At 44.4% G+C, this 72,089-nt stretch overlaps 1 protein-coding gene across 1 annotated transcript; it reads right to left on the bottom strand.

The window, feature by feature from the left end:
• Positions 1–17,733: 17,733 nt before the first annotated feature.
• Positions 17,734–64,411, bottom strand: LOC311235586 (microfibril-associated glycoprotein 4-like; the record flags this gene model as incomplete). The annotated part of the gene is made up of 3 exons (XM_084323051.1): positions 17,734–18,026; positions 28,800–28,967; positions 64,261–64,411. The coding sequence occupies 3 exons, from the start codon at positions 64,409–64,411 to the stop codon at positions 17,734–17,736; spliced, it is 612 nt and encodes a 203-aa protein (XP_084179177.1).
• Between the last annotated feature and the right edge of the window lie 7,678 nt (positions 64,412–72,089).

Below are 72,089 nucleotides of genomic sequence, written 5' to 3'. Positions count from 1 at the left end.
GGTCCTGAGTTCCTCAAGCTCCTGGAAGAAGAGTGGCCTAACCCCACCCCTCGGGAGGCTAGTCAAGAGGAGGCAGAGATCAAGAAATCTATGTTCTGTGGGTTGACGCACACCCCAGTCCCCACTGACCCTAACATAGACGACTGCCTCACCTTTGAGAGTGCGCAGTTAAAGACATTCCTGTGGCACCACCCTGAGGTTCCCCCCACTACCGACATTAACGCAGCTAACTACGAAGAGGCAGAACTCCTTCTGCTACAGCGAGCCCAAAGAGACTCGTTCCCCGACGAGCTAGACTGCCTGCAGGGAACAAAGCCAGTCCCGTCAGACAGCAGACTGCTCCACTTGGCCCCCGAGCGCGACACCCATGGCCTCATAAGGGTGGGTGGTCGTCTGAGACGGGCCCCGGACTTAATGGATGACGTCAAGTTTCCTATAGTCCTTAACAGCCGACACAAGGTCACCGAGCTCATCATAAAGAAATACGACGAGGATGTGCACCACGCTGGGGCAGAGAGAGTCTTCGCTGAGATCCGACGTCGCTATTCGATACTGCAAGGAAGAGAAGCAGTACGACGCTTCCAGCGGACCTGTCTAGACTGTCGCAAGTGGCGAGCACATCCCAGTATACCCATGATGGCAGACCTGCCTCCCTGTCGCCTCCGACTTGGCGATAAGCCCTTTCACTCCACCGGCGTGGACTGCTTCGGCCCGCTCTACGTGAAGAAAGGAAGAGGGACGGAGAAGAGGTGGGGCATTGTATTCAAGTGCATGACCACCCGAGCAATACACATAGAACTCCTTCCGACCATGAGTACGGACTCATTCCTCATGGCCTTCCGGAGATTCACAGCGCGAAGAGGAAAACCGTCTACGTTGTTGTCTGATCACGGGACAAACTTCAAAGGCGGAGAAAGAGAGCTGAGAGAGAGCTTCCAAGCCATGGGTCCAGAACTTAAGACCCACCTCGCTCCTTCTCAGATCGACTTCCAGTTTAACCCCCCGAACGCCCCTCACTTCGGGGGAACCTGGGAAAGAGAAGTACGTTCCATAAAGACAGCTCTGTACGCCGCGCTTGGGGCCCAGACCGTGGCTGAAGAAGTCCTCACGACAGTCCTCACAGAGATCGAGGGAGTATTGAACTCAAAGCCCCTCGGTTACGTCTCAAGTGATGTAGCAGATGTCGACCCAGTCACCCCCAACACTCTCTTGATGGGGCGGCTGGACCCCCGCGCTCCCACAGACGGTGTACAGACCCGAAGCGAACGGCCGAAGAATGTGGAGGTACAGTCAAGTATTGGCTGACAAGTTTTGGAACAGTTTCCTCCTCCACTACCTACCGTCTCTCCAAACCCACCAGAAATGGGTAAAAGATAGAGACAACTTACAAGTGGGCACAGTCGTTATGATCATAGACCAGTCACTACCCCGAGCTATGTGGCCGGCCGGCCGCGTAAGCAAAGTGATCACTGGTGCCGACGGAAAGGTCAGAGCGGCAGAAGTTATTGTCCAGGGACGGACCTACACCCGACCAGTGGCGAGGCTGATAGAATTGCAGAGGCTCCCTGACTCCCTTGATGACGATCATGACCCACTGACTTTGTAGATTGCCCTACTCCCCACAACAGACATTGAGTAGTTGACTGGACTATTAATCTGTCTTCCTTTTAACTAATTAGGTGCGGACTAATTAGGAGGCGGCTGTTGTGAAGGGCCAGATTAAACTGAATATATATATGTATCGTTTGATATACCTTGTATATTATTTATATATATACACGGAATATCCCTTTACCTGCGTACAGACCAGAGTAATATTCGCTCTCCTATTGGACAGCGCCCCCAGGCGCCAACGCACAAGCTCCCAACGGCAAGTTCAAAGACAACTCCGGGCATGTCAGAACATGCCCAGAGTCTGCGTAGTAATACGAGACAAGGACTGAGGTTGGGACTAGATATTCACTTAAGTATAAATACGGCGCAGGTGTAAACAGCAGTAATTCATTCACTAGTTCAAACCCTTCACCACGAGTCAACGTGCAGTGAAGTGAGCAACCTTGCATCTAAATAGAGCATTGAGAACCGCGTGCGAATAGAATGTTAAAGTGTCAGAGTTTAATGCAGTAACGTTGAGTTCGACTTAATCTAATGTGAAGTAATAGTCGATCATTTATTGTATATCGTGCAGCCACAGTTCTTCCGTGTGTAGCATTACCCATCGGTTCGTCGTGTCTTTAGCTAGTGCACTTATCCAGGCTGTGTGGCCTAAATACGTGCCCACACCCGAGGAGTCCTAGGCGAGAACCGTTGGACATGTACACAGGAGAATCGGCACCGGCGATTGCAGAACCATTCCTGGTTGGATTATATTGCTTTGGGACCGTGATTACCCGAGAAGAGCACCGTTGATTTCCACTGTCGTTTGGGATTCAACCTCGTGAGGATTACCACTCGGGCCTGCCTCGTGGAAGGGGCTGGCTAGCTGTCGTCAATGCTGTCGAGCATCTTGGATTACAACTATTGCTTTTGTCTGCTGATCAAGGGAGTACAAGCACCGACTCCTGTACCTGGAGCCTCTTTATTCCTCGTTGACTCAGACGGAGTACCCGAACATTCCTCTACCCATTGTCTCCAGTTGGTACCGGTGTTGCCCTATATAATTGCTACTATACAACAGGTGGCGTCAGTTTAGACCCATCATAGTATTCCTACTATCCTTAGTGACTTATGCTCTTGACTGACTTTACGTATATTCTTCGCCATACAAGCGCGACCCTAATTCTCAATCTGTAACCTAACGTTGCCTAATAATAATAAATTACCCTCCAATAGAATTTCTGTGTCAATGCCGTGTTCTTGTGAGTGTTCACCATCAATATTTGATGTACTGTTTGGCCAGTAATTAAAGTACATAACTAGCAGTGGTTTAATATATCACAATCTTTAATACAGTCAGGGTTTTGTAACCCCTCAGTTACAGGCAGTATGGAGGAGAGAAACCTTAGAAGGGCCATTCAAGGGGGGATCTCCCTTCTTAGATGTCGGTGATAGTAGTGTTGCAGACTGACAGTTGGTAAGCATGCACTCATGTGTGTAGTGAAACACAGATGAGTGCATGCAATAGCAACTGAACATTTTGAAAAATTTAAGATAGAGCTGATAGCGATAGCAACTGAACATTTTGAAAGATTAAAGATAGAGCTGATAGCGGATCTATTTGAGGCACAGGGGTAGCGCAAAGAGGGTCGCATCCTCCCCGTCTTAATCACAGGACGTTCAACACTCCGGTCATCGCTCCGAGACAGCCGGAGACAGGGAGATAGGGGGCGGCGCAGAGAGGGTCGCAACCTCCCCGACATCATCGCGGGATGTCCAGCACTCCGGTCATTACGAGACAGCCGGAGACAGGGAGACAGGAGGGCACGCAGAGAGGGTCGCATCCTCCCGGTCTTCATCACGGGACATCCGACACTCCGGTCAACACTCCGGGACAGCAACTCACAGGGAGACAGGGAGACGGGACAGGCGTTAGACAGCTCGCGTGAGTGTAGTGGGCGGACATAGCAATAGATACAAGTGGTAAGCATATATGTGAATATAATAGATATATGAAGTAAGCATATTATGTGAATAGAATAGAAGTACTTAACCCAGCAATGAAACCACGTTGACAGACCACAAACCATGTTGACAGACCACGGACAGAAGACGGTAAGGAGCTGATCCATGGCCTCAGTGGTGCACGTAGAGCAGTCACTGCAATCTTGGCCAAGACCCAGAGACATCCATCACCTTGGTCAGCACTACGAGTCAGGCACTCAGAGAGATGGGGGGGGGGGGTTAGAGAGTTCCCATGTTTGTAGTGGGCGGAGATGGAGCAACAGATACATGCAGCGAGCACATGCACACATGGCGACAGCAGAACCACAGTATACAAGAAAATTGTGAAATAGAGCAATAGATAGAACCACTGCAAGCGTATGGACACAGGGTGAAATACGAGACAACAGCCCAGGGCCCAGGAGGAGCCACTCGGAAGGTTCAGCACTGCAGGCCAGACAGAAGGCGGCACGAAGCCATTTCACGGGACCGGCCGAGACAGAGACAGAGGCCAAAAGGTTCTAGACATCCTAACTAAACTAGACAGATTAATCTAAAGGTCAGTCCCTGACCAGGTGAGATCAGGGTAGGTTGAAGGAGAGAGAGAAAAGATGGGTCTTAAGCAGGGATTTAAAAGTTTCGACAGAGCAGGCGCCCCTGACGACGGCAGGTAATTTGTTCCACAGGTAGACAAAGGCTCTGTGGTCGGCGGATTTCTTTTTAACCCTAGGAATCGATAGAAGCCGCGCATTTTGTGAGCGCAGAGCACGAGCGGGCAAGTATCGGGAGATGAGATCGGATAGATAGAGCGGTGCAAGCCCATTTAAAATTTTGTAGGTGAGGAGTAGCACTTTAAAGTCAGATCGGGCTTGAATAGGAAGCCAGTGTAGGGCGGACAAAACTGGTGTGATGTGATACAATTTTCTAGTTCTAGTAATAGCACCGCTACTCACCCCAGCCCTTCGTGACTGCGCTTCATGATACCATCCGTTACATACAGGGCCGCCTGGAAGAAATGCGAGGCCCTGTGCGAGATTTAAACGCGAGGCCCCCCCCCCCCCCCCCCCCCCCAAAAGGTAAAAAAATATATATATATATATAATATTTTGGTAACACTTTATAATAACACTCAGTTATAAGACCTTTATAAGGTATTTGTAGATAATGAACTAATCATGAACAAATCATTTATATACATTCGTAAATTATTATTAAATCATTTATAACTATATTTGTCATTATATCATTATCAACATTGTTTGTACTTGATTTGTTCATCATTAAATAATGTTGTTTAATGTGTAGTAACACATTTGTAGATGCTTTGAAAAATGGATATGAAGAAACGACTATACTGTACCTCCATTTATTTGTTCATGTTCAACAAATGATTTCTTAAGACATTCATAAAACATCTATAAATCATTTGCAGATGCTATTGTGTGCCCTAATCTAAAGTGAAGCCTATTCATCATTAACAAATGTCTAATAGTTTGTTTATTTGTGGACTTTTATGAATACACACAAAGCAATTACCAGACTTGTCTTTTCATGTTTAACAAATGATTTGTTAAGACATTCATAAAACATCTATAAATCATTTGCAGATGCTATTGTGTGCCCTAATCTGAAGTGAAGCCTATTCATCATTAACAAATGTTTAATACAGTTAATTATTTGTTTACTTTTTCATCACTTGTTACAAATGTTGTAGACAGCTTTCCGTCTACATACTCTGTCAATCCCTGGCCAGGGTACTCCTGGGTCCTAGTGCCCCCCCCCACGTTACACTATATGTCATGCACATGTATTTTATATGTTAATAAAATTGCATTTATCTATAGTCCTAATTCTGTCACTGTTTGATGTCACAAAGAAGGGTGTATCCGAAAACTGTCTACAACATTTGTAACAGGTGATGAAAAAGTAAACAAATAATTAACTGTATTAGATATTTGTTAATGATGAATAGGCTTCACTTCAGATTAGGGCACACAATAGCATCTGCAAATGATTTATAGATGTTTTATGAATGTCTTAACAAATCATTTGTTGAACATGAACAAATAAATGGAGGTACAGTATAGTCATTTTTTCATATCCATTTTTCAAAACATCTACAAATGTGTTACTACACATTAAACAACATTATTTAATGATGAACAAATCAAGTACAAACAATGTTGATAATGAGTTATAAATAATGTAGAACTCATTTGTAAATGTTATACAAATATAGTTATAAATGATTTAATAATAATTTATGAATGTATATAAATGATTTGTTCATGATTAGTTCATTATCTACAAATACCTTATAAAGGTCTTATAACTGAGTGTTATTATAAAGTGTTACCAATATTTTTTTTTCTTTTTTTTCAACATATTCTTAAATAATAGCGCTGCCCGAGGCTGGGCATGATACAGTCAACATATAGCAAGAGAGAGAGCGAGAGAGAGCTCCCGTTCTACAGTCAATATACAGTGTTATCGCTGCACAGACCCGGCAATGCCCCTGACCCTCCACCAGAGCAAGGCCAGAGAGAGAGAGAGAGAGAGAGAGAGAGAGAGACACATTGGAAAGAAACAACCAAAAACCAAAGCAAATTGAAATGCTATTTGGCCCTAAACAGAGAGTACACAGTGGCAGAATACCTGAGCACTGTGACTGACTCAATACTAAGAAGATCCTTGACTAGGTACAGGCTCAGCGAGCACAGCCTAGCCATCGAGAAAGGCCGCCATAGGCAGACCTGGCTCCCAAGCGAAGACAGACCCACTGCACACAAGATGAGGTGGAAACAACCTGCCCACTATACCAAGACATACTTCCCACAAATTGCAAACACCCAAAGAGACTTTGAAAACATCGACAATAACTCAAAACTCCCATACCTACTGGGAGAAATACAAGAATGTGAAATAAAGCCCATTTGAATTAAAGAGAGAGAGATAGATAGAGCATGTCTGTGTGTGTTAGAAAGAGAGAGTTAGAGAGAGAGCATGTATATGTGTGTTAGAAAGAGAGAGAAATATATAGAGAGAGAGCATGTCATTTTATGTGTTAGAGAGAGATATAGAGCATGTCTGTGTGTGTTAGAAAGAGAGAGAGAGAGAGCAAGTGTGTTTGTGTGTTAGAGAGAGAGAGCATGTCTGTGTGTGTGTGTGTTAGAGAGAGAGCATGTATGAGAGAGATAAGCAAAGATGAGCCCCTAAAGGATATTCAACTTTTAACACTTTCCGTGCCACTCACGAGATTTCTCTGGTTTTTTTATAGGTGGTTGCTAGCCACTCACGAGATTTCTCGGATTTTTTTTTTTTTTTTTTTTTAGCGATCTGAAAAATTATTGCATCACCCGAGCCTACCCGAGTATAGCCGAGGGGCACCGGCGATCACTGTGGAAAAAAGCGCCCCCTGTCATCTCCCAGATGACATAAGTGATTTTGGAATGGACTCAATGAAAATGAATGGGGAACAAAATCTGGTACTCCACATTTTCCAGTTCACTGATCCAGCCGGGGTTACCACAGTTCATTCAGGAACCTCAGATCCCCGTTGATCATGGAGATCTACAGTATCGCGTTGGATCCATACACGTATCGATTTTTTCGAATGGTGATCAGGAATTAGAATATACCAGTTGGATACCATCTGATGTCAGGTAAGGACTCTATGTTATCAGTGTTAGGATAATCAGAGTAAGTTTGATGAAGTTATAAGCTGTTTTGTGAAATGTCCTCTTTCGGTTTCACTGTAAAAGTCCGTGAGGAAATCAACGGAGCGATTATCAGTGCGCGGCCGTAATGTGCTTGCGTGCACAGGGCCGCCTCAGGGGGTGTGCGAGCAGTGCGGTCGCACAGGGCCTCGCGGGAGGGGGGCCTCGCAAAAAAAAAAAAAAAAAAAAATATTAATTTTTTTTATTATTATTTTTTTTTTATTTTATTTATTTTTTTTTTGCGAGGCCCCCCTTCCCGCGAGGCCCTTTTTCATCACAGACCTAAAATCTAGTTTTGCTTATATGCTTATATATTTCACATTAGACACGTTTGTAGAATGTGTCTGACTTGTTCCTGGGTCCTGCAGACATACTCACTATTGGAGCTCAGCTGGGGTTCTGCAGCAGCAGGCAGGTTTCAACGAAGGGAGTGGTTTTACTTACGTCATGTGTAGACAGTAGTACGCCCGCCGGCGCCGCGTGAGTCGAGATGCTTCCAGCGTGAGTCAGCTGCGTTTGACTATTTCATTTTCAGCGTGCAGCTTTTGACTATGCTTAGTCAAAGACGAAGACGAAGAAAGAGGTCGGTCATTATCATCATTATCAGTCGGTCGGTCGGTCACCAAGGAACGTTGACGAAAGGCCTCTCGCTAGCGGGACAAATGGCCGGAGCCATGATGTCGGCTATTAGCTAGCTTAGCTAAATGCTAACTAGCGTTAGCTAACCTATCCAGAGGAGCGAGGCGAGGCGAGTGGATGTCTTTTCAAAAGAAGGAGAAGATAACTTGTGAGCAGATAAATCTGTTAGGCAGCAATACGCCGAAAGGTGTCCAGTCTGCCGGAAAGTACTCGAAGAAGAAGAAGAAGAAATTACACCGTGGGGCCAAGAAAGTCTCCTTCCACGTTGATACTGCGTTATGGTGAGTGACCGTGAGTCAACCTATGATTATATACCCGCCGTGGATCTGACATCTCTCTTTCTCTCTCTCTCTGGAGCCAAACTGGTCGACTAGCTAATACTACTAGTAGCTAACGCTAACGGTGTGTGCCTGGTGGTGAGAGCACCTGGCTGTATGCATGTATACCATGACAAGGCAGCGAGAGGCCTTTCGTCAACGTGGAGACCTGTGTTGCGGCCTTTCGCCCTGCGCCCTCGTGCAGGTAACTAAGATTAATGAAAATGTCATGACATTACCCCACTCTTCCTTCCTTCCCCTCCCGAATGTTTTGTTAATAACGATGTTTTTTTCCAGGCAAAACATATGCTACTTCACAACATTTGGAGATACGACATGTGCTGTGTGTGAATGGTGTAGCTTGTGTAGCTTGTGTAGCTTGGGTAGCGTTGGGCCATTGGCCAAAGCTGTGTGTGGCCTGGTGTCTCACAGTACCTGGCTAGCCTATTTAGCTGATGTCGGCCATTGGCTCCTTGCTTTGGTTTCTCTGGTATACCCTGCTCTTCTTGTTGGATTTAAGTGTTGATCTTTGTCCTTTTGAATCTGTCATACATGCTCTAGTCTCTCTCTAACACACACACACATGACAAACACACATGTTCTCTCTCTCTCTCTCTCTCTCTTTCTAACACACACAGTCTGCCTATGGCGGCCTTTCTCGATGGCTAGGCTGTGCTCAAGGATCTTCAGTCACAGTGCTCAGGTATTCTGCCACTGTGTACTCTCTGTTTAGGGCCAAATAGCATTTCAATTTCTTTCCAATGTGTCTCTCTCTCTCTCTCTCTCTCTCTCTTTTGATCTTTGTCCTTTTGAATCTGTCATACATGCTCTAGTCTCTCTCTAACACACACACACATGACAAACACATGTTCTCTCTCTCTCTCTCTCTGTACACTGTATATTGACTGTAGAACGGGAGCTCTCTCTCGCTCTCTCTTTTGCTATATGTTGACTGTATCATGCCCCGCCTCGGGCAGCGCTATTATTTAAGAATATGTTGACTGTATATATAAAAAAAAAAAAAAAAAATATATATATATATATATATATATATATATATAATTTTTTTTTTTTTTTTTTTTTTTTTTACCTTGGGGGGGGGGGGGGGGGGCTCGCGTTAAATCTCGCACAGGGCCTCGCATTTCTCCCAGGCGGCCCTGTGCGTGCACGTATAATATTGATCATCTAGCGTTTATTTGAAAACGATTCATAAAAAGGCAGACGAATATCAACGTTGTGGAATATTCCACTAAAAGACGATTTTCATAGAATGCTCCAGAATTAGCTGTTTTTTATATCAAAACGGGGGCTTTTCTAACTGCTCTGAAACGGAAACGACGCGATAAAAAAACAATCTGCCTTCACAGCACTGACTGGAAAATAGTATTTGATAATGCGATGGGCAGATTAGACACATAGCCATAATTTAAAACATAGATTAGGCGATATTAACGTTAACATTGGCGCCGATGGTGGCATTCAGCCGGTAAAACGGAAAACCAGGCGTGGCGCTCAAAGTGTTAATGGAAGAACAAAACAGAAGGAAAAGATAACTTCACAAAGGCAACATGAATATACATAGATCCAAAAGGACAAAGATCAACACTTAAATCCAAAGAGAAGAGGGTCTGTCATGGCTATCCCGACTGAACCACACGTTAGCACTCGATATTATAACGTAGCTAAAGCTAACTAGCTGTCCCTGCCTTCAGCTAAGCCTGACTGAACTGTCTAACATGCAACAACTTTCATCTTCAGTCCATCTGCCGAATGACCGTCCTCTTTGTTTTGGCTGGCATAACTAAGCATAACCTCCAAAGCTGCACGCGCGAAATAGTCAAACGCAGCTGACGCACGCCGGCGTACACATGATGTAACCCCTCCCTTCATTGAAACCAATAGTATGTCTGCTGCAGAGCCCCAGAGCTCCAATAGTGAGTATGTCTGCTGCAGAGCCGCAGAGCCAGGAACATTCTACAAACGTGTCTAATGTGAAATATATAAGCATATAAGCAAAACTAGATTTAGGTCTGTGATGAAAAAGGGCCTCGCGGGAAGGGGGGCCTCGCAAAAAATGTATTAATTAATAAAAATAAAAAAAAAAAAAAATTGTGCGAGGCCCCCCTTCCCGCGAGGCCCTGTGCGACCGCACTGCTCGCACACCCCCTGAGCCGGCCCTGGTTACATATATATACATCTTCTCTAGTTTAATCCATATAAAACACACCACGCATGTCCGCTATCCAAGGTTCGTTACGTTCTTTATCCCATTTAGATATTCTTTTGATTAATCTACTGTCATCCATATCGAGTAACCTATTCCATAACATCCATAGCCTTCCACCGCACCTCACAGGACTCCCACCCCATATCTCCTGAAACTACGCACAGCTAGGGTAGGATAACTCCCATGACCCCACACCTCCATAATCAAGGCCTGGAAAAACACAAGCCTGAAAAGTGTTTGTATATATAAGAAAACCAATATCTTTGTCTTGATTTTACCAATAACTCCCTAGTGCTCTCCCTGATGACTCTGAGGACTGCTGTACCTCGCACACAAAATGCATATGCTCATCAACATAAAAACCCAAGTATTCATAGGACTTTATGAAATTAATCTTTTTATCACCAAAATAAAACTGATGAATAATGCAAGAACCTCTTAACATGCAACAGCCCACATGTGGGCGCTCTTGAGGACGATTTTCCCACCGGCACTTTGGCGACCTCTAGTGACTCAGTGTGCATATTTTTTAATACAATATCCGTTCAGCGGTTCTCGAGTTACATGCCGATATGTGAGGTGTGCGCCGAAGTACACGGTATTGTACAAATACCACTCCCGACTCTCGAGCCTCTAACTCTGTCAATCATTTGGTGATCTCGAAAAATTATTGGACAGGCTTGTAACCAATGAGTAGGGCTTTCCAATGGTACAGGATGGGAATGAGCTTATCAGGGATCTAGGTGAAAAGTCACGAGCCAAAACAGGAAGAGAATTCTCCATCGAATGCATTGAAGTCTATGAGAAAATAGTTTTCTGAGCCCTTTCACCTTTTACAAAAACCACTTCTAATCACTCATTTCTTAACGGATTTTTATGAAATTTGGACATGTACTGCAAAAGACATCAGGCTATGGACCCAGGGTGTCTTTTCAGCCATACCAATGTTTTTGGAAATACTACTTCTGGACTACTAACTACTACAGAAAAACGTGAGTAACAAGTTTTTCTACAACCAAGTTCAGACGTATGTTACTCTATTTCATTAGCATTAAAAGTGAGTCTTCTTTATTGTATCAGAAACTTCAGAATGTCGTCTTTGAAAAGAGACCAGGCTCATGCACATGAATATAAGTATAAAGTATAGTATTTTGGTTTGCAAAAAAAGTATGCAGTCCTCAGAAACGAAAACTAAAATGGCCCATTTTGGGGGCACCTGTTAGGAGAGCTATCATTTCTGTTTTCTTGTCATTTATGGACAACCTTCATTCCTTTGTATAACGTACAGCATTCTTTGCACATCGTGTTAATTTTTGGCCATCACAACAATGTCATCTCCATATACTGTAAAGGAATGCTTATGGTGTGCTTCCCCACACCATACACCACAATGTAGTGACTTAATTGTACTGACAAATCATTGATATAAGCTGCAAATAAGGTGGGAGACAAAGCATCACCTTGTTTCACTCTCAAAAGTGCTCAAGTAACACATTTATTCGAACGCATGCTTCAAGGGTGTGTGTGTGGGGGGGGCCGGGGGGGTCTGTGTGTGTGTGTGAGAGAGAGAGAGAGAGAGAGAGAGAGAGAGAGAGAGAGAGAGAGAGAGAGAGAGAGAGAGAGAGAGAGAGAGAGAGAGAGAGAGAGAGAGAGAGAGCATGTGCATCTGGCCGCGTGTTGTTTCAATGCATTTTTCGTAACCTCTCCCAACACTAACTCAAACAAATAGAGCACTATTTATAAACGTCTGACTTGTTTAGACTGACGCGAGCACATGAATATTCACCGCTGTAAGTTGGAGTCGAAAATAAATAACGACATCACAACTGTGGTAGTCGGCTTCATGGTTACTGGGCTGAAAGTTGACTTTGGGTATCAGGGGCTACTTTCAAAATGTAATTGATTACAGATTTACCAAATGGTAAAAACCACTGGTAAACTTGAGTAATACCCAAGTTTACGAGTTGTGAATCTGTTTTTGTGGTGCAAGTGCAACTATATTTGATTATGGACGTGGAGTATCATGAGCAGGGCTGCCTCAGGGGGTGTGCGAGCAGTGTGGTCGCACAGGGCCTCGCGGGAAGGGGGGCCTCGCACAAAAAAAATTAAAATAAATAAAAATAAATATTTTTTATTTATTATTATTTTTATTATTATTATTATTATTTTTATTTTTTTTGCGAGGCCCCCCTTCCCGCGAGGCCCTTTTTCATCACAGACCTAAAATCTAGTTTTGCTTATATGCTTATATATTTCACATTAGACACGTTTGTAGAATGTTCCTGGCTCTGCGGCTCTGCAGACATACTCACTATTGGAGCTCTGGGGCTCTGCACATACTATTGGTTTCAACTAAGGGAGGGGTTACATCATGTGTACGCCGGCGTGCGTCAGCTGCGTTTGACTATTTCGCGCGTGCAGCTTTGGAGGTTATGCTTAGTTATGCCAGCCAAAACGAAGAGGGCGGTCATTCGGCAGATGGACTGAAGATGAAAGTTGTTGCATGTTAGACAGTTCAGTCAGGCTAGCCATCCCGGCTAAAGGCAGGGACAGCTAGTTAGCTTTAGCTACGTTATAATATTGAGTGCTAACGTCGGGATAGCCATGATGATGTCGGCTAGTAGCTAGCTTAGCTAAAGGCTAACTAGCGTTAGCTAACCTAGAGAGAGCGCGTGCAGCATTGTTATGCCAAGATGAAGAGGACGGTCGTTCGGCAGATGAACTTCGTCAACTCCACGCGGTTGTCTCCATCCTCTTGGACGTTTGGTGCGTTTTTAATGCACTCTATTCTATTCCCGCCGTGGATATCTCTCTCTCTCTCTCTCTGGAGCCAAACGGGCCGGCTAGGTAGTAGCTAACGGTGTGTGGCCTGGTGTCAGCACCTGGTGCGAGGGAGGTGAGCTTGGTGTTTCATTATGAGAATATCTCCATGCTCAAGTCGGCTATAGTCCGCGAGGGACTTGTTGCTGGCACCGCTATGGTAAACACCACTCTGTAGTGGGACGTGTATTGCCTTCTTTTTCCCTTCTCTCTTCGTATGAGAAGAGGAAAACACAGCGGCTGTATGAAGTGTTGGCCTGTATTGCTTTTCTCACGTTGTACAGTTTTTCAGTGGTAGCCGCATAGCTTGCTTCTGCGTTAGCTAGTGGTTAGCGATAGCCGGGTTGAGCTAACTGTTAGCCAGTTAGCTGTTTAGCTACGACGTTAGCTGCTCGTTTTCGCTCGGCTGGGAACGTTAGCTTGATGCTATCAGTTAGCCCAGAGTTAGCTGTTAGCTTGTGCTACGACCATTGACATTAGCCGTGAGAATAGCAGGGGGCCCTGGCACTCTGACTACGACATCATCTTTGACAGAAGATGTAGTCGGGCCTGCACCATGACAAGGCCCCGGCCATAGCTTCTTTTTGTCCCGCCAGCGAGAGGCCTTTCGTCAACGTGGAGACCTGTGTTGCGGCCTTTCGCCCTGCGTTCCTTGGTGCAGGTAAGATGTCCATTGGACATTACCCCACTCTTCCTTCCTTCCCCTCCTGAATGTTTTGTTAATAACAATGTTTTTTTCCAGGCAAAACATATGTTACTTCACAACATTTGGAGATACGACATGTGCTGTGTGTGAATTGTCTTGGTCGTTTGTGTAGCTTGGGTAGCGTTGGCCAAAGCTGTGTGTGGCCTGGTGTCAGTACCTGGCTACTCTATTTGCAGTTAGCCTATTTAGCTGATGTTGGCCATTGGCTCCTTGCTACTTTGTTTTCTCTGGTATAGACCCTCTTCTCTTTGGATTTAAGTGTTGATCTTTGTCCTTTTGGATCTATGTATATTCATGTTGCCTTTGTGAAGTTATCTTTTCCTTCTGTTTTGTTCTTCCATTAAAAGTTGAATATCCTTTAGGGGCTCATCTTTGCTTATCTCTCTCATACATGCTCTCTCTCTAACACACACACAGACATGCTCTCTCTCTCTAACACACAAACACACATGCTCTCTCTCTCTCTCTCTCTCTCTCTCTCTCTCTAACACACACAGACATGCTCTATATCTCTCTCTAACACACAAAATGACATGCTCTCTCTATATATTTCTCTCTCTTTCTAACACACATATACATGCTCTCTCTCTAACACACACACACAAACAGACATGCTCTCTCTCTATCTCTCTCTTTCTAACACACACAACTGTGCAGTGATAACACTGTATATTGACTGTAGAACGGGAGCTCTCTCTCGCTCTCTCTTGCTATATGTTGACTGTATCATGCCCAGCCTCGGGCAGCGCTATTATTTAAGAATATGTTGACTGTATAAAAAAAAAAAAAAAAAAAAAAAAACATATCTTTTAGGGGGGGGGCTCGCGTTTAAATCCCGCACAGGGCCTCGCATTTCTCCCAGGCGGCCCTGATCATGAGACATCATCAGAAATATTAAAATCACTCAAAACACCAGCATAAAAAATGCCTTAAAATAAAAGCGCCACCCAAGCCAATTCATTCATCACATTCGCATGCCAGATAACGTTAGCAAGCTAGCAGAAAAGCATAACTTTGGTAGAGTGTGATAAGCGTCTGATGTTTGGTATGCGACTCAACTGAAGAACACCCCCCAAGCTGACCTGCTAGGCCGAACATATCCGGTACCTATACCGGACTCAAGATTGTAATCATTTTCCACAATGTAGTTTACATGTACTTGAACTACTTCTTTCAGTTTCACAAACTACTTTAGAGTAGTTATGTTTTAAAGTTGCATTATGTAGTTTTGTGAGTGAAAAAAACATGCTACCTGAAAAGTTACTATTTCATTGCGTTTACAAAGGCAGGGCCAGCAATTTAGTTAACAAACATATTCTAGGCTTATGTTTGGTTCACAAAAGCCAAAAGAATATTTTGTTTAAATGTATTATTAAAATAATTCTAGGTAAATGTCTTTTGCAGGCTCTGCAGAAACTGCATAGTGCACCTTTACTGTAACTACTTTTCATTGTCAAGTAGCTCATAGTTTAATAAACGTACATGCGTTTGAGTAGTTTCCCCAACACTGCAGATTAGGCGGCACGGTGGTGTAGTGGTTAACACTGTCGCCTCACAGCAAGAAGGTCCAGGGTTCGATTCCCGCTTGGGGACCAGGTTTCCATGATGCCAGGTACCCAGGTGGGGTATCTCCCAGGCCTTTCTGTGTGGAGTTTGCATGTTCTCCCCGTGCTCGCAAGGGTTTCCCCCCGATAAGATAAACCCAATGGAAAAACATGCACAACAACAGATCGCTAACGCTGTGGCGTCCTTGACGAAGACAGACAGGAGCACTTGGATTGGTCCCCTGGCGCGGCTCACGTTGACGCCTGTATGCTCCCGGCTGCCCTTGGGGGGGAAGGACGACGGGATGGGTTAATCGCATCTGCGATTCTAAAGAGACAATGCATGCGTGTGTGTTCCGGTGAGTGTGCTATAAAACTAACCGCTGTGTGTACCGCTAAAACATTGAGTGTCGTTGCATGCCGAATAAAGACCTCTGCAACAGGTCCTGCATTATTATTATTATTATTATGATTAGACATTCTGGGATGACAGTGTTTCAGCAGAGAATGCCATACTGCAATCACAAGTGGGCCTTCACTTCTCCCCTGGGGGCAACTACTCCTGATTCACTTTTCTGTTTTATTTAATTTTAACCTCCATAAGGGTTAAAAAGTAGTCACTCACCAATATTGATGTTTTACAAATTATAAACAAACCAATTAAAGCTAATACATTTGGGGGGGGGGTTGTTGTTGTTAATCTATTTATCGATTTATGAATAACTACCCACTTTCAAAAACACTCTAAAAAAACACCTACGGGAGACTGCAATTCGAAACTGGCCCCTACAAATGTCCTAACCCAGTTGTACAGTAAATTACCAAGTATGGCTTTGTCAGTATTCCAATGTACAGTGTACAGTGTCGTCGTCCCCCCTACCCAACCCCCCCCCCCCCCCCCCCCCTCCAATGTACAGCCCCCACCCACCCACCCAACCCCACCCCACCCACCCAACCTCCTCCATCTACAGTTTCTACGTCAAATGTATATACACTCTTTTTCTGGACACTTTTGTATCACAAACAGTACTGTATTTGCAAATCTGATATGTCATAAATGTATAGATATAGCAGTACTGTCTATCTGTATGTCATGTATGTCATATATGTTATGATGAATTGAAAATGGGGGACCCTGATGTAAACAAGACGAAAGTCTTTCTCTGGTCTGCATCCCCTTAACAATTGTATGTATTGAGCTGTACTGTACTGTACCCATTCTGCAATCTGTTAATAAACTTTTCAATCAATCAATCAATCAATCAATCAATCAAACCTCTCAACTACACAGTGTTTGCTGCCCTCTAGTGGTTGCAGGCTTATATGGGAATAACATTGAATTGGAATAACCCTTCTCGTTCTCTCCTGGTACAGGTAAGGATGGCAGCTTCAAGACATTTGGTAATGTTTCATCCACATGACACTCAGAAAGATGATCACATAAAATGACATTGGCAACATTTCTATTGTCTATATTTTGGATTTCATTGCAGCCACAGAAACTCTTTCTACGTACAACATTTTGATGATTTTATAAGGAATAATGACAGTGATAATATAGCCTAGTATAGAGGCCTTGCACTGAATGTTTGTGTAGTTCTCTGTCTTCCAACATGCCCGTAACATGGCAGCCATTGTTTTGTACATGGCAATGGAAGAAACAGTTGCTATGTGCAAAACCACAGTTACAGTGTGTTGATATACTGTATGAGAAATATATCAACAAAAACATCCTAATATGATGTCTTATTACTGGATCTTGTAAACAAGTCCCAGTAGAATGGTAATATTGTGCTTTTCCAGTGTTTCACATACTATACCACTGCACAGAAATTAGGCATTTCCCTTTGAAAGTGGTTACCAATGGTTACAGGCAGCCATGCTGGAAGAGAACTACACATCCCATGCAAGGCCTCTGTTAAAGGCAGGGATGTAGTGCAGGGGAGCATTATTTCAAATACTGTCTTCTGCACTATATAATCAGGTGAAATAGCACTGAGGGCATTAACAACCAAAACTAAACAAAAATAAGAAAGAGTCTCCTCAAAGTGGACGTGATTTAATGTCATCAGTCAACACAAAAGGGGAAAAAAAAAATATGGTGTGAAACGCCCTACATAATACTGTAGATTTTGCAGGTATCAAGATGACTGCTATACTGACACTACTCCTCTGTGACGTCATCATCTAGCTCATCCTTGGCGACGACAGGGCGGATTTTCATGCTAAAAGACTTGAGGGAGTAGTCATGTCCTTTCCATGCTGCCCAGCCAACACCGGTAGCATGGTGTGTAGCATCAGCTCCATGACGATACAATCCGTTGGGGTTTGTATTGTGACAGCTCGTGTACCAGAACGCCCCCAGATACAGTTTAGCACAGTTATGTAACTCCCTATGGTCCTGGTCTCGATCAAAGGTGGAGAACTTCGCCCCGCTGGCCCACAACAGAGATTCCCCTGATTGATGTAGAAAAATATGAATCTGTTATCTGGGATAATGTTAATCACCTTAACACACAACAATATATTAATTGCACATATTCTATACTGACCTATCAAGTCTGGTGTGTGCTTTGTCAAAATTGAAGAATTGAATTGCTAATTGATTATATATCGTGGGTGATTGAGAAGGGATAAACTAAACTATATATCTTAGAAGGGGTAGACCGTTACAAAAAACCCGTTCTCAAACAGATCTGAAAAACAAAGTGGAACTTTTTTTGTTATTATTATTTTAAAATATATGTATATATAACATTATTGGTAACTACTAACTATAGCAAATAGGACCTTTTTATAGATATTACAGGTAGTATCTATAACGATAGGTTATGACTATAACCAAGTTCTGTTAATAGTGGTGACGCTCGGCGTCACTCATGCACTATCCCCGCATGTGCACGCGCACTGAATAAAGACCACAATGTACCTTTATATCCCAATATTTGTCTGACCACACCCCTATCAGCTTCCCATATAAGCAGGGATGGGGCCACCCCCTCGCCTCCTTCCCAAGCTTTCACCACAAGGCGAGATCAAGGGCTGCAGCGGCGTCGGACGCCGAGCGTCACCACTATTAACAGAACTTGGTTATAGTCATAACCTATCGTTCTGTATTCATAGTGGCTCCGCTCGGCGTCACTCATGCACAAGGGAGGCCGAGCGAGAGCCATAGGCCGACAAATACACCCCGCTGAGGCCCCCCACAACCATCAGAACAGGGAGGGCCGAGCCCTCCCGGACCCCCCCTAATGGAGGGCACCCCCCCTATTGGAGGTCCCCGGGAGGGCGACGGACCCGACCGTGCGAAGAGGCACTCAAGCAACTCAACGCACAGGGTGAGCAGACCCCACGACTACACACACGCACAACCCGCATGCCACCCGGGAACGAACGGAGGGAACAACCTCGTTACTGCCCCCAGAATCACGGGGTCAAGGGCAAACCCAACCTTGTGGCAAGGCCGTAGAAGCGGAGCGCGAAGGAAGACCCAGACCCACCGAAGGGACTGGATCCCCTGGAAAACGGGGGCCAGGAGAGGTCAATGACGCCAGGCATCAAGACCCCACGAGGCGGTCACTTAGTGACACCGCCCCCCACATCGCCAGCGTATTCGGATAAGGCCCCTCTTCTCCAAGAGCGGGCCCTTTCCCCCCAATAGCACACCGCCTGACACACTGACCCTGCAGAACAGGCAGTCAGCATGGCCGCAAGCACACAAAAAGGTTAACCAACGGAAGCAGGCAGCGCACCGGGGAAAACCAGGCAACAGGCTGTAACATGAGCCTGGAGCACTGCGGACGAGACAGGCGCCAAAGGAGTCAGCTGAAAACAGCCGCCCCGGTGGAAGGGGCGTATGCTGGCGTTGTTGCATGACCAAGCCTCCATTTTAAAAAAACCCACCCAGAGGGGTTGAGGCAGAGAAGGCTGACACGATTGGCAGACGTCATGAACGTGCAGGGGCACCCTCAACCGGGTAACCCGGGAGTCGACACTGCTCCAACACACCAGGGAATCACCCACCTTGGTGTTACCCAATGCGGTGGTTGTTCCTATAAACCCTCAAGAAAAAACTCCAAAACACACCTGCGGGTATACACCGGCTATACTGCCCTGTCAAGGCAGACCGCAGTAACTCAAAAAAAGTCAAAATTGAGTTATGAGTGAAATTGAACTTGTCAATAAATGTTTTATCTTGTGACCAAGTTTCAGATGTTAATGTCGCGCAGTTTTGGAGATATGGGGTTTTAAAAACTGCAGTAACTACAAAATCACACTCAAAAACCAGGCAGACCGCAGTAACTTCCAAACAGTGAAAAATGGCTTTAAAGTGTTTTGACTTGCCATCCAAAATGTGTTATAGGTAGATAGATGATAGTACCCAGATTTAACATGTATTAATGAAGTAATCTTTAGGCATACAAAAATATGACATAATTATTTTAATTAACCCCCAAAAAGCAGATATTGCACTCTGCTGCACAGTTCCCTTAAATAATTATACAGGTAATGTACAGGCAAAGTGCAGTAACTTCAAATACAATGTTGTTTTCCCACCAGCTTTCATAACTTAACCTAGCCATTTTGAAAATGAAATTTAACACCTGAATATATTGGAATGATGATGATCCAAATAAAATGGCTAGGTTAAGTTATGAAAGCTGGAGGGAAAACAACATTGTATTTGAAGTTACTGCACTTTGCCTGTACATTACCTGTATAATTATTTAAGGGAACTGTGCAGCAGAGTGCAGTATCTGCTTTTTGGGGGTTAATTAAAATAATTATGTCATATTTTTGTATGCCTAAAGATTACTTCATTAATACATGTTAAATCTGGGTACTATCATCTATCTACCTTTAACACATTTTGGATGGCAAGTCTATAAACTTTAAAGCCATTTTTCTCAGTTTCACTTTTTTGAAGTTACTGCGGTCTGCCTTGACAGGGCAGTATACCGCAGTACAAGTGTTTCAGTTTTCAAAAAAGGGTTAACCCAGGCCTACGGGTCGACGAAACATTACTTCGGACCCGGCCCGGCGATACGGGAAGCACAGGGTCACCAGAGGAGGTCAAAGACCACCCCAACAGGCCCCTCTTCGCCATGCGTGAGAGAGGAGCGAAAATAATGGAGAACCAGCCCCAAGCACACCGTACTTGGTATTCCCAGGCGGTCTCCCAACCAAGTACTAACCAGGACCAACCTGCGTAGCGGCCGAGATCTGACAAGATCGAGCGTGTACAGGTTGGCTTGGCCGTAAGCCATTACGACAGTGCAGAGTACAAAATGTACCCAACCAGGGTCTCCATAGCGCTTAAGCCTGTGACACCCGGACCGACCTGGCATTTTCCCCCTGAAAAAGCCCAAGTCCCTCAGGGTACCAGAACAGCAGATCTGCATCCCCGGCGGACAACGGGTTTAACTGATCCGGACCAGCGTGACCAGAACCAGTCCCGTGCCCTAACCACGCCGACATGCCTACTCCAGGAGAAGGGGCAGATATGCGTGTTGATCTTAAACATGAAAAGAAGGCGCCACCCAGACGTTCGGTGCGAACCGCGCCCGGTGGCCCACCCCCAGGGCGTGAGACCCCTCTACATATGTTCAGATCCATTCCGTCATCATCCCCCAGATATGAACGAGAATCCGTCGACAACCAAAACAGGTTGTCGGAAGAGGAAAAACCTCCATCCCAGTTGCTTTATAAAAACGCCGTTTTAACCTCAAGCAACCAAGGCGTGCCAGTCATTCGCCTGATTACAGAACACCCCGAGCTAGCACTATACGTGCGTCGGGACACAACCACATCAATGAACAGGCTATTAAGACCTGTCATTGAATCCCCAAGGCGCCCAGGGGAACGACAAGAGGGGTGTGATGCTTCCTAACTTCAACTCTTCTTAATAGAAAAGAAGGAAGCACCAACAGTATGTATCCCAGTCTACACAGCCGGGGGTAAAAAAAATTCACATTTTTACATCCCACCACCCTCCCATAGGGAGGAGACGGAAATCCCCAGAGAGACTTCCCACGCGAGCTGTACAGATTGAAAAGAATATATTGCACCTTGAGCCATGTAAAAGTTTGGTTTTAGGGCTCTCCGGGGAGGAGGCACTGAACCCATACACACTCAATAATCGAATTGAATCGAATACACACACAATAGAGTAGGACTCCTTCTTGAGGTTCCACTCACCTTGACAATCTGAGGAGGAGGCTCTGTACTCTGAGGAGGCTCCCTCACATGGAAGGAGAGTCCCAACTCACAGAAGGCCCGAATAGGAGCTTCGTGAGGAGGAGCCCTGACCACCCCCCGAAACAGATCCATCATATGGACCTGAACAGTACACGGAAGTCCTACCAACAGAGACGCGCACAGTGACGTACTCTATGGCGGGGGAATTTCTGCGGTGCACACGCCCAATATTCCAGGGCGTGGGACCAGGAAACTCCCCCCCCCCCCCTCACCCTGTAACGTGCCGAACCGCAACGTGACAGGAACCTTGAAGGACAGGTGGGTTTACCCCTGACCAACAGAAAAAAGGGGGAGAAAAGGTTACCAGTTCACCCCTTTACGACCCCACACCCATGATACGATGTAATGACAAAAAAGAGTATGACGCAGTCATAGTCAGCTCCATGAAGCGTCTAACAGCTTCACACAGCGCATGTGCCAACCTGCTATCTGATTTTTACTAAGGAAAAAACACAGAATAGAGAGGGCCCTCTCAAGAGCCCGGTACCAGACTTACACATGTGCTTCTGTGGCCAGCCCAACCCAGTTGTAGGTCACACGACACAGACAACCCATTATCACGTACAAAAAATGGCAAAAACACTCTACAGAGGAACGCCGTTTTTCATAATGAGAGAATACACAATTCTCGATTAGTATCGGCCACAGGCCTTGCTAAACACACACGAAAAAGTGACCAAACAATCTTTTCTTTAGGAAAATAAAGTTTCTCAAGCGGTACATCCGGCTTCGACATGGACGGTCGCATTTCAAACAGCTCCCGGCAAAACAAACGCTACAGATCGACAAGGTATTTTGCACATTTTTTACTTTCACTCCTGTGGATTATGGACTTGTACATTAACTCACCACTGAATCAACTCCAGACAGAAGTGGAAAGTAAAGAATGCGCAAATAAACAGTCCCATTGTGACTTTTACTTGCTGAAAGGCTCGGAGCATAAACACCCAGCGATTGGAATAGCAGCTGTTCACAGAGTCTTAACAGCGAACCCGGACCGAAAGAAACTACCCCCGACAGGCCAGTTTGATAGAAAATCTATGTTTCTATTATACTTGCTCCTGTCGGGTGACATTCACCAAAACCCGGGACCGGTTTTAACACGCCGACAGGCGAAGAATCAACGGCTCCTCCTCACATCGACGCCGGCCGTCGACAGCAACATCAACATCCACGCAGATTTCACAACAGCCAGCGGATGCACCAACCGGCCAGCAGGCGGCGACATGCCCTCACCGAATCCCCTGCAGATGAGGCGAGATGCGAGAGGCAGAGAGCTTACAACCAGTGGACACAGATCGACGCAGGACGTCGAGATCACCAGGGACCCGCCGGCTGGCTTGGCTAGCCCCGCCATGCTAGCTAGGCTACCCGGGCCAGGACAAAAGGCAGACCCACCCCCCCTCCCCCACAATGGAGGACTTCCAGACACATCTGTGGACAGCGACCAGCCCCCCCCCCCCCCCCCACGTCGCGGGCTTTCACACCGAGCAATACAGACACCAGCAGAGGACAAAGGATCATCCCCACCCCCCCTCCTAACATCAATGAACACAGGACCCCATCCCCCCCTCCCCACCTACCGCCACAAGATCAACCACACACCACAGTGGAAAAACAATTTGAACTAGACGACATTAATGAAATAACAAACTCAAATGGACTTCACATATTTCACTTAAACATAAACAGCTTGAAACCAAAACTGGCTGAAATCAGACATTTGTTTTTAAACGGTAAGGCTAATATATTATGTTTCACAGAAACAAAACTTGACTCATCTGTTCAGGATCCAGAGATAGAAATCGAGGACTATTCAATCGTCAGGAGGGATAGGAACCAGTATGGAGGTGGTGTCTGTGTGTATATACACAAAGATACCAAATTCAGCAACCGTACTGACCTTAACCATGACGAGATTGAAACTGTATGGATTGAAATCTTATTTGAAAGGGCAAAATCAGTACTAATAGGCACAATCTATAGACCACCAGAAGAGAGTGGCTTTTATGACACACTTGATGGGTGCTTAACTGGGGTGGAGGGCGTAGAAAAAATCCTTATTGGGGACTGGAACACGGACATGCTACGTAAAGCAACACCCGTCTTCAAGGCCTTCAGTAGGCTTTGTGATCTGCATGGCCTCAGCCAGCTAATCACACAACCCACAAGGGTGTGTGAATCAACCCAGACTACCATTGACCTCATCCTGACCTCCGACAAGTCCATGATCTCCAATAAAGGGGTTATAGCATGCGGGTTAAGTGATCATTATATGATATTCTGTTTCCGCAAAAAGCTAAAGCAAAAGGCTGGCTGTCACAAAACGGTCACATCTAGAGACCTCAAAACCTACTCTAGCGAGGCCTTTAACCTTGAACTGAAGAGCCAGGACTGGTCAGATGAACTCAATGGTACACTGGTTGAAGAAACCTGGCTTGGCTTCAAAACCAAATTCTCAACAATACTAAACAACATGGCCCCCCTAAAAACCACCAGGGTAAAAAATCGCGCTGAGCCGTGGATGCACACTGAAATACTGACCGCTATGAAAGCCAGAGACAAAAAATGCTCTGAATTTCATAAAAGTCAGTCAAAGCTTACCATAAGCACGAGCAGTGAACTCCAAGCCCACGTGACTGAACTCAAACTAGAAAGAAACAGACTAAGAAATGACGTAAACTCCATGATAAAAACCGGAAAAAAAATGACAAAACTGAGGAAAACAAAAATAAACCACGTGAACTTTGGAAATTACTCAATAATCAACTAGGCTGCAGTAAAAAACTTAAAACCAGGTTCTCAAACATAAACATAAAGACGGACAACACGCTCATCACAGACAAACTGGATGTAGCCAATTACTTAAACACTTTCTTCACAAACATAGCCACAACACTGGTAAACAAACTACCCTCCCACTCAGGGCAGTATGGGGTAGAACACATAGTAGCATACTACAAGAACCTAGGCGTCCACAAAGACGATTTCAAACTGGAAATGGTAACTACAGATGAGGTACTCAATAAACTGAGCGCCCTCCAACCGAACAAGGCCACTGGCCATGACAACATCCCCTCCAAATTCCTCAGAGACTCAGCAGCCGCCATTACCCCAGTCATCACACACATAATAAACCTCTCCATAAAACAGGGACACGTCCCCAAGGACTTCAAAATAGCGAGAGTAACACCCCTGCACAAAAAGGGCAGCAAATTAGACCCAGGCAACTACCGCCCTGTTTCTATCCTTACATCCATCTCGAAAGTCATGGAAGAAATAGTATACGAAAAGGTCGAAAAGTACCTTACGGATAAAAATCTAATCTACGAATTCCAATCTGGCTTCAGAACATCCCACTCCACTGACACATGCCTTCTCTATTTGAACGACCACATCAAGCAAGAGGTGGACGCGGGCAAATACTGCGGCATGGTCATGCTAGACCTACAAAAGGCCTTCGACACTGTCAATCACACCATTCTGATTGACAAGCTAAAAGCAATTGGTTTTGATAGTTTATCAGTGAGCTGGATACAATCCTACCTGGAGGGGAGAGAACAGATGGTGGAGGTAAACGGTACCCTATCCCCCCCCCTCACAGTGAACTGTGGTGTTCCACAAGGAAGCATACTAGGACCACTACTGTTCCTAATTTATGCAAATGACATGTCGTCAGCTTGTGACTGCAACTTGTTCCTGTTTGCGGATGACTCAGCCCTGCTGGTCTCTGACAAGAACAAGTTACAGGTTGAAAAAACCCTCAGCTCGGAACTAGGCAAAATCTGCATATGGCTCGCCGACAACAAACTATCATTACACATGGGCAAAACAGAGTCCATTCTCTTCGGTTCAAATAACAAACTCAGCAAAACAGACGGCTTCTCAGTTACAGTGGGTGACAATATTGTCACAAGGAAAGATGAAATTACCTACCTGGGTTCCATCCTAGAGGCTAATCTTTCCTGTGACAAAATGGCATCCAATGTAATAAAAAAGGTCAATCAACGAACTCGATTCTTGTAGCGGATCTCCTCCCTGGTAAACAAGAATACCCTGAAGACTCTGGCAGGAGCACTCATTCAAGGGTACTACGACTATGCTTGCACCTCATGGTACCAAAGCACCTCAAAGGCACTAAAAACCAAATTACAAACATCTCAAAACAAACTAGTCAGACTACTGCTTGACCTGACTCCTAGAACCCACCTCACCCCTGCACACTTTGCCAACCTAGGATGGCTTAGAGTAGACGACAGAGTAAAGCAACTTGCAATGGTCCTGGTCTACAAGATACACTACACGACCAAGGTACCCATGTACATGTCAAAATACTTCCCAAAGGTCAGTGAATACCACGATCACAACACCAGAGGGAGCTCCACAAATCATGTAAAACCCAGATTCGGCTCAAACAAGGGACTAAACACGTTTCGAAATTATGCCACAACAATGTGGAACGCCCTACCCAAAGCTGTAAAGGAATGTGAATCACTACCCACCTTCAAAAACACTCTCAAAGAACACCTACGGGAGACTGCAATTCAAAACTGGCCCCTACAAATGTCCTAACCCAGTTGTACAATAAAGACCAAGCATGGCTTTGTCAGTATTCCAATGTACAGCCCCACCCAACCCCACCCCACCTACCCAACCTCCTCCAATGTACAGTTTCTATGTCAAATGTATGTCAGTATTCCAATGTACAGTGTCCCCCCCCTACCCAACCCCCCCCCCCCCCCCCCCCACCTCCAATGTACAGCCCCACCCCACCTACCCAACCTCCCCCAATGCAAAGTTTCTATGTCAAATGTATATACACTCTTCTTCTGGATTTTTTTAGTATCACAAACAGTACTGTATTTGAAAATCTGGTATGTCATAAATGTATAGATGTAGCAGTACTGTCTATCTGTATGTCATGTGTGTCATAAGATGAATTGAAAATGGGGGACCCTGATGGAAACAAGACGAAAGTCTTTCTCAGGTCTGCATCCTCTTAACAATTGTATGTATTGAGCTGTACTGTACTGTACCCATTCTGCAATCTGTTAATAAACTTTTCAATCAATCAATCAATAGCACAACCCCAACAACTAAGCCAAGGGTTACATCGTATCCCTACCACACAGTGACACAATATAGTGTAACAACATGTCTGAGAGGAGGATGAAGAAGTCCCCAGGGAACCGGGGGGAAACACAACCCTCCTACTTTACCCTTAATACGGCCAGTTAAACAGGTAAACCTGTTAATATGTGAACACACTGTTCATTGTCATTACAGGCTGAGAAAAGAATCATTCTTTACTCATATGTCACTAAGCATAGCTTTATAGGTTAGTTTAACCCCCTTAGTTGTGAGTACACGATACATGAACACACAATGTGTCTCAACACAACAAACCAGATCATTTCACATCTGTAACAATAACCCGATTTGCATGGAGACCAGTGACAAGACAATTCACACATAACTCGCGTCGTATCCTAAATGTAGTGCAGCAACACTCGTTTTGGAAAACATCGTTATTTACAAAACATTTAGAAGGAAAAGCAAGAAGAAGTGTTCAAGGTCTGGTCAGGACCTTGCCTACCGGGAGCGCAGATCAAGCGAATTGCAGTCTCTAACATGGCACCGAAGTAAACACAGCCTCCTGTGTTTGACGACACGGGCAGCTCGCTGCTCCAACCCGCCGCTACGGTGCTCCTTGTTGATGCAGTCCTCGCCGGCCTGGCTCAGGGCAGGTTCGACGAACATCCTCTGTCAAAGATGACGTCGTAGTCAAGAGTGTTAAAAACATGTTATAGTCACAGCACGTTCAACAGTGTAGCATTAAGCTAATGGCCGCTCTCGGCCGATAGCAGCAAGCTAACGTTACCTAGCCTAGTGACACAACAGGCTTGGTAAACACAGCGAGCTAGCGCCGCAGCTAACAGCTGACTGGCTAACACAGTAGGCCACAACTAGCACGCAAGCTAAGCAGCTACCACCTGAACTCGTACACACCGATACAACAAGTCACACTCAGACAGGCCGCCGTTCTGAAACCCTCCTCACCTTTTAAGAGAAAAGAGAAACGAGATGTTAACACAGTTTTACAACGGTGATTTTACCAACATCCGGCGGAGCCAGCACAATTCCCATCTGGGCTGTAGCTGACTTGAACATGGATTTTCCGATAACGAACATCTATGCTCACATTTCCTCGTTTAGGGTAAACTCTCATTTGCATATGAGAGACGGGGCCTATACGGTGACAGAGAAGTACCCACGCATCCAGAGATCCTGGGATCACCAGTTCTACTGGCCGTGGCCCACTAGTTGCTATAATGGGCTTCAAACCAAGATCCTCCGTTGTCGCCTAAGGCTGAACAAAGGACCCTAATCTGGGCCCGGTTTTCGCAAACATTGTCAACTAGCCCCCATAGCACTAACAGACAAGTGGAGCTCGCAAGCAAAACATTACTCACCAACCTGGAACCCACCGCTTCTCACAACAGCGGCGCGTCCTACAGTCCAGCTGTGTCGCTGAAAGGTTTTACCGCAACCAGCCACAGCAAGGAACACTGCAGTTGGGAGGCATGTAGCGGCGTGCTCCCAATACGAAAACCGGTGGAGGTTTTTAGAATGATCACCATCTTCCAGACACTCCAGTGACGAAGACAATATCGCCGTATTTTCTCGAAAAAAGTGAGAGAGAAAATAAAGATATGATGTCAACGTATCTCTTGTTTTCCAACCTCCTCCTACTAGCAACACGTCAAGTGGGGATCTCCGAAGGCTTGTGGTGAAAGTGAGAAGGAGGCGAGGGGGTGGCCCCACCCCTGCTTATATGGGAAGCTGATAGGGGTGTGGTCAGACAAATATTGGGATATAAAGGTACATTGTGGTCTTTATTCAGTGCGCGTGCACATGCGGGGATAGTGCATGAGTGACGCCGAGCGGAGCCACTATGAATACAGAACCAACCTGCCCCTCCGTCAGTGAAGCCAGAGATATAAAGGGAGTATCCATCAGACTCGCTGTTGAGGGAGAAGGAGGCGTACTCTGCAAACACACTGTTTCCCTCGAAGTCCTCCATGTCAACTCTCAGCTCGTACTTCTTCCTCAAGCTCAAGTGGAAGATATTCTCCAGCCCTGCGCCAAACGTAAATAAAGTACTAATCAACCACAGGAAAAAAGGTACATAATGTATGTTATTTTATAGCCATAAGTCAGCGATGCTGTCCCTGGATGTGATGAAAGCCTTTGATAGGTTGGAATGGTCTTATTTATGGGCAGTATTAGAAAGGATGGGGTTAGGAAAAGGATTCATTGATATGATTAAAGTATTATACAAAGACCCATCGGCCATGATTACAACAGGTATAATCACCTCCGAAATCTTTCCGGTAACGCGCTCCTCTAGACAGGGTTGCCCTCTTTGTCCCGGACTATTCGCTTTATCATTCGAGCCTTTAGCACAATATATAAGACAATCCCAATCTATAGAACCAATCGCAATTAAGGGCACACAACATCATATTAGTTTATATGCGGATGACTTAATATTGTTCATACAAAACCCTAACACCTCAATGCCTCATCTTCTCAAGTTGATTGATGACTTTGGCAATCTATCGGGATTTAGGATAAATTGGCCAAAGTCAGCTTTCCTTCCACTTAATACCCCTGCAAATAATACACTCCTTCCAGTAAAAATACCAATGGTTAAACACTTCAGATGTTTAGGAGTTGAAGTATTCCCTACTATAAGCCAAACGGTGAAGTACAATTACATAAAATTCCAAGATAAGATCAAATACGACTTTGACAGGTGGTCCAAACTCAAAAACTCTGTACAGGCACGGGTATCAATAGTTAAGATGGATGTTTTACCTAGAATCAACTTCATTAGCTCAATGTTACCGTTACGTAGTAGTAGAGGACGCGACCCCGGTCAGACACCTCTGGTTTAGCTCCGCAACGATGTACACACTTTTAGCTATTATGTTTGTTTTTTCTACTTTTTTTATTAGAGCAACACTGGCGGGTACGTCATACGACCGCCAGACACTTATGGACCTAAACCCCGGGCTCAAAGAGGAGTTTGGAGACACTTTATGCCTAGAATGGCCAGCAGAAATCAGACGGGAGAATGGCGGCAAGGAAAAGACCAAAGGATACGGCAGGAAGAGGCACAGAGGGAGACGTGGAGGTATTAGGCTGAGATTAAAAAGAGCTGCTTACCGCCCAGCAATTCCATCCATCTTTCTGGCGAATGCCCGTTCGTTGGAGGGTAGGATGGATGATCTGAGAGCGAGGGTCCGCTTCCAACGGGAGATGAGAGACATCAACATCATGTGTTTCACGGAAACATGGCTCACGTCGGCGACTCCGGACAAAAGCGTCTCTCCCTCAGACGCCTTCACTGTATTACGTGCAGATCGAACGGCAGCCTCAGTAAAGAGTATCGGCGGCGGGGTCTGCATCCTCACGAACAATTCCTGGGTTAATCCCGAAGGGGTGCATGTTCTCTCGAGCTCGTGTTCCCCGGACATGGAACACCTTTCTATCCTGTGCCGGCCATTCCACCTCCCCCGGGAGTTTACCGCGGTCATCATGACCGCCGTATATATTCCCCCACAGGCGAATACTGGCAAAGCACTGGGAGAACTACATGATCACCTGAACAGACACCAGATAAAACACCCGGACGCGGCGATGATAGTGGCTGGCGATTTCAACCAGGCGAACCTGAAGAAAGTGATGCCGTCCTTTTTTCAGCACATCGCCTGCTCCACGAGAGGGAGGAACACGCTAGACCACTGTTATTCCCCGTTCAGAGCCGGCTACAAGGCAGTAGCCGCTCCGCCATTAACGGGGTCTTCAAGCGCGAGTGATCACGACCAGTGATGCCACAGATTACTTGTAAAAGTAATCCGATTACTGATTACTGATTACTCCTTTAAAAAGTAATCCAAGTTACTTTACTGATTACTTGATTATCAGAGTAACTTAGTTACTTTGAAAGTAACTAGGTTACGAAGTCGTCGTCGTTCCCCCAACAGTTTTTTTTAAACGCTTTATTGAAAGTGCATAAATTGTTTTTAACTTGTTTCTCTGCACATAACGTAAATTGTTAAACTAGTGCTTCAGCTTCTGTACCATCAAGTATGGTAAAGCAACAGTCTATGATGCTCACAGCATTAGAGCAGCCAGCCAGTGGTTGTACAAAACCAGTGTATCTATTCACATCTAACAAATGCAGGCTGAACTATTCAATTATATCAACTGTAACTATTAAATTGTTTTTATAAATGTCTCTCTATAAACATACAATCAGTCTCTCTTTAACATGTAAATTAACTGTAAATCTGGCAAATAAGAGCTTTTGCTCTGCCACCATCAAATATACATTAATCAATAGGGAAAGAAACAATCTCTCTCTTTTGCTGTTTGGCTGGCCTCCGAGTCCTCCTGTACCTGAATGAATGAATGAATGAATGAATGAATGAAAACTTTATTTAACAGATTGCAGAATGGGTACAATACAGTACGGCTCAATACATACAATTGTTAAGGGGATGCAGACCTGAGAAAGACGTTTGTCTTGTTTCCATCAGGGACCCCCTAAACTTCGTTTAGACAAGCGTTTTGGGGTGGAATTCTCAGACGAACATAACGACGGAGCCCTGCTGTCACATGATTGGCGCATATGTCACATGACGTGCTGTGAAGACCCGCCCTACTCTGCCTCTGATTCGCAGACTGTGGATGGGGAATGTGATTGGGCCAAAGCAGAGTCACTCACAGACAGAGAGTCCAGTCACGCCGCGGGACACATTCTTGTGTAACCCTTTCACTGCCACACCACGTCACTCCATAATAATAATAAGAAAAACAGCTCAAAATGTATTTTTGACTGTCGAAAACGAAATAAAATACTGCATTCCGCCTGCATTATGAATTTATGATGAGATAGTAACGAAATAGTAACGCACAGCCACTTGGACAAGTAACTGCAATCAGATTACTGGCTTTTAAAGATTAACGCGTTAGATTACTATTTTCGGGGAAAAGTAATCAGATTACAATAACGCGTTACTTAGTAACGCGTTACCGGCATCACTGATCACGACTCCATCTTGTTATTCCCTGCATACCAACAAAGATCACGTGACGCCGTTGTGACTCTCGCACCACCGCTTACAACCTGGGTAGAGAGTCAGGAAACATGGAGGAGTATAAGGCTTCAGTCTATACTCTACGCAAGGCTGTTAAACTTGCTAAGAGGACATATGCTGACAAACTGGAGACACAAATGGCACAAAACGACACAAGAGGATTATGGCAGGGACTGAAGACAATAACTGACTACAAAGTCAGCGCCCCCTCAATGGGGAGCGACGACGCCTCCCTCGCGGACAAGCTCAATTCTTTCTACGCCCGGTTTGGTGTAGACAGTGGCGCTGCTGGCTCTCCGGCTAGTGACGTCACTGACGCGCCGGCTGTTGTGGAGGGGGGGGGGGAAACCGCGGGGGGCGGGGATGCTCTCTCGTTGTCGGAACACAGTGTGAGAAGAGCATTTATGCAGGTGAACACCAGGAAGGCTGCTGGCCCAGATGGTATAACAGGACGCATACTTAAGTCCTGTGCCAACCAGCTGGCCCCGGTGTTCACCGCCATATTTAATCAATCCCTGGCGGAGTCAGTGGTCCCTGCCTGCTTCAAGATGTCTACCATCATCCCTGTACTGAAGAAACCCTCCCCAACATGTCCAAATGACTACAGACCGGTGGCACTCACCTCTGTGGTCATGAAATGTTTCGAGAGGCTGGTCAAGGACCACATTTGTGCCTCCCTCCCCAGTGATATGGACCCTATGCAATTTGCATACAAACAGGTCCACTGACGACGCGGTCTCCCAGGTACTGCACAGCACCCTCTCTCACCTTGACCGTCAGAAGGGGGGCTATGTGAGACTGTTGTTCATTGACTACAGCTCAGCGTTCAACACCATAGTCCCCACCAGACTGGTGGACAAGCTGATCGAGCTGGGTCTGAGCTCCGCCCTGAGCGCCTGGGTACTGGACTTTCTGAGTGAAAGACCCCAGGCGGTCAGGGTGGGGGGTCAGACCTCCAACACCATCACCCTGAGCATCGGGTCCCCCCAGGGCTGTGTTCTGAGCCCCCTGCTGTACTCACTCTACACACACGATTGTGTGCCAAGTTCAGCTCCAACTCCATAGTGAAGTTCGCAGACGACACGGTGGTGGTGGGGCTGATCTCGGACAACGACGAGAAGGCCTACCGGGAGGAGGTTGAGGTACTGGAACGCTGGTGCCAGGACAACAGCCTGCTCCTGAACATTGGTAAAACCAAGGAGCTGATCGTGGATTATAGGAGAGGACAGCAGGAAACACACACACCACTGATGATTAACGGGGCTACCGTGGACAGGGTGAGCAGCTTTAAGTACCTGGGGGTCCACATCTCAGAGGATCTGACATGGTCAACACACATAGACACAGTAGTAAAGAAGGCGAAACAGCGCCTCTACCACCTGAGACAGTTAAGGAAGTTCAGAGTATCGGGGAAGATATTCCAGTCCTTCTACTCAGGAGCTGTAGAGAGCATCTTGACCGGAAACATCACTGCCTGGTATGGAAACAGCACGGCACAGGACAAGGAGGCCCTACAGAGAGTGGTGCGCTCAGCCGAGCGTACCACGGGTATGGCACTACCTCCCCTGCAGGTTCTATACAACAAGAGGTGCAAATCCAGAGCCTGCAGAATAATGAAAGACCCCCACCACCCCAATAACAGCCTGTTTCAGCTGCTGAGGTCAGGCAGACGCCTGCGAACCCCAGCTACTAGGACAGAGAGGCTTAGGCTCAGCGTCTTCCCCCAGGCCATCAGAGTCTTGAACAATGAACATTGAGTACCACAGAACACTGAACTATCCACACATAAGCACACACACGACACGCACGATGTGCAAGCTCACACACTAGCAGCCACTTTGACACTTTAACATGAGCGGGCACACACTCATGCCGCACACACCCACACTTATTGCCAAAAGGAAAGGCCACTTTAAACTAGTATTAGCAACAGTAACAGTGTATTGCACTACCAAAGCTACCTAGCATGTCCTATATACTCTGTAAATAACTATGTACAAATGCCGAGATGTCACACCATGTTGCCTGTTACCTGTTATTGCACAATGTTTTTTGTATTGGATTCTATTATATGTTGTACCACTGTATTGTACATCGTTGCGGGCAAGACCACCCGCATTTCATTGTATACTCGTATGCCGTGAGAAATAAAACTCTTGACTTGACTTGACCCCCTCCTGATGGTTACTGGAAAAAATTACACTCCACCGCATACAAATTTATTTGGAATAACAAACCTCCACGTATAAAAAGATCCACCGCACAGAGAAACAAAGCCGACGGAGGTATGGCATTTCCAGATTTTTACCACTATTTTAAAGCGTACTCTTTAAAACCACTGACAACCTGGTTTGATTCCCAATCGTCTGTATCCTGGAGAAACTTAGAAGTAGATATAGTAGCACCACATAGACTGCAGGACATAGTATACACCATATTATCAATTAAGCAATGCGAATTGAAATTTGGCCCCCTTATTACTCATGTGATCCGAATATGGCGTGAAACACAAAAGAAATATTCTAACCAACATAAATGGCATAGTCATACTCCCCTATTCAATAACAATGCACTCCTGATTGGAAAACAACCTATGAGATACCCTAAATGGGAACAGCAGGGCATACACAAATTAGGAGATGTTTTCAACAAACTGGGTTTTTGTAGCTATAAAGACATACATCAAAAAATGTATCTCACCAGTTCCACATATTATTTTTACGCACACTTATTGGTTTGTTTGAAGGCTCATGGAGTCCCATTAAGGATACCAATTGAGCACCACAGATATCACAAATTCTTCTATGAAAGAGAGACATCGAGAGGTTTCGTATCAGATTTTTATCATCACTTACTAACGTCCTCTTATGGAATCCTCCCCCTAGACTCAGTCTGGAGGAGGGATATACCAGACTTGGAAATAAATTTTGATTGGCAAGAAGTCTGGGCAAACGTTCGAATTGCGTCACGTAACCCGGACCATCAACAAATTAATCTTAATTATATTCATAGGACATACTTGACTCCTATAAGATTGAACAGAATGGGACTTAAACAAGACTCCAGATGTTCCTTATGTACAAATGGGGATGAGAGTACATTTGTGCACATGTATTGGGATTGCCCACCAGTTAAGATATTCTGGAAAGAAGTGGCCCAGCAATTATCAAATTTCTTATTTCTGAACATACCTGTAAGAGAAAGAAACCTGCATCGCAAATATCACACACGGAGCCAACAGGTAGTGATCAACTTGTCAGACGTACAGCTTACTGATACACAGAACAAGGTATTATCCAAGGGTCTCTCCTTCTCCCCTACCAATCTCCCCAATGACTTTGAATTAAAAACAGACTTGTTTCGTTTTTATAGGAATCTACACATTAAGGCATGGTATAAGCAGAATCCACAGTGTGTGTTTACCCCAGTTAGTCAAAATATTATTACTCCTTGTACTCCTTTTAAGCCTAAATCATATTTTTGTCCAGTAGTACAGAATACTACGTTGAGCACATTCGAGGAAAAAGTTAATTATGAAGTAAAGAAATTAACTAATAGCAAGACACATGTCCACCATAATTTGACTAAAAACGAACGAGATGCCCTCAAAGAACTCTCAGATAATAGAAATATTGTCATTAAGTGGTTTGGGGTGTAGAACAATACGTTAAAGAGGCGTCCCGACAACTTCAGGACACTACTTTTTATCTCCCTCTTACTTCTAACCCGTCAACTATATTAGCAGAAGAACTTAAAGACTTGCTAGTTAGGTCGAAAGATGTCTTATCTCTGACCAAGAATTGAAGTTCTTATACAATGATAACCCTTGTATGGCCTCCTTCTATTTATTGTCTAAGATACATAAAAACCTTACTGAACCACCAGGGAGACCAGTGATTTCAGGGAACGATAGCCTAACTGAACCTATATCTAAATACGTAGATTTTACACTACTTCCAATGCTTCCAACTTATTTACAGGACACTACAGATGTTCTCAATAAAATCAAAGAGCAAGGTAATATTGGACCAGGCACTTACTTGGTGACAATGGATGTAGAAGCCCTTTACACCAGTATTGCCCATGACCAAGGCATGACAGCCATGAGACATTTTTTAGATACTCGCACTGACTCACAGGACCCCCCTACAGATTTTTTGGTCGAACTAACTAAATTTACTTTACTTAACAATGTGTTTTTATTTCAGGACAAAATGTATCGACAGGTAAAAGGCTGTGCTATGGGTGCATGTTTTAGCCATTCATATGCAGGCTTGTTTATGGGAAAATGGGAGGAGGACTATGTGTTCAACACTCAAAACGTATTTAAAGATAAGATCATCTGGTGGGCCAGATATATAGATGACATCATTATGTGGTGGAAAGGCACTATTGATGAATTGAAAGCATTTCATAGTTATTTGAACAACACTAACCCAAATATAAAACTGTCTCTAGATTTTAGTCCTGATAAGATCAATTTTCTGGACTTAGAAATCACTAAAGATTTGAATGGTGACCTACATACGTCATTGTACAGGAAGTTAACGCATAAAAATACTATTTTACATGCAGAGAGCTTCCATCCCTCTACTTTGATCAACAATGTTCCCTACGGCCAATGTAGTGGATTTATCTGTCCAAACTGTCCACCCATTATGGAAATATGGGTATGTTGGGTTGAATATTGAGTCCCACAGGTCAACAGTGGCTGGGAGATTGTAATCGGTATGATCAATACACCACACATAGTCTAGTCTCATAGTAGTCGGAATAACATACAATACTAAAGGTTAATGGATAGATACTGTGTGACCTGTTTTCTCTGGAGAACCACGAGGGGGGGGGGGAAGGAAACCCTTTAGATTTACATAGTCTTAAGATGATTAAACTTCCCCCTCGCCTGTATACGACAGGATACTGGTCCCGTGGGGCGGCCAGAGCAAACACAGCCTTTTGTCTTCTCCCCTATGTTGGAACTTAGCATACAGAAGGGAGTTTTGGTTTATAGCCGGCTATAGTGAAACATTTTCAATAAGAACACTAGGTTACAGGAGGTAACGCCCGAAAGGTTGTGTGGAAAACCCGCCAAGCTAGTTTGGGGACGCAGACATCTGGTCAGACCTGAGTCTTGACAACAGGAGGTGACCATTTGGCGGGTCTCCTTATTTTATCCTCTAAGGAAAGTTAGGCTCAACTCTTTTAACATAGGGTATTAGTTAAGCAAAGAAAGACCAAACTAGACTCTTATTTCACCTCTGCACAGTATAATTAAGCTAGAAATATAGTTCAAATTAAGACACATTGCTAAACAGTTGAAGCTTCTATATTTAACTAATAAATATAGAAGCTTCTTTGTTCCTTTCAAAGAACTAGCAAAAAGGCTAAAAACTTAGTTATAAGGTTCCAAATTTCAATCAGAAAATGACAACATTCACCATCAAGTATAGTCTTTGCTAAAATCTTACATTATTAAACTATAAAAATAGATACTGGGGTATAAAACGTCAAGCTATAAATGGAGAAATATCTGTTTAGACACCCTTCTAGGATCAGAGGGGACGACAGGCCTGCTCAAAATGGCCGCTATAGAGTCTCATCCAATCAACCGCTCTCTCTTCTAAAAAAGCCCTCCCCTCCTGACGTAAGACATGGGGAGGAGTTTAAGCTTTAAAGCTAGCGGTTTAGTGAGAGAGAGCACAACAAGACGGAACGACACAGACACACGCTTTCTGGAGCCAACAGAGACCCACAGAAGGAGCGGCAGCAGGAACAAAGGAGCAGACGAGAAACCAGATCCCTTTGTGATCGCCAGACCACCGAGGCCTACATTGACCATTCCTTTTAGTAACTTCCTTTTTATTAGTCTGAAACAAGAGCTTGAGGGCATAGTCTCAATTGGTATCTATTGTTTCATTGCACATTTTGAATTCAAGCCTTTTGTTATTTCACTATTCACTTTTAAATAAAGCTGGATTTTCTACACTAGCAAACTCTCTGCTCTTCATTCCATCCTCCTGCTCCGCCGTCGATACAAGGCCATTTCCTGGTCTTTGAAAGTACAAGGGAATTAGTAACGGACAAACACACAACGCAGAGTAGATTAAAGCCCAACCTCTAGGTTAAACCCTACTGATCAATTATGGGTAGTTTACATCATTGGTATATAATTTCATTGTTTATTTTTTTCCATTTGACACCGGAAATGCCACTCTGAAAGAGTTAAAAAGGTCCACGCACGAATAGCTTATCAAACGCCGACGTCACAACAGGTCAACAGGACAACAGGTGCATATTAATGAGCCTAATCTAAAAGCTTATCAGACGCTAGCACCTAGCACGGCCGTGACGTCACTTCAGGAAACGTATGCCTTATGTCCGTCCGGGTCATAGTACTAGATCAATGGTGGCTCACTCGGTGCATCACAGTTAGCCTATATCTCCGCCGTCCCTGCTACACGCAGTCGGGACCACTACACTCACTGACGTTAGCCTATCCCGCCGTCCCTGCGGGTGGTTCTCTCCTCTTTGTGTGCCCCTGTCCCCACGGAGGAGCTTGTGGACTCGACGGCGGCCGCGGCCGCGGGGCGCCGGAGCCCGCAGCTAGTTAGCTCATAGCTATCGTGTAACACTAGCCTTTGCGGGCTCGGGCGCCCTGCGGCTGCCGCTGCCGTCGCGTCCATGGGCCCCCCCGGCAGGGCACCCGTGGGGACGGGTCGGGGTGTACAGAGAGGAGAGAACCATTTTGGGTCGGACGTTCATGCCGGCCAGCGAGCCGGATGTCGGGATATGTTGTTAGCACAATAGCTACCAAGCTAAGCTATGTTATCTACTAACGTTATAAACACTATGTGTACAACGACACAATGATTTACATTATTACAAATATGGTAACGTGGTTGTGGCTTTTACAAATAGTGGTTAGCTTTAGAGATGGATGGATGGCTATAATCACGGAGCAATAGTGAGGTGAAACAGATACATTTCCATTCGGCTAGTAGTAGCAAGCATATATCTATGGTAGCAAGGCTCTCTGCCTGCCACTAGCTGTGTGACTCTCAGCGCCCCCTGGTGAGCCCCCTGTTGTCCTGCACCTGTTGTGACGATTACACACGCACGTTATGAATCATTGATTAAAATATGCATGTGCGTGGTGATTGTGTTGGGCAGACAAAATGTTTGATAAAAACACTAAAACTGGGTCAATTTCAATACTTTTTTTTCCCCTTCTTCATGAAAGCCACTGTTGGCCTAGTCCACATTGTTTATTGAACAAAAATACAACGTGGAGGTTGACCTTTAAGCTGGTTCTGTATATCAGAACCATAGACCCTTGTCACTTCAATTGGTGCCGTCGACCCTTGAACCTGAAGCGCTCTTGATTTTTTTTCGGCTGGACAAACACTCTGCACCGGAGACGATCGGTGCCCGCAGAGATTCATCGCAACAGGATCCTGAAAATAGGTGAGTGGACACGGGCCGTGATGGCTGAAAACGTAGAGCGTTCTGTTCGAACTGGGGTTGAGTTTGAAATGTATGATTGCCTCAATAGTTTGGTGTTGGAATGCCCGGTGGGATGTATCGATAGTGCCGGGCTTCACTGGACAAGATGGTCGTAGTGTCTCTCGAGAAGGGAGATAGATGGGGCGATGGGGTGCGTAGCGCGCAGTATCATATTGGCTGCATCCAATTGGCAAGCGGGGACGTTTTAGTACGGTACAACTCGCAAATTGGTAGTGCCGGGCTTCACTGAACAAGATGGTCGTTGATCGTGGCCTCAATAGTTTGGTGTTGGAAGGTGCCGGTGGAATGTATTCCGGTTAATAGATAGACCTAAGTCGTATTTTCCGGAAAAGTGCATGATGAGATGAGATATTTTTGCGTGCCTGAACAATGGGGGGATTAAGGGTGTACGCTTGTGAGGCAGGATCTCCGCTTGTGGCCGTCTCTCAAACGACGACAGGCGGACATCTGAACCATCGACAGGACGATGCGTCGTTGCTATTCTGGTCCAACACTGCTCAGGTCACGGAATCGGATGTGTGTAAAGAAGGGGCGTCAATATGATTCTGTAGCATTACGGGTCGCGAGATATATAACGTGGGGAAAATATGCGAAGGGGGGCCTCACCGAAGCTCACGTAGGTTTTTGAAAATGTCGTGCCAGGCTGGCCGGTCACCGTTTCAAATCAACGGGGAGGTAGGTGCTCTGGGCGATATCAGCCGAACTGAATGGAGATCAATCCGTGTTGAGGGTCGGTTAAATGGATTAGGAAAAGGTTGACATTGTTTGTTAACCAAGTGAGATTGGTTGATTACAGAAAACGATAGTCGGCTGAAATCCGATTTGGGACGTGTTAGACTTCGGGGCATATTTGGGTACACGTTCGTCATGACAAAAAGGTGAACAAAAGTACTTAGCAACGATTCGTTTCAATGTGCTGTTTGTAAAGTAAACATTCAGTGCATGTATAGTGTACTAATGCTCTTAAGCGCGGTGAAAATGAGCGCGGCGAAACTATTTAAAATAGTAAAAATGTGTTATGATCAGTGATGCCAGTAACGCGTTACTAAGTAACGCGTTATTGTAATCTGATTACTTTTCCCCGAAAATAGTAATCTAACGCGTTAATCTTTAAAAGCCAGTAATCTGATTGCAGTTACTTGTCCAAGTGGCTGTGCATTACTATTTTGTTACTATCTCATCATAAATTCATAATGCAGGCGGAATGCAGTATTTTATTTCGTTTTCGACAGTCAAAAATACATTTTGAGCTGTTTTTCTTTTGGGAGTGATGTGGTGTGGCAGTGAAAGGGTTAAATACAAGAATGTGTCCCGCGGCGTGACTGGTCCCTCTGTCTCTGAGTGACTCTGCTTTGGTCCAATCACATTCCCCATCCACAGTCTGCGAATCAGAGGCAGAGTAGGGCGGGTCTTCACAGCACGTCATGTGACATATGCGCCAATCGTGTGACAGCAGGGCTCCGTCGTCGGAGAATTCCACCCCAGAACGCTTGGCAAAATTAAAAGTGAAACCGCAAGATGACTTTTGCGGTTTCTGTTCAGAATTCCACCCCAAAACGCTCATCTAAACGTAGCCTCAGTCACTACTTCACGTTTATTCATATGCGGAGGAAACAAAATACTGTCTACCGCTAAAAACAGCACATCCAATTGCATTGAAAGCATCTGGAATCACAACACTAGCCGACGCTTCGAATAGGTACAGGAGGGTTGATGGTGGCAGAGCAAAAGCTCTTATTTGCCAGATTTACAGTTAATTTACATGTTAAACTGTTAGACTGATTGTATGTTTATAGAGAGACATTTATAAAAACAATTTAATAGTTACAGTTGATATAATTGAATAGTTCAGCCTGCATTTGTTAGATGTGATACACTGGTTTTGTAAAACCACTGGCTGGCTGCTCTAATGCTGTGAGTATCATAGACTGTTGCTTTACCATACTTGATGGTACAGAAGCTGAAGCACTAGTTTAACAATTTACGTTATGTGCAGAGAAACAAGTTAAAAACAATTTATGCACTTTCAATAAAGCGTTTAAAAAAAAACTGTTGGGGGAACGACGACGACTTCGTAACCTAGTTACTTTCAAAGTAACTAAGTTACTCTGATAATCAAGTAATCAGTAAAGTAACTTAGATTACTTTTTAAAGGAGTAATCAGTAATCAGTAATCAGATTACTTTTACAAGTAATCTGTGGCATCACTGGTTATGATACTAGTGTTAAAGCTAGGACAACATTGAGGCTAAGGCCCGAGCTATCGACTGACTAAGAGCTCAAGATAGCCTCTTGAAAACGGAGAACAACAAACACTTTGAACCAGAAGTCGTTCTAGCAATACAGGTATGAGAAGTGTTTATATTTTTGAGCTATAGAAATAAGCGCTTATGTTGGACTTAGAGTTTATTCAATACTGTAGGCCGCTAACGTCGTGGCTTGCGGCAACCGTAATACTGGGTCTGTTCAATACCGAATGATTGTGAATGAATGGAAGTGTATGATTAAGCGAATGTGTATTGCTGGTTATGTATGTTTGAAGCATGTCTATTATGGTTAGGAATGGAAGCGCATATGAGTGGATTATTGTTGTATTATTATGAAATTCTAGTGACTAACGACCGCAGGGAAATGTAATGAAAGACGCCGTTTTAGCTGAGGCTATCGGACGTGGCAGTCATTAGCTGCTACGTTAGCCATGGGGGCGACCGAAGTTAATTGTGGACGGGGCGTCGTGATATCGGGTATATAGTGTGGATCGAGAGTGTGTTGGGGTCACTGGGATGTGTAATGTACATTAGAATTTTTGAATTCGGTGGATTTAAGGTAATTGTTTAATGTAATAAGGAATCAACTGAGGCGGAGATGTTGACCCGGAAGTCGTTCTAGGCTCAGCTAAAACTATGGCGGCGGGGTCAAGCTAGCAATTGAAATGGCCTATGTATGCTGTAATGTTTTTGTTTTGGTTGAGGCTGTACACTGGCGTTTGGAGAGATTAAAGTTCTGCTGCAGGGTGGAGCTATATTGTGCTAACATTGCGGTGTGTCGGCCCGCGCGGCAAAACGGGACAATATGCCGTTTGGGGCAGTTATTGCGGGGTCATGGTTGAAGCTAAGCTAATGCTAGCTAGCCGCGCTGGCTATCACACAAATGGCTAACGAAGCTAATATGCTAAGCTACCTATGCTAACGACGTAGCATGATGGGACTCTCGGGGGATATCGCGATGTGCTACTAATATGGCTTGGCATGTAAACAAGGAGCACGGCCATCTTGGTAGGGGCGCGGCGCGTCCATTGTGAGGGGTTTATTTTTCAAAAGCGATGTGGTTAGAAGTGCAGTAGAGGGCGGCAGAGGCCAGGTTTAGGTTTCCATTCAAAGCTGCTTGTGTTTTCATAGTTTCCTACACACAGGAACCGTTTTTCTTTTAAAGATTAGTTTGTTAGTGGAATTAGATTGTTATGTTCTAATAGTTTGGTAGTATAGTTTAATCTAGTAGTGGAATGTGGGGCCCAGGCTTCCTTCCCCTCCCCCCTCCCCCTCCCTCTCTCTCTCAATGGGGCAGTTCAATGCTGAGGACCGCGGGCGTCGTGGCATGCGGTGGTAAACAGCTGCGTCGTAGCTCGCTGCCTAACTGCGCGTATTAATGCTGATGCGTCGTGTGTAGGTTACAGTGTAAGGGTGTATTTTTAAGGATGTTGGGGACACTGTAATTATGGTTAGGACATTTAGTGGCAGTAAGGGGGCGTGCGCACTAGGTTGTTGGTGTAATGTGTGTGAGAGCTGAGGTCGGTGGGGATGGTGTGTGGGTTAAAGTCCACTGGGGGCGGAAGAGCCGTGTCATGGGCTCCCGTCCTGGTTTAGGATTACATTCGGTAAGTGTGGGATCATTTGATAAGAGGTCTAGCCGCTTATACTGCATAAAATATATTGCATTTATGGTAGTTTCGACCATTAAGGTAATATATGGACATAATATCTCTCTCCCCCTCTCTCTCTCTTTCTCCCTCCCTCTCTCTCCCTCCCTCTCTCTCCCTCCCTCTCTCTCTCTCTCTCTCCCGCCCTCCCTCCCCCTCTCTCCCTCCCTCTCTCTCCCTCCCTCTCTCTCACTCTCTCCCTCCCTCTCTCTTACCACTTACTGTCTCGCTCCCTCTCTCTCCCTCTCTCTCTTTTCCTATTTTCTGTAGGTTTCTAGTGCTGGTTATTGTCATTTTCTGTAGGTTTCTAGTGCTGGTTATTGTTATTTTCTGTACCTTGACTTAACGGAGGAGTGAGGCGCTGCTGACCCGGGGTAACGCGGGTTCGGGTTGACGAGGCTGCATATGGACCGTATGATGTGGTCCCTGGGTGGCGGCCGGTCGTGTTGAACCAGTGGCGCTACGCTTTGGTCAGCATGGCGCTCGTACTTCTTCCTTTGCGTTTGGACGAACCCTGGCTGGTGTGATAGAGACTCCGTGTCAGTGTCTTGTGTGTGGCGTTCATGATGGTGGGGCCGTAAGTCAGAGTGTGCTTTGAGGTTATGTTTGGGACTCTCTACGCAGATGGACCTGCGTGTGAGGGGTCGCTCTGCTCGGCTGCACCTGCGATTGCGATGTTGGTAGAGGAACAAGGCGTGTGATGGAGGGGACGTGCCAGGGTTTGTTATGCATTGGTGGTTCGGTGGTAGGATTCTCGCCTGCCACGGTTGTATGTGTGTGCAATTTTTTAGGGTGTGATTTTTTTCTCATTTCAACGGGGGTACCGGCTCCCAACTCCCCCACTGTGGTCGCAGGGGGTCGAGGGGTGCATTAGAGTACGGGTTTAGGCTTTGTGTCATGTTATGTGTGGATATTTAGGTGAAGGTGGTTGCTGTTGTTGATTTGAATCTGAGGTGCTGTGTAAGTGCAGCGGTGGTTGAGAGTTGTATGAATTCTGAATATCCTTGTGTGGGGAGCCCGGGGTTTCACTTTCAGGTCGCTACTGGGAGGGATGCCTTGGGCTGCGAATGGCAGACTGGTGGGATATCGTTGGTCTGCAGGGATTTCAGTGGGGATAGTGTCTGCACCTGTAGTTTAATGAACAGGTTGAGGGACGCTGTGCCAAGCCACTGGGATTCTGTGATATGAGTCACGGAAAATTTGTTTAATTCCTCGTGAGTTGAAGGCGGTTGATGTTTAACACCTAAGGTTAAGGTGTTAAAACGGGGGGAATGTGTATTAGTTATGAATAAATTATGTGAATAATGTGGTGTAAAAAGCGATGTATGAGGGAAACACATTTTAGACTTTCTCAGATAAAAATAAATACAGCTACACATAGTGTAAAAAGCGATGTATGAGAGGAATACATTTTAGACTTTCTCAGATAGAAATAAATAAAGCTACACATAGAAGGAAATGTTATAATTACATATACACATAGTCATTTGAATTGCAATAAGATTTAGAATATTTTATGAGAAAGGAATTACAAATTCATTAAGTGGAAGAAGCGATTTTAAGCAACTAAATTACCATATCCAGCACAAGTGTTTAGAAATGATAGGCTGTGAAAAACTAATTCTGATTGTTCAACAGACGGAAGAGGCTGATGCGAAATAGTGTTCCTCAGAGTCATGTGAAGCAGTTACACGACAAAGGGATTGGAAGATCCAGTTTTCCGATGAGGACAACAGACAGAGCACAGCTAAGGCTGTGTCGTTATAATTCAAAAGAAAATTTCACTGACGCTCTCTAAAGTGATATTAGTATAGAGGATGCCCGACATTCCATGCTTAAAGATAATGATGGATTGTGAAAGGGAAATGCCACTGCTAATTAAGTGTATGTTTTTTTTCTTTCTTTATTCAACAGCTGCTCGAGGGCGGACAGAAGCAGTGCTGACGATTCCAAACTCCAAGGGGGGAACAATTGACTGTTAAAAGTCTGGGTGTAGTATAACTAAGCGTTTTTTAAATTCCTGTCTGCACCAATAAATTCTGCCAGTGTGAGTGACTTTAACTCAAGGTTGTAATAATAGTTTGAAATACAGAGAAACTTGCTTTTCCAAATGGTAAAATTTGAGTGTATGAGAGATGTGTGAATGATTAATATAGAGCAAAGCGTCACCAACTTTGATAGGAGCAATTAGAAGAAAAAATAAGATAACAAAAACGAGAGTTGACAATTAGTCTATTTCATTAACCCATAGTATAAAAAATAGTCAGGCCAATGGTGGGGAAATGCCGATAACTTCTGCAGATATTTCATTGACCGAATTGAGCAGTGACGTTAACCTGATTGATTTGAATATGACTGATTCCCCTCATGAGACGAGCGTGACGGAGGGACTTGAAATAATGTCTTTAACTCCGACACAGGGGGTCTTTGGGGAGAGAGAACCAGAGACAACTGTTTTGGAGTGTCCATTGCAGGTGACTGCAATTTAACCAAGAGACAAAGAAAGCAACTGAGGAGAGCGGTGTTGTTGCAGCAGTCCCAGGGAGTTGACTCTGGCCGTACGGCTGGAACAGAGACCGACAGCAGGTATGGGATAATACATGAACAGTTTCTACAGCCCACCAGTGTCCCTTGCCCAGGTTTCCCCCACCCCCAACGTCAGCACCAAACTGAGAGGCGTGGCCCGGTGACAAGGAGCCTGTCAGCGAGGGCCAGGGTTGGATCCAAAGCTCGGCCATTTGAGTGCTCAAGATAGCCTCTTGAAAACGGAGAACAACAAACACTTTGAACCAGAAGTCGTTCTAGCAATACAGGTATGAGAAGTGTTTATATTTTTGAGCTATAGAAATAAGCGCTTATGTTGGACTTAGAGTTTATTCAATACTGTAGGCCGCTAACGTCGTGGCTTGCGGCAACCGTAATACTGGGTCTGTTCAATACCGAATGATTGTGAATGAATGGAAGTGTATGATTAAGCGAATGTGTATTGCTGGTTATGTATGTTTGAAGCATGTCTATTATGGTTAGGAATGGAAGCGCATATGAGTGGATTATTGTTGTATTATTATGAAATTCTAGTGACTAACGACCGCAGGGAAATGTAATGAAAGACGCCGTTTTAGCTGAGGCTATCGGACGTGGCAGTCATTAGCTGCTACGTTAGCCATGGGGGCGACCGAAGTTAATTGTGGACGGGGCGTCGTGATATCGGGTATATAGTGTGGATCGAGAGTGTGTTGGGGTCACTGGGATGTGTAATGTACATTAGAATTTTTGAATTCGGTGGATTTAAGGTAATTGTTTAATGTAATAAGGAATCAACTGAGGCGGAGATGTTGACCCGGAAGTCGTTCTAGGCTCAGCTAAAACTATGGCGGCAGGGTCAAGCTAGCAATTGAAATGGCCTATGTATGCTGTAATGTTTTTGTTTTGGTTGAGGCTGTACACTGGCGTTTGGAGAGATTAAAGTTCTGCTGCAGGGTGGAGCTATATTGTGCTAACATTGCGGTGTGTCGGCCCGCGCGGCAAAGCGGGACAATATGCCGTTTGGGGCAGTTATTGCGGGGTCATGGTTAAAACGGGGGGAATGTGTATTAGTTATGAATAAATTATGTGAATAATGTGGTGTAAAAAGCGATGTATGAGGGAAACACATTTTAGACTTTCTCAGATAAAAATAAATACAGCTACACATAGTGTAAAAAGCGATGTATGAGAGGAATACATTTTAGACTTTCTCAGATAGAAATAAATAAAGCTACACATAGAAGGAAATGTTATAATTACATATACACATAGTCATTTGAATTGCAATAAGATTTAGAATATTTTATGAGAAAGGAATTACAAATTCATTAAGTGGAAGAAGCGATTTTAAGCAACTAAATTACCATATCCAGCACAAGTGTTTAGAAATGATAGGCTGTGAAAAACTAATTCTGATTGTTCAACAGACGGAAGAGGCTGATGCGAAATAGTGTTCCTCAGAGTCATGTGAAGCAGTTACACGACAAAGGGATTGGAAGATCCAGTTTTCCAATGAGGACAACAGACAGAGCACAGCTAAAGCCGTGTCGTTATAATTCAAAAGAAAATTTCACTAACGCTCTCTAAAGTGATATTAGTATAGAGGATGCCCGACATTCCATGCTTAAAGATAATGATGGATTGTGAAAGGGAAATGCCACTGCTAATTAAGTGTATGTTTTTTTTCTTTCTTTATTCAACAGCTGCTCGAGGGCGGACAGAAGCAGTGCTGACGATTCCAAACTCCAACGGGGGAACAATTGACTGTTAAAAGTCTGGGTGTAGTATAACTAAGCGTTTTTTAAATTCCTGTCTGCACCAATAAATTCTGCCAGTGTGAGTGACTTTAACTCAAGGTTGTAATAATAGTTTGAAATACAGAGAAACTTGCTTTTCCAAATGGTAAAATTTGAGTGTATGAGAGATGTGTGAATGATTAATATAGAGCAAAGCGTCACCAACTTTGATAGGAGCAATTAGAAGAAAAAATAAGATAACAAAAACGAGAGTTGACAATTAGTCTATTTCATTAACCCATAGTATAAAAAATAGTCAGGCCAATGGTGGGGAAATGCCGATAACTTCTGCAGATATTTCATTGACCGAATTGAGCAGTGACGTTAACCTGATTGATTTGAATATGACTGATTCCCCTCATGAGACGAGCGTGACGGAGGGACTTGAAATAATGTCTTTAACTCCGACACAGGGGGTCTTTGGGGAGAGAGAACCAGAGACAACTGTTTTGGAGTGTCCATTGCAGGTGACTGCAATTTAACCAAGAGACAAAGAAAGCAACTGAGGAGAGCGGTGTTGTTGCAGCAGTCCCAGGGAGTTGACTCTGGCCGTACGGCTGGAACAGAGACCGACAGCAGGTATGGGATAATACATGAACAGTTTCTACAGCCCACCAGTGTCCCTTGCCCAGGTTTCCCCCACCCCCAACGTCAGCACCAAACTGAGAGGCGTGGCCCGGTGACAAGGAGCCAGTCAGCGAGGGCCAGGGTTGGATCCAAAGCTCGGCCATTTGAGTGCTGGTGTGCGGAAATCTCGGACATATATCGAGGGACTGTGATCAGGACGTTCAACCCAGAGAAGGAGGCCCCTGATGGGTGCTCAGACGAAGAGGCGGATACGGGCAAAACCAGGGTCGGCATCAAGACCAGTGTCCACAGCCCGCAAGCTCCCCCTGTCCAGGACCCCCTCAGCACCAGAGTCAAGATGAGAGGCGGGGCCCAGAGATGGGACGTCAGACCGCCAGCGCTGAGATGGGGGAAGAGGCGTCTACCTATAGACAACAGCTACAACAGAGAGCGTTTATAGAAGCGCTCGAACGACATGAGGCAGTTCATCGAGACCTGATGAAGACACAGCGGGAGATTGGTCAAGCCGCACACGAGACGCAGAGGCTGGAGCAGGAACTGGCGAGAAAGAATGTACTGCTATATGGTACAGGGTGTGATGTCATGCTTCGGCCGTCGGAATTAGGCCGCCGTGTTCAAGCAATGCCCTGTGCCCCATTGCCCGGACAGGGAGCGGGGCCGCGACAGGGTGCTGAGATCCTTGGGCGGGGTAGGTTTCCAGACCCCTCCCGACAGCAGGCTCAAACGACGGTGGCTGAACGGAACAGGTATGTGGTTTTTTCCCCAGACCAGGCTAAAGGGGGGTGAAACCAGGAATGGACTGTCAGAGGTGAGAGCCATGGAGGTAATAGCCAAGAGCAAGGACAGAAACGGGGACAGGTTTGCTGGATCTGTGGACTGATAGGTCATTTTCAAAGGTCATGTCTGCAGAGGCCGCCGGCAGAATAGAAGAATATAGATAGGTATTAAAAATAAAAATGAATTGAATAAAAAATATATACTACTGATTAGAATAAAAATAGAAAAGAAAATATATAGAGGGGTTAGGTGATTAGGTTATGTGTGTAAGTTACTAAAATGGGTTAGGGAGGGGGTAGGCTCCCCGAACCTCTAGCCCATAACAGGCGGCAGTGGGCTCGCAAGAGTCTGGGCGCACGTTAAACACATTCTATAGTGCTGGGGAGTTACTGAAGGCCTCCGTGCGTAACGAGGTATGAATTAACATACCACTGTGGTACCGTCTAGTCGGCCCTGATGTCGCATGTAAGGTAATGTTGGCACGGGGTGGTACGTGGATGACAGTCCACACCTAGAAGCAGGGCGGTGCACCGGAGGGGGCACAGCTCCTGCTGTGAACAGGCTAGGCTGGCGAAAACGGTCAATATTTCCATGCCCGGAGCAAGCGGGATGGGGACAAGACCGTCGGTTTCTAAACTGAGTGGCTGATAGGTACTACGGACAGTCAGCCGCTTGGGGTCCTGACTTGATGACAGACTATGAGGTCGCTATCGACTGGGTCGCCAGCCGGTCAGGAGAGTGTTATGTCCCTGTTTATAGTCACAGAAACGCAGGAAGTGGGACTGTGAGGTGACTGGACAGTGTTGGCATAAATGCACCTGGCTCAATGTACAGTCAGGCCACAGTAACCTTACTAGCCAATACAGGGTTAGTAGGCGAGTTGTGCTTCTGTGATCAGTGTTTTTGAAAAGAAAATGCTGGGAAGCAGAGGGATGAGGGGTGTCAATTCAGAGGAATCTGGATTGTCTCTCCTAAGATTGGAAAGGGACCCAGCCTTAAACTGCACCTGAAGGTAAAATAAGGGGACTTCTTCCGTTCCTGAGGAGACCTTAGACTGGAAGTGGAGACCTGATCTGTTGGGGGAGAGGAGGCCAGCGGCACGGGGAGTGGTGCATCTAAGTAGGGCAAGCAGTGTATCCGAACGGGAGGAGGGTACTCTTAACTGGAAGGAGGTTGAAAGGGTCAAAGCGGTGCGACTAACGTGGAATGATGGAGTAGCTGACAGGTGCATGAGCTAATCGTACTAACCAAAACTGGTGGTTAAACAGATAATATTAGACATTTAATATTAGACAGAGAAATGATGTGACACTACTTCAGATAGTGATCAGTAGTAAATATCCATGCTTGAGCAATAAGTGGATTGGTCAAAGGGTGGACTGCATGATTAATAAATTAAGAAGACCTATAGTCTTTCCTAGGTTTTAAGATATTGATAGATGCGCATTAACAATCATGAATAATGGATATAGGCGTTTATTTATTTTTATTTTTATTTCCTAGTGTTATACAAGTAATTCCTGCCTTAGGCCGGAAGTTTTCATTTTGTTTATTCTTTTGAATTTTTCATTTTGTTTCTTAGTATATACGGGGGTGGTTACGCCCCTAGATGATAGGTTAATTTTGTTTCTAGGAGTGAGTTGAAAAAGCGATGCTCAAAAATTTTGTTTATTGTTTTCAATTGTTGTTTTGGGCGGTTTTTCTTTGTTTTGTTTCTTTTCTCAATTTTTTTTCTTAGGAACGGAGGATGGTGACGACACAGCGAGACTGGTAATATATGTCTATATAGTGGACTGAGAACAATGTGAATGGACTGGAGCTGGTTCATGGTTTTGTTCTCCGCTCATTAAGGATCCAGATCTAGGATCTGGGGGTTGTGTCGCGATTGGTGGAGTGTTGGAAAACATGATTCTCTGTACATTGATAAGCTCAGTAGGTTTTGGTTGCCATTGGCCAAATAGCCTTTGTGTAGGGTGTGGACCTGTGCAATTGATAATTGGCTTATGGGGAACTCTGTGATGGCTGGTTAGAGGCTGGCAGAGCGTGTGAAAGATGTGTGTTTAAAGGCGACTGTGGTTTGTTGCCGTGCGTATAGGATCGGTTGGAGGAGGGGTCTCGTCAGTATTGGCTGTCCGCCCCGAGGGAGCTGTCCAGAAACGGAGGTATGATATGAAAATAGTATTCCACATCAAAGGATGGTCGGTAGATTATATTGTGTTGAACTTAAGACATTGGTCTAGTAATAGAGAGTACAACACAAAATAATGAGAGCCATGTGAATTTTTCTGAATTTTGAATATTAACGATAAGGAGCCATGAAATATATAGATAACTGATTTGGAAAACGAATGGATTATCAATGCAGAACAGTAAAGGTGTATCTGGCATGGAAATGGGATCTTCCAATCAAATTGTCTGTTGTACATAACAAATGTATATAACAATAACAGGCGAGTACGTGAAGTACATGTCAAAGATCCACAAAGATATTCTGGTTCATGCTCCTAAGTACACCTCAGATCCTACCGGGCGATCACGTTTATGTTAAAGTATTTAGACGTAAATGGTATAGATTGCGACGAGAAGGGCCATACAAAGTCGTCCGAGCCACCGAAAGGGCTTTACAGGTTGAAGGATCACCTATGTGGTATCATATTTCGCATTATGTAAAATCTGTAGATATTGGCAAAAAATTTGAATCTGAACCACTGGCCCTTGAGCAGAAACGGGGGCGGCGCAACTCCTAAACGAAGGAGAAGATGCAGACGATTATGGGGAGCCAGACAGAGGGCAATACGATTGTCCACCGGTAGGGGATGAGGGATTCCTACAGGAGCCAGACAGAGGAGAAAATTATGAATTGGAACATAATAATTTCTCTTCTGTGGATTTTGATGGTGTACCAGAAGAACCGGAAGGAGACCTTGAATAGCACAAGGCAGAAGGATGTCCTCGACCACAAAGAGTTATCAAGAAACCGCAGGAGGTTGATGATGGATAACTTGCAGGATGAAAGCTAATGCTAATTGGAGGTCTCAGGGATCCAATGGAGAGAGCATGTATATATTTTTTGATTTTGATTTTAAGCTCTCTCCTTTCTTAGAAATGTTTAGATCTTTTTGTGCGGTGCAATAATCTTTTCTTTCAGAGTCAAACACACAATATAGACATGTTTGGTTAAACTACACATAAGTATAGTGGAATAAACAGAAAAGCTGATAAATGGTAGGATGTTCTTTTTGTATAAAGAAACGGACCAAGACTGGATGTCAACTTCTAATAACTGATAAAACTGATAAACTGTGTGGGAATGTGACATAACGAGGGTGTTGAATGGAATTTGGTACTGTACAGAAATGAACTGTGTTTTAGAGATTCTTTAAATTTTTTGGTTTTTAATCTGAATTTGCTAAGGTTAAAAGGTTATGGTATCTGGATGGCGTACGACCAGTTTGATTGAGAAGTCAATAGCAGGTATACGTGGGCATATAAGCCCACGACGGGGGACTGTAGTGGATTTCTCTGTCCAAACTGTCCACCCATTATGGAAATATGGGTATGTTGGGTTGAATATTGAGTCCCACAGGTCAACAGCGGCTGGGAGATTGTAATCGGTATGATCAATACACCACACATAGTCTAGTCTCATAGTAGTCGGAATAACATACAATACTAAAGGTTAATGGATAGATACTGTGTGACCTGTTTTCTCTGGAGAACCACGAGGGGGGGGGGAAGGAAACCCTTTAGATTTACATAGTCTTAAGATGATTAAACTTCCCCCTCGCCTGTATACGACAGGATACTGGTCACGTGGGGTGGCCAGAGCAAACACAGCCTTTTGTCTTCTCCCCTATGTTGGAACTTAGCATACATAAGGGAGTTTTGGTTTATAGCCGGCTATAGTGAAACATTTTCAATAAGAACAATAGGTTACAGGAGGTAACGCCCGAAAGGTTGAGTGGAAAACCCCCCAAGCTAGTTTGGGGACACAGACATCTGGTCAGACCTGAGTCTTGACAACAGGAGGTGACCATTTGGCGGGTCTCCTTATTTTATCCTCTAAGGAAAGTTAGGCTCAACTCTTTTAACATAGGGTATTAGTTAAGCAAAGAAAGACCAAACTAGACTCTTATTTCACCTCTGCACAGTATAATTAAGCTAGAAATATAGTTCAAATTAAGACACATTGCTAAACAGTTGAAGCTTCTATATGTAACTAAGAAATATAGAAGCTTCTTTGTTCCTTTCAAAGAACTAGCAAAAAGGCTAAAAACTTAGTTATAAGGTTCCAAATTTCAATCAGAAAATGACAACATTCACCATCAAGTATAGTCTTTGCTAAAATCTTACATTATTAAACTATAAAAATAGATACTGGGGTATAAAACGTCAAACTATAAATGGAGAAATATCTGTTTAGACACATTAAAGCCGGCCCCTTCTAGGATCAGAGGGGACGACAGGCCTGCTCAAAATGGCCGCTATAGAGTCTCATCCAATCAACCGCTCTCTCTTCTAAAAAAGCCCTCCCCTCCTGACGTAAGACTAGGGGAGGAGTTTAAGCTTTAAAGCTAGTGGTTTAGTGAGAGAGAGCACAACAAGACGGAACGACACAGACACGCGCTTTCTGGAGCCAACAGAGACCCACAGAAGGAGCGGCAGCAGGAACAAAGGAGCAGACGAGAAACCAGATCCCTTTGTGATCGCCAGACCACCGAGGCCTACATTGACCATTCCTTTTAGTAACTTCCTTTTTATTAGTCTGAAACAAGAGCTTGAGGGCATAGTCTCAATTGGTATCTATTGTTTCATTGCACATTTTGAATTCAAGCCTTTTGTTATTTCACTATTCACTTTTAAATAAAGCTGGATTTTTTACACTAGCAAACTCTCTGCTCTTCATTCCATCCTCCTGCTCCGCCGTCGATACAAGGCCATTTCCTGGTCTTTGAAAGTACAAGGGAATTAGTAACGGACAAACACACAACGCAGAGTAGATTAAGCTGGTTCTGTATATCAGAACCATAGACCCTTGTCACTTCACCAATTTAAAAGAGTACGTAGAATCTGTGACAGTGAGGCTGATTTTAGAGAAAAGAGCGGAGAAATGTATGATCGCTTTAGAGAACGTGGCTATACACATAATACTCTTAAAACAGCTATATCTGAAGCCGCTACTGTAGAACGCGACTCCCTCTTAAAAAGAAAGACACTAAAAGAGAAAACCGATAGGGTTTTTTTCTCTACCACTTATAGTAAGGCCCTTGCTGTTCGCAATATAATTAAAAAGAATTGGAGCTTGATCCAATGTGATGAGGCCCTGTCTAACATATTCCCTGACCCGCCCCTCTGTACATTTAGGAGAGCTTCCAATCTCGGAGATAAATTAGTACGAAGCCATCTACCGCCAGATGTTAAATCTACATGGTTACCAAAGCCTCCTATAGGAACGTATAGATGTGGTCACTGCAAACAATGCGATGTGGTGGTAAGATCAAAAGGTTTTACCCACCCAGTTACAAAACAGACATATACTTCCAACAGCTTTATTAATTGTCAAACGACACATGTTATTTATATACTGTCTTGTTCCAAATGTGACTCTTTTTATGTTGGTCGTACGAAACGCCGCCTACTTGATCGACTGGCAGATCATAAATATGCTATCAAAACTAACAACATGGATTATGCAATGGCTAAACATATTCATGAAGTTCACCATAGTACCTCTGTTTTATTTACAGCTATCGGAATTGACAGTGTTCCACTCACGTCTAGAGGAGGAAATAGACAAAGAATTCTAAACCAGAAAGAAAGTCGCTGGATCGATAGACTACAGGCCACCTCACTCCCAGGTTTAAATGATTCCATAGACATGGTATCATTTTTATAGGCCAGTAGAACACTTTATTTATTTATTGTATTTATACATTGTTATTTATTGTATTTTGATAGACTACAGGCCACCTCTTTGCAGGTTTAAATGACTCTATGGACATGTTGTCACTTCTATAGGCTAAGTAGATTACATTATAGTAGTATTTTTTGTCTTGCATTACTCAATGCTCTTACATTGTTGTTTTTGATCATTTTTGATAATTTTTTATATTATTATTGATCTATTCTATGTTTGTTTTGACTCATTTCCTTATGTTGTTATAATATTTTGACTGTGTGTATATATACATATATAATATACAAATTTGTTTATTTCTATTTAGTATTATTGTATATTCCTTCAACTCAAGTTGAGAATGTTGCTTTGCCTTCATTCATTTGGGACCAGCTGTCCCCCATTGTAATTAGTCACTCCCTGAGTTTTGTTTTTTCCTTTTTTCTTTATTTAGTCACAGTATTGTCTTGTCACAGCTACAACACCCTGAAGAAGGCCATGTAGGCCGAAACATGTCGCTTTTTTAAATATTTTTCTAAATAATGTAAGCCAACAAATAAAGGCTTTTTAAAAATGTGTAGAGCTGCCTTGGATCGCAACCTTTCTTTTATAAACGAATCCTACCCCGGATTTTATCCAAAGAGCACCTACCTGAAACAAAACAAGAACGCTGAAGCCCTCTCCATATCCTCTGTTTTGTTCAAATACCTGTACACCCCTCTGTATTGCTGTTGAATGATATTTTTCAGTATGGAGCCCCTATACAGCTAAATAGATTAGTTTTATCTGGTCTCACAGCGGCTAAAAAGCTGATAGCATCACGATGGTTTCAACCGGAAAAAATTTGTCGGAAGGTATGGGTTCTTACATATCTCGATGTTATCTATCTAGAAATATCTACAGCAAGAATTTTAGGTATCAGTGAAGCCAAAATTGCAATCTGGTTGGAAGTGGTGGAGAGAATACAAGCTAGCATATGAATTGTAGTGCCTGGTTAGGAACGAATGATAATGGATGGATTATTCAAGTGGTGGTCCGGGGGGGGGTGGGCGAGCGAGAGCATATGTATGTAGGGTATTAGATAGCAAGTATTAGGTGTATATCTCGTATACTACATTTATTTAAATGGTGATTTCATTGGATGTTTACTGTTAATGCTTGTATGTCTAATTTTATGTTATGTTTAAAAAATAATAAAATAATAAAATACAAAAAAGTCATATATTTATGTATTGTATCGACAAAAATCCAAAACAAACGTCACAACCTAGTTGAACCAACAATCAGTGCAGTCATTGGAGTGCTCTCGCCACTATTCACAACATTCGCTTAACAGTTATGGTTCTGCATCACACTAGCTCACGCTCAGCGTCTCATGCATATATCTCGCTTCAGCATATATACACTGAATAAATTTCAAAATGTACCTTTAAATGCCAGCATTCATCTGGCCACACCCCCATCCGCTTACCTATATAAGCAGGGGTGGTGCCACACACTCATCTCCTTCTCAAATTTCATCACAAGCAACGTGTTGCTATATGCGCACTTGACGTGGAGAAAAATATTAGCTGGAAAAGCAATGTTTACGAGGAAAGGAAGAACAAGGAGATACGTTGACATCATATCTTTATTTTCTCTCTCACTATTTTCGAGAAAATACGGCGATATTGTCTTCGTCACTGGAGTGTCTGGAAGATGGTGATCATTCTAAAAATCCTCCACCGGTTTTCGTATTGGGAGCACGCCGCTGCATGCCTCTCAACTGCAGTTCCTTGCTGTGTTGGTTGGGGTGAAACCTTTCAGGACACAGCTGAACTGTAGGACGCGCGGCTGTTGTGAGAAGCGGTGGGTTTCAGGTTGGGTGAGTACTGTTTGCTTGCGGCTCCACTTGACTGTTAGTGCTATGGGGGCTAACTGACAATGTTTACGAACACCGGCCCCAGTTTAAGGTCTTTTGGTTCAGCCTCTTGGGCAGCAGCGGAAGACCTTGATCTGAAGCCCATTATAGTTTGACTAGTGGGCCACGACCATTAACACTGGTGATCCCTGTGTTTTCTGGACGAGTGGATATCTCTCTGTCACCGTGTTAAGGCCCCATCTTTCATAGCCAAATGAGAGTATTCCCTCACGAGGAGATATGGGCATAGATGTTCTTTAGCGGAAGATCTGTGTTCAAGGTCAGCTACACAGGCGAGTTGGGTATTGTGCTGGCTCCGTCGGGTGTTGGTAAAATCACCGTTGTAAAACTGTGTTAACATCTTGTTTCTCTTTTCTCTTAAAAAGTGAGGAGGGTTTCAGAACGGCGGCCTGTCTGGGTGAGTGTTATATCATTGTGTACAAGTTCAGGTGATAGCTGCTTAGCTTACGGTTAGCCAGTCAGCTGTTAGCTGCGGCGTTAGCCTGCTGTGATCACTGCGTGGCCTATCTAGGTTGGGCCTACTGTTAGCCAGTCAGCTGTTAGCTGCGGCGCTAGCCTGCTGTGATCACTAGGAAACGTTGGCTTGCTGCTATCGGCCAAGGCCCAGCGCGGGGTGGTTCCGGCTCCTCGCGCGCCGCCGCGAGCTCCCCTCTGGTCGCGTGCGCCGTTCGCTCGGCGTCTCGCGGGCAGGGGCAGTAGCGACCGACGGTTGGAGCGGCCGTTAGCTTAATGCTACTCTGTTGAACGTGCTTTGATTATAACATATTTTAAACACTCTTGACTACGACGTCATCTTTGACAGAGGATGTTCGTCGAACCTGCCCTGGGCCAGGACGGCAAAGCCTGCGTCAACAAAGGGGACCGTAGCGACGGGTTGGAGCGGCGACGCTGCCCAGATCGAACAACACAGGACGGCTGTGTTTTCTACGGTGTCTTGAGACTGCACTTCGTTGATCTACGCTCCGGGTAGGCCAGGTCTGACCAGACCTTGTACACTTCTTCTGGCTTTCCCTTCTAAATGTTTTGTAAATAACGATGTTTTCCAAAACGAGTGTTACTGCACTACATTTAGGATACGACGCGAGTTGTGTGTGAATTGTCTTGTCACTAGGTATTTAGCTTCTCCGTGCAAATCGGGTTGTTGTTTCAGATGTGAAAATGATCTGGTTTGTTGTGTTGAGAAACATCATGTGTGTTTATATGTACCGTGTACTCACAAACTAAGGGGGTTAACTAACCTATAAAGCTATGCTTAGTGACAAATGAGTAAAGAATGTTCTTTTCTCAGCCTGTAATGACAATGAACAGTGTGTTCACATATTAACAGGTTTTCCTGTTTTAACTGGCCGTAATAAGGGTAAAATAGGAGGATTGTGTTTCCCCCCGGTTCCCTGGGGACTTCTTCATCCTCCTATCCGACATGTTGTTGCACTACATTGTGTCTCTGTGTGGTAGGGATGCGATGTAACCCTTAGCTTGATTGCTGAGGTTGTGCTAAAACTGCTGGAGAAACTTTATTTTCCTAAAAGAAAAGATTGTTTGGTCGCTTAGCAAGGCCTGTGGCCGATACTAATCGAGAATTATGTATTCTCTCATTATGAAAAACGGCGTTCCTCTGTAGAGTGTTTTTGCCATTTTTTGTAGGTGATGATGGGTTGTGTGTGTCATGTGACTTACAACTGGGTTGGACTGGCCACAGAAGCACATGTGTAAGTTTGGTACCGGGGCTCTTGAAGAGCCCTCTCTATTCTGTGTTTTTTCCTTAGTAAAAATCAGATAGCAGGTTAGCTCATGCGCTGTGTGAAGCTGTCAGACGCTTCATAGAGCTGACTATGACTGTGTCATATTCTCTTTTTGTCATTACATCGTATCATGGGTGTGGGGTCGTAAAGGGGTGAACTGGTAACCTTTCCTTCCCCTTTTTTCTGTTGGTCAGGGGTAAACCCACCTGTCCTTCAAGGTTCCTGTCACGTTGCGGTTCGGCACGTTACAGGGTGAGGGGGGGGGGGGGAGTTTCCTGGTCACACGGCCTGGAATATTGGGCATGTGCACCGCAGAAATTCCCCCGCCATAGAGTACGTCACCGTGCGCGTCTCTGTTGGTAGGACTTACGTGTGCTGTTCAGGTCCATGTGATGGATCTGTTTTCGGGGGGTGGTCAGGGCTCCTCCTCACCAAGCTCCTATTCGGGCCTTCTGTGAGTTGGGACTCCTCCTTCCATGTGAGGGAGCCTCCTTCAGAGTACAGAGCCTCCTCCTCAGATTGTCAAGGTGAGTGGACCCTCTAGAAGGAGTCTTACTCTATTGTGTATGTATTCGATTCAATTCGATTATTGAGTGTGTATGGGTTCAGTGCCTCCTCCCCGGAGAGCCCTAAATCCAATTTTTTACATGGCTCAAGGTGCAATATATTCTTTTCAATCTGTACAGCTCGCGTGGGAAGTCTCTCTGGGGATTCCCGTCTCCTTCCTAACAATTAATACAACTTATCTAAAAGGTTTTTTTAGTACTTTACAAAGAAAATACAAACTATGAATAATAGTAAAACAAACAAAACACAAAATAAAAGTCAGGGTGTTACAAAGCAATAATAAATAAGAAAGCTGTAAGAAAGCATACACTGAATTGTATTTGTGATATTATATGATATATATATTATATTTTATGGTTGTCCTGGACTAAAGACATTCACAGTTAATTTAATCAACAAGTGAAAATAAAATTGTGTTTCTAGGTCTACTGTGACATGGACACTGATGGTGGGAAATGGACAGTAAGTGTGAAGAGCTTTTTACAATATTAGCAACTTCTGCCCATCTCTTCTATATGTAGACACCTGAATATGTCTAACAATAATTCAATGTGTCTAACTTTAATTCCTTGTACTCTACTGTGTTCATGATAACGTTGTGTAACTCGCTGACCCGTCTTGATTCTCCATATCCTAATATTGACATTCAGTAGGGGGACATGGCACTGGACTGTCGCCAGGGGGAGCTGGTGCGACGTTGGGCTGGTCACAACAGGTGAAGAAGAGGTTGGTAGGAAGGAGGGGCTGGATACACGGGACTTTCTCTTCGTCGTTTTCCATTGAAGCAAGCAGACGTGTGGATCAGGAGCTCCCGATACTAAAGACACGCAAAATACGACTCCTGCCACGGTGTGGGATAGTAACGTCGTATGCAACAGTTTAGCTTCCCAGTATAGTGCTTAGGGTACGTTTGAACCAAGAATAAGACGTTCTACTGCCGGAGTGTGCTGTGGATATTCCACGCGCTGCGTTTAGTAAAGTATAGGCGAAAGGCTAGGGGGTCGCACTGACCCAAAGCTTAGCTTCAAGTATAGGCCTGTTAGCACAGTTAGCTCGCACGCCGCTCCACCGTCTCCCAGCCCCGCAGCGGACACCGCAACAGACGTCGCCGGACCGCACCCGCCTCCAGCATTCTCCTAGCCGACAGCCAGTCCAGCTTTCGCCGGCCTAACGTCAGCCCAGCCAGCCCCCTTGCTATCACAGGTGACAACCAGGGGACCGTTCGACGGCCATCTCGCGTCGCAGACATTCGTTGCGGGAGCAGGCCAGCACTCGGTTGGTACACTCAAACCAGGTACTGTTAGCGCTCCAAGTGCTGGAACATTATCGGTGAACATTCTCCTTTTCGAGAGCATGCCCTCTAAGGGCGAAGAGAATAAATACATTGAACTGGCACGTGCACCAGGGACTAGGGGTGCCCCGACGTTTGTTGTTTTGTGTAATGCCAGCTTAGATAGGCTTTTTGTTTCAACTGTGGGCCCACTATATTTTCTGGTTACATGTGTTGTGTGGTTAAGTTGTGCAGACTGCACGTATGTATATTAATAATCATTCCCATTGAATAGCTCGCAGAGCTCACCATTACCCTCTCCCTCTCTCTACGGACGAGTGAAAAGTATATTAACCCTTACGGGGACCTGTTTCATTACGTTTTGTAGTGCAGTGGTTCCCAAACTGTGGTGTGCGCACCCAGGGGTGTAGCTCCAGATTCTGGGCCCCATGAAAGAATGTATTTGTAGGCCCCCAGTGTTTTTGGCCATTTTTTTATTGATGAAAACGCATAATATGGTTTTTACCTATACATTCGGATCAGCAGTTCAGCACCTGCACTGTTGGTGGGTGAGCCTAGTAAAGGATGTCGCATTGCGTTCATCTTCAATGAATGGACCAATGCAATAGTCTACCAAAGCCCCCCCTCTCTCTATATATATCTCACACACACACACACACACACACACACACACACACACACACACACACACACACACACACACACACACACACACACACACACACACACACACACACACACACACACAGGCAGAGATATATATGGGTAATGTGTCATGCGGCGCCACCTAGATCTGTCAGCTATGATGAAGCCGTTTCACACACACATACGCACGCACGCACGCACGCATGCACACACGCACGCACGCACGCACACACACACACGCACGCACACACACACACACACACACACACACACACACACACACACACACACACACACACACACACACACACACACACACACACACACACACACTTCAGAAACAAACATAGTATCAATGAGAGCATCAATAATACACCTGCGTGACATGAAAAAGCTAATGATGGTAAATAATAAAAATAAATAAAAAAATAAAAAAATGTACAATAAAATTTCATAAAAGTCTTAGTCAAACCTTTAGTATTATAATAATAATAATGGATTGGATTTATATAGCGCTCTTCATGACACCCCAGTGACCCCAGAGCGCTTACAGAGTACATTATTCGTTCATACACAGTCATACCGGTGGTGGTAAGCTACAATTGCAGCCAGAGCTGCCCTGAGGCAGACTCACGGAAGCGTGGCGAATAATCATCGCCTACGGCCCCTCCGACCACCACCAACATTCATTCACATGCATACACATTCATACGAGGCAAGTAGGTTAAGTGTCTTGCCCAAGGACACAACGGCAGTGGGATGGACATGGGCTTGAGCGGGATTCGAACCATCAACCCTTCGATCATTGGACGACCCGCTCTACCCCTGAGCCACGCCGCCCCACATATATTATGGATACTAAACATGCTGGCAGAGTACATGCATCCATGTTGTCGTGAACATTTTAATTAAATAAAGAAATTCCCTATCCATAGTCGCCGTGGGAAGAGATAAAATAAAATCTGTGCACGGAGACCAGCAACAATTTTTTCTAACAGAAACCCATTGGGGGGTGCGTCAGCTAGGTCGGGAGGTGATAGGGGGTGCATGGCCAAAAAAAATTGGGAACCGCTGCCGTAGCGTGTAAGATCTAAGTGCCATGCATTGTGCCTTGTATTGATTGCATGCCCAATTTATATAAAAGGAGAGGCGTACAAATGGGATCATTGTGTGTGTGTCAATTAATGTGCATTTAACCCCTTCCTTTCGATTAATGTGCATTACTGCTTAACCCCTTCTTATCCACGGCCTATGTATCATTGGGGCAGGTGTTCTGGACAGGTCTCCGTTCGTCAACAAGGAAAGGTACTGCTTTGGGGAGAAATTATATCATCTATCACTACTGCCACCGGGTGTGAGAGGGTGTGGGAAGTATTAGGGGAAGTGTGGATGTTTGGGGAATTACTGTAAGTCGCCCTGGAGGGCAAGAAGGACCAGCGCAGCCCCCTAGGTTAGTAAACCCTAGGCCCCATCCGCTCCCTCTGCTAAATCCCAATTCTAATACCCCTACACTACAGTCGGGGACTCAGCCAGACCCAGATCTGCTGCGTTCCCACTACCTGGTGACAGTGCACATCTACTCTCATAAAGTAGGGATAATCCACCCTTCTACATATAAGTAAGAATATATCTGTGTCATAATGATAAGGATAAACGCTCAATGAAGAAACCCACTCCCATTGCCAAAAGAAAGTCTAACATGCCTATACATACTTATACTGTGGAACTACACACTACACATGTATCATGTGGCCCATGGGTCTCAAACAGCATTGCCAAGAGTGTCTCTTCTGACTTTCTGTCTCTCTCTCTCTGTCCATTTGTCTCCCTCTCTTTGTCCATCTGTGTCCCCCTCTCTTTCTCTCTGTCCATCTGTCTCCCCCCTCTCTCTCTCTATGTCCATTTGTCTCCCCCTCTCCCTACTATCTCTAAACTTCTTTCCCCTTCATCCTCACATTCTCTCCTCTCATATTCCTCCCTCTTTACCCCCTGCTACAATTTATCTCTCTCCCCTAACCCCCCCTTCTCTTTCTGCCCCATCTCTCATTCTGTGTCACCTTCTCTCATTTACATTTACATTTTGTCATTTAGCTGACGCTTTTATCCAAAGGGACTTACAAGTTTCGTACGAAAAGTCAGCAGGAAGGGTACAACTCTATCAGCTGAGTAACAAATTAATGCTCATCAAAGTACTGAGTGCAACGATGTAGGTTAGTATATTAGGACAAGTGCATGATGGTAAGGTTAGTTGATGCTTCTCCTCACCTCTCTCTCTCTTTATCTCTCTCTCTCTCTCTCTCTCTCTCTCTCTCTCTCTCTCTCTCTCTCTCTCTCTCTCTCTCTCTAGCTTGTTCCAGAGGAGGGTGCATGGGAGCGTAAATTTCTACAGACTGTGGGAAGACTACAAGCGATGCTTTGGGACTGCTGGTGGAGAGTACTGGCTAGGTCAGGCATTTTATATATATATATAGTGTTCATAAGGAGGAACTCTGTGGTGCTCTGCTTGATGGTTGGCTGCGATGCTTGTGCAGTTGGAGCATATGAGATTTATTTGGAGTTTTATGAGGAGGAGGACGTGTTTAATCAGACATAATCAGTCTTTAAAAAAATGTGGTGCAAAACAAAAGGGTTAGGCCAGTCGTGCCCAACCAGTCGATCGCGATCGACCGGTAGATCGCGCGCTGGTTTCAAGTAGACCGCGAGATTCTTTTGGAAAATCATTTAATTTGATTTGATTGGGAGGGGAGGACAACACACGTTCGAGCAGTCCTGTGTATAACAGGCAGTCGGCAGCCTGAGCCAATCGATACCGTCTACATTCCGTACATTCCGGACAGTGAGCTTCACCCATAGGGATGCAAATTGATGCCTTTGTTTTCATGGAGTGGCATGAGTGGGGGTCGGGCCCATCACCTGGCAGGTACAGTATAAAGATGGCTCTGAGACCAGCCTTGAGTCACTCGAAACTGCAAGATGAATGGAACACCACCAGCTAAAAAGAGGTTCACTCAGAGGACGCTACTTTTCAACAACGCAAGCAAGACTTCACTGCCGCCAGAGCCAGGACCCTCCGACGAGCTGCCGCCGCCAGGAGCAGCTCCAACGCCGCCTCCGACGAGCTGCCGGCGCCGCCAGGGAGCTGCTCCAATGCCGCGAGCTGCCGGATAGCACCAGCGTCAGCGCCGCAAGCGGAACCGGAGCAGCCAAAAGACCAAAAACATATCATTTCCATGAAGAGTGGGAAGAGGCTTACTTTTTTGTTTATTTCAACGCAAAATCAGTCTGTCTGATTTGCAAACAAACCGTGGCTGTGCCGAAAAAGGGTAATTTGGAGCGGCATTATACAACGATGCACAAGAAACACTGCGCGCAACTTTCCTCACATGCAAGCAGAACTTCAACGTCAGGGTGAGGACACCGGACAGTTTGATTGCACACATTATGAGGAGCAAGTTCAAAGCATCTTGTCAGAGTTTGATAAGCGCTTCACAGACTTTTCAATACTTGAACCTGTTGCAAGCTACATGTGTTTTCCATTTGGAACTGTAGATGTGGATGACATCACATCCAAAGTGGCCACACTGTTTAATCTGGACAGCCATGCTGTGGAGAACGAGATCCTCACACTTCAAACTGACATTAAGATTAAAGCCAGGGCAACACAAGGGATGAAGGCAGAGTTCTGGGAGCTACTGCTGCCTGAGAAGTACCCCAACCTCAGGAGATGTGCCATGAACTTAACAGCATTTTTTGGATCAACCTACCTGTGTGAGTCTGCTTTCTCTCACATGAAGAGATCATCAAGTCCAAGTACAGAACCACATTGACAGATGACCATCTTGTGGACTGCCTGAGGCTTGCAACCAGCTCCTACAACCCAGACTTTGAAAAACTAGCTACCTCTTCCCAGTGCCAGCGTTCTCACTAAGAGACATTTAATAAAAATAAAAAAAAACAAGATAAAGGAGAACTATCAGTGACTGTTGACAGACCTTTTTGTGGAATTGTTTTTTGATTGTATTCCATTTTGCAATGTGACAGCTCTGTTTACACATCATTCCTATTCCCTTTTAATTGTACATATATTTTTGTTTTGATTGTATTGTTCCACTTTTGCTTTGGCAATGCAAACACATGTTTTCTCATGCCCATTGAACGGAGTGTGTGTGTTGTCAGTGTGTATGCAGAGTGAAATAAACGTGAGAAGTTACAGTTACAGTCTTGTCATTCTTGTAATTCCTACACTACACTGTTACAATGATATATAAAATAGCATATTATATTATATACCCATTCAATATGCACATGACAGAAAATATTATATGCCATATATATTTTCTGTCATGTGCATATTGAATGGGTAATACTATTACTACTAATACTAGCCTTATGCACCTTATGACACTGTGAATACTGTGAATATATTTTTCAGTTAGTTAGAATCTATTTTTCAGTTAGTTAGAATCTAACTAACTGAAAAATATATTCACATATAATATATTTTTCAGTTAGTTAGATAGTCAATTATATTGACCTATTTGTTTACACTGCTTGTGTTGTTTTTACTACCTGTACCCCCTTCCCCCATGCTGCTATTATGCCTGAATTTCCCCAAGGGGATCAATAAAGGAATATCTTATCTTATCTTAGCCGAGAGTAGTACAAATTTGGGCTGGTAGCTCTCGGCTAGGTGGCAAATTAAAAAGTAGATCTTGGTTCAAAAAAGGTTGGGCACCCCTGGGTTAGGCTATCATTATTGCCAAGATCACGTGATGTACAGGCGATGTCAGACATGGTGGTATAAGCTCATTGGTTGGATGTGGATGGCCCGTTTGCTGAGGCACAGACATACACACAGACCAATTACTTACAAAAGGGAGAGAGAACGTTCATTAATTAACATGCAATGTACCACATGTGGGCCTTCTTGAGGACGATTTGACCAGCACTTTGGCGACCACTAGTGGCTCGGGTGTGCATATTTTGTAATACAATATAGAATTAAAGCCCCATTTGTTGCCTGTCAATAGCCCTTTCAGGCGACAAAATCTCGAGTTACATGCTGATATTTGAGGCTTGAGCAAAGTACACGGTATTGCGCAAATACTACTCCAGACTCTTGTGGCTCTAGTTCCGTCAATCATTTGGCGATCTCGATAATGATTGGACAGGGTTGTAGCCAATGAGTGTGGCTTTCCAATGTACAAATCAGGGATCTAGGTGAAAAGTTACGAGCGAAAACAGGAAGAGAAAAAACGCAGAATGAATTGAAGTCTATGAGAAAACAGAGCTTTTCTTTTGTACACAGTTGACCAAAATCACTCCTAATCACTCATTTCTGAACGGATCTTTATGAAATTTGGACATGTACTGCATAAGACTCCAGGCTATTTGATATCGGGAGGTTTTAAGCCATACGAATTTCTGGGGAAATACTACTTCTGGACTACTAAAACTTGAGTAACAAGTTTTTCTACAACTCAAGTTCAGACCTATGTTACTCTATTTCATTACCACTAAAGGTAAGTTTTCCTTATTGTATCAGAAACTTCAGAATGTCATGTTTCTGTAAGGTTCCAACATATACATGTTAGTAGAAGGTTCAAATGAATATGCTAATTGAGGCATATTTCACATTTTTTCATTTTATTTTTATTACATTAAAGGGAGGGTGTCTAGGCCACGAGTGACATTCTATTAAATTAGAATTAAAGTTTTAGATCCTATGGCAATTAGCATAGGAAAGTTACGGATAAAAGGCTCACTCTGGGCTAACCGGTGGTGTAAGGGAGGGAGTTATACGCGAAGGTTGTGTCTAAGGAACACAGCCTTGTACGGCTCTCTGAGGGAGGGGGGTTTAGGGGTTTATTTGTATATATGTATGTTTTTAAGCTCGGCTCTCAACGGGACCTCAATAATTGGATGTACATCCATTGTGAATTCGTACTCCAGACGCATTACCAACAAGTACACAACAACATGTATAGATTATGGCTAGTTTGAATATAATGATCTGGAATACTGGGGGAATAAATAATCAACATAAACGCAAAAGCGTGCTCACACTGATGAAAAACAAACAGGTTGATGTGGCTCTTCTAAGCGAAACGCACCTTTTAGTGGAAGACAAAGCAACGCTAGCGGACAACATATATCATAACATTAGTCACTCTTCCTTTGGAACGAGATCCCGTGGAGTATTTTTTTGTATTGTATTCGACTAAGAAGAGTTGGCAGTCGACTATGGCTCCTTTCGATCGATTAGTCGACTATTTGACTAATAGGGGTCAGCCCTAGTGTGGACATATGAAACGCTGTTGAAAGTGCCGTGCAGCAATATGGGGGTTTTGATAAACTGGCTGTTGTTACCGATGGAGCACCGGCAATGAAAGGAAAACACACAGGATTCACCGGGCTTCTATGGCAGAGTGGCGTTGAGTGTCCAATGCTGCACTGCATTATACATCAGGTAAGTTCGCTAACATAATTTCCATCTATTGTGGGTCACTATAATGACCAATGCGAGTCGAGTGTAGTCAAATTATATGCGAGAGTCGTTAAATCGTTTTTCTTTTTTTTCATCTGATATAGGAGGCTCTCTGTGCCAAGAAGCTTGACTACTACAGCCATGTTATGGATTTGGTTACCAAGGTTACCAATCTAATTCGTGGAGGCAACAGGTCACTAAACCATAGAAAGTTTGTCTCCTTTTTGGAAGAGATGGACACTGATTATGGCGACTTGCAGCTACACACAGAAATCCAATGGCTGAGCCGTCGGAAAGTACAGGAGCGACATTGAAACACTGCAAATGCAATTCAATGATCGGTTTGAAGATTTCAACGGCATGCAGTCACGGATAGCGCTGTTTTCCGGCCCCCTCACCGCTACGGTGTCAGAGCAGCCCCCACCGTTGCAGCTTGAACTGTGCGAGCTACAGTCAGATCCTTTTTTTCAAGCAAAGAGAAATGAGAGGGGAATTTCATTTTGGAAACTGCTACCTGAGCCCCGCTTCCCACTCCTCAGGGACTTTGCCCTCTCTATGGCCAGTATGTTTGGGAGCACATACATATGTGAGAGCAATTTCTCAAACATGAAGCACATCAAGTCAAAGTAGAGAAACAGGCTGTCGGATGAAACGTTATTTCATCTGATGCAGATTGCATGCACAAACATTGAAGTTGACATTCCTGCTATTGTGCGCCAAATGGAGAGACCACAAGTGTCTCATTAAAGACAGGGGGGGAGGAGATGATGAAGAGGTGTAGAGGGGGGGAAGGAGATGATGAAGAGGTGTAGAGAGGGGGGAAGAGATGATGAAGAGATGTAGAGAGGGGGGGAGATGATGGAGAGGTGTAGAGAGGGGACCATTATTATTATTATTATTATTATTATTATTATTATTATTATTATTATTATTATTATTATTATTATTATTATTATAACCATTATTGACCCACTGTGGGGCGAGGGTGAATGTCATGCCAGTTTGATAAAGGATCAATGGGAGGCATGTAGTATTGCACTTTACTTTACTTGCACTTTACTTGTTTACTTTTGTAGTGTTCAGATAACACTAATAACACAAACACAAAGCAGCATTCCTGCTGCATTTCACTACAACAGTAAATCAAAAGTGCAATAATAAATGATTTAGTTAAATGTATACACTTTTATCCTGCTACTAAACAAAACATTCCTGAGTGCTTCATATCCATAACATGCATTTCAGTGTTATAATGTTTTGTTTAGTAGCAGGATAAAAGTTTATACATTTAACAAAATCATTTATTATTGCACTTTTGATTTACTGTTGTAGTGAAATGCAGCAGGAATGCTGCTTTGTGTTTGTTGAGCAGTGGGCTTTAAGTTCATACATTTATTTTATTAGAAGCCTTAATTATAATTGATAATTTTTGTATATATATGGGGTTACACAGCAATACTTTTAAATTCAGCTGTTTATAAATTCATAAAGTTGAAATTGCATTACTAAATGCATTTGAAATGGAATAAAAACAAAGTTACAACAAATTATAATTGTTTATATACCTTGTGACTATTAGGGCTATTTGAGTGATGGGGTACTACTGGCGGGACTGCCGATAAACAATGCGGCCCCCCAGATTGATTGTGGACATTTTGTGGCCCTCACCATATACAAAGTTGCCCACCCCTGCCCTAGACTATTTGATAACTATGACGTGGAAATGGTACCCAATGCACTATCAGATCACTGTTATTTACTCCTAAAAGGATCATTTGGTATACTGTCATCCCGAGCCCCAAGATGGCGATTTAACTCGATATTGCTGAAAAACAAGGAATTCATTACACAATTCAAAGAAGCTCTTGTTGTATTCCTACTGGAGAATGCGAAATCGGTACAGGACCCCAGAATATTATGGATGTCGGTAAAGGGATTTATCAAGGATTTTACCGGGAACTTTTCCTCCAAAATACGGAAGAATCGTTGTTCAAAACTGGCAGAGCTGGAAACGCTTTACTCTTTACAATACAACTACTCGGTTCGATTGGAATCTCATATTAATGTGTTAAAAAAAAACATTAATGCCATTTTTAAACAACAATCTGAAGTTCAAATACGTAGCACAAGACAACAGCATTACTTTCATGGTTCTAAACCAAGTCACCTACTAGCTATGCAGTTACGAGCTAACGCAAAATTTGCAGATATAACTACTATTAAGGCACAGCAAGGACTTGTTACAGACCCTTAAAAAATCAACGAGACATTCAAAGAGTTCTACTCCAACTTGTACAAATCAGAAATGGCCTTCGATCAAAACAAAATGGACATATATCTTAATCAAATTAACCTTCCTAAACTATCAGAGGATGACGCAAAACAGTTAGAAACACCCATCACACTAGATGAACTTAGGGAGGCCATATCTGAAATGCAAAGTGGTAGGGCTCCTGGAAGGGACGGTATCCCACCAGAAATGTACCTCTCATGCTGGGATGTAATTGGACCCCTATTACTTAATATGATTTTATATTCAATCAAGGAGGGGAACTTCCATAAGATCGACAATATTGCACTCATAACAGTCCTCCTTAAAAAAGACAAAGACCCCACAGATTGCGGTAGTTATAGACCCTTAAGCCTCCTCGTAACCGATATCAAGCTGTATTCCAAGGTATTAGCCATCAGACTTCAAAAGCATATGACGTCTTTAGTTCATCCTGATCAGACTGGCTTCATAAGAGGCCGCTTGATCACGGATAATATAAGACGGTTACTACATGTGCTAGATGCCAGCAAGGATGACACCACACCTATAGCGATTGTGGTAGTATTGACGTTGAATTTCATAATTAATATGTGTGAATAAATTAGAAGACCACATCAAAAGCCAGATGTATCTTTCTATAGCAGAGAGAGACTCAGTGGCTAAATCAGGCTCAACTGCCAGTGGAGAGCCATTCCCAACCCCCCACAACACCTTTTCAAACTGACTGTATGTAAATGCTGATCAAAGACAGCTGCGCTGCCCACAGGGCAGGCCAGTTTAGACATGCTGAAGAAATGATTAGTCATGGACACTAAGTCACAAACAAAGTTATCTATTAATCAACTGTTTAGTATCAAAAGAGTAAACCATAATATTAGAAATGGGTAAATTCATATATACTGGAGATACAGTTGGTAAAAGGTTTGAAGGGTGATTACACTCTTGTTATAGAATTCTGGTTAGTACTGTATGGTAATATGGCCCAAAGGAGGGGGCTATTCACACCACCCCACCAGATGACATCACACCAGCCCCCACCCGTGGGACAAGACCCACACAGGGAATCGAGGAGGGGGGGGCAACCAGCCCCCCCCCAGAGGAAACCAGGGGGAAGGGCGGACCATATTAGTAAAATGTGCTATTATTGGCTAGAAATTATAAGATATAAGGGGCGACAAAATGTTAGACTGGAGCCCAGATCCCAACCCGAGATCTGCATGCTCCCCACGCCCCACCCAGAGACTACTGTGAGCTGATTGCATTTTACGTGAGTAAATCATGGGAAACACCAATGGTTGTTTATAGATTAGAGTAATGTACAGATCCCTGATCTGTAAACCAGATTTACTCATGTATAATGTGTACAGTATTGTCAATGTATGTTCAAATTATGTTAACGAGTAACTGTTTCTGTACATATTGGGGTTTGAGAATGCAAACCTTATTGTGATTTCTGTACACGACAGCCCTGTTAATGTTTTCTGATAATCTTTTGTCTTATTCACCTTGGCCTCTGGCTCAAATAAATGTTGAATTGGACTATAGTTCATGGTTTGTCTGGCTACACGTTTAATTCTTCATCTGCTTTAAGTCAGATGAAGAGACCAACAATTCTATCAATATGATCCCTTTCTCCTCCTTCCAGATAAGCAATCTCATTGTACTGTACTACAATAACCTTAGATTATTGTAGGATTCTGTAGGAATTTACTACAGAAATGGTGCCGTTCTTCCCACCCTGTTGTATCCCCCCCTGAAGAGGTGCGGTGAGGTCTCTGGACCTTGCTGTGTGTTGGGGATGTGCAGGGAAAAGAGCTGGGGGTTGCTGCGTTTGCAGACAGGGGCTTGTTGTCTGGAATGGAGGACAGGGGGACAGGATGAAGGCTGGTTGTGTACGCCACTTGTTGGGACCCACGGTGAATATGGCCTTTTGCATACAGGGATGGGGGAGCGGTGACTTAGGTTAGGATGCCCGGAGGTATAGGGATCGCGCTTGTTGTGCAGTGAATATGCAAACGTGGGCTTTTTATGTTTGTGTGTTTGTTCAGACACAAGAGGCCGTTCCCGGCCTATGCGGGCCACGGGGGTTGAGTCTCGTATGGAATATACTTTATGAACTATACGAGGGGGGTTGCACCAAGATGA

This window comes from Notolepis coatsorum (genome assembly GCF_963971535.1).
Source record: "Notolepis coatsorum genome assembly, chromosome: 10".
In the NCBI taxonomy this organism is placed as follows: Eukaryota; Metazoa; Chordata; class Actinopteri; order Aulopiformes; family Paralepididae; genus Notolepis; species Notolepis coatsorum.
This window is presented reverse-complemented; position numbering and strand designations above follow the sequence as displayed.